This window comes from Carica papaya, chromosome 3 (genome assembly GCF_054855325.1).
Source record: "Carica papaya isolate Zhongbai chromosome 3, ASM5485532v1, whole genome shotgun sequence".
NCBI classification, from domain to species: Eukaryota; Viridiplantae; Streptophyta; class Magnoliopsida; order Brassicales; family Caricaceae; genus Carica; species Carica papaya.
Genome location: NC_142311.1, coordinates 13,875,818 through 13,946,489, shown reverse-complemented (window position 1 = coordinate 13,946,489; position 70,672 = coordinate 13,875,818). Strand labels below are relative to the sequence as shown.

Below are 70,672 nucleotides of genomic sequence, written 5' to 3'. Positions count from 1 at the left end.
TTTTTTTGCGTATGTGACCGATTTGAAATAAAATACGAGTATTCTGAGTATTGAACTGTGTGAGATTATGCCGGTAAAGGAAAAAAATGGGGTGTTACAGATTTAAACGCGATTAACGGTCCAGATCTACTTCCTATTTAAACACGATCGAACAGCCCAGATTAGATCGCGATGGACAGTCCAAGTTCACTCACTATTTAATCGCGATCGGACGGTCCAAATCAAATGTGATGGACGGCCCAGATTAAATTGGGACGGATATAAAAAAACTATATTCACACCAAACCCTAACCCTAGCTGCTAGACACCCTCGCTGGAGAAGAAGACCTAGCTGCCGGGACAGAGAGCCGTGACCACCACCGCCGCGCCGGAGCTACTTTCGACTGCCAAAAGAGGTAAAAACTTTTTTCTTTCCTCGCAATTCAATTTTAAACAGCCCCATGGCCAAATCGGAGAAAAAGGACCGGTCGATTGGTCAAAAATTGCTAGCAAAACTAGGCGCCGCCGCTGTGAGAAATTTAAAAAACTGACTCCGATGAGGCCCTTCTCGATTCTTGTTATGCGTAATTTTTCCACCGTTTTCTTCTCTACAAGTTGACTGGAGCAAAAAACCCAACTGCAACGTGAGCCGGAGGAGCTGCTGCACTGGAGAGCTCCACCGTCGGTGAGTTTCGATTTTTTGTATTTTTTCAGCCAATCGAGATCCCTTAACGTGTTTTCTTGCAGGGATTGATGCAAAATCGGAGCCGACCCGAGGCAAACCGCCGTCGCCGAAGTACGACAGAGCCACTGTGCTGGAATTCTGAAATTGGCCAAAAATGGGTCCTGAGACTGATTTTGGATTTTTGGGACATTTGTAGGTACTTATAACGTGTTTTAATCCTCAAAGAAAAATTCAGAGAACCCCGGAACTGCCAGTAGGCGCAGTCAACAGTTTAACTTTTCGGACATCAAATTGTATAAGAATCCCTCACCCTATTCTCTCTTATGGAATTAAAATTTAAATAAATAATAATATAATATTTTGTGTAATTTAGAAAATAATCATAATTAATTACGAGTTAGAATGGAGTCAGAATCGAAAATTATCTATTATTGATTCTGTTGAATTATTTTACAGTTAATTTTATAATAGTATTTCATTGATCGATTTTATAGTTTCGAATGCATGTATTGTTTGATTTATGTGATTACCATTGAATTGGAAAATGAAGACTAAAGAAAAATGAAAAATTGTATGATTAAGTGAATAGATGAACCCCGGAACTGCCAGTAGGTGCAGTCAACAGTTTAACTTTTCGGGCATCAAATTGTATAAGAATTCCTCACCCTATTCTCTCTTATGGAATTGAAATTTAAATAAATAATAATATAATATTTTGTGTAATTTAGAAAATAATCATAATTAATTACGAGTTAGAATGGAGTCAGAACCGAAAATTATCTATTATTGATTCTGTTGAATTATTTTACAGTTAATTTTATAATAGTATTTCATTGATCGATTTTATAGTTTCGAATGCATGTATTGTTTGATTTATGTGATTACCATTGAATTGGAAAATGAAGACTAAAGAAAAATGAAAAATTGTATGATTAAGTGAATAGATGAACCCCGGAACTGCCAGTAGGTGCAGTCAACAGTTTAACTTTTCGGGCATTAAATTGTATAAGAATCCCTCACCCTATTCTCTCTTATGGAATAGAAATTTAAATAAATAATAATATAATATTTTGTGTAATTTAAAAAATAATCATAATTAATTACGAGTTAGAATGGAGTCAGAACCGAAAATTATCTATTATTGATTCTGTTGAATTATTTTACAGTTAATTTTATAATAGTATTTCATTAATCGATTTTATAGTTTTGAATGCATGTATTGTTTGATTTATGTGATTACCATTGAATTGAAAAATGAAGACTAAAGAAAAATGAGAAATTGTATGATTAAGTGAATAGATGAAACGACAGCCTTACTGGATATCCTAGAAGATGGTGAACAGACTGGGTATGATAAGAAACCTTGTTGTGAACGTTGTCTCATACCGGACGGGGTATCGAGACTTGATAATTTAGCACTCATACTTGACAGAGTATGGGGACGGCCCCCATCACCCTCATACTGGACGGAGTATTGAGGTTTAGTAATTTGGTGCTCATACCGGATAGGGTATGTAGATGGCTCGTTAATTGAGAATGTTAAAGGAAATGGTTCACGCGTAGCAGGGACATCCTTATGAACCCCCATGGATACCAGCAGGCTGATAGAAAAGGATAGTTGTTGTTTAATTTATTGAATATGGATTTATAATGTGTGCATATTATTGATTGCATATAAAATCATGATAAGTGCTATGTTATTGTCTCTATAGGTTGTTTTTATAAATCTCGCTGCGGTAAGTGAACAGTAAATGATTTTATTATTAATAAATGTATTTGTTTAATTAAGTACTCCATTAGTTATTTTGATTTTCTACTAACCTTTATTTCTGTGTCGGTGAGTAATGTGATATTCTTACTGGGCTATTGTAGCTCATTTCTTATTTAACCATTTTAGATCAAAAGGACCAGGATCCAGAGCCCGATTCACAAGAGAGTTGCGAGTAGGATACTTGTTTTATTTATTTTCTACTTATTTCCTTATTTTTTTTGTATTTCTTTTAAAGGATAATTCGCGTAGCACTATTCGGTACTTTAAGTTATTGTGTAAGGAATGTAACATTAACAATTTATTTTACTTTCGTGCTTAATTTATAATTTATTTCCTTTGGACATTCTATCGAGTCTGTCCACCATTTCCTAGGATGCGCAGTAAGCTTTTATTTATTTAGATTCTCATCACCCAAACAACCACCAAAGCATATAAACGTTTCATTTCATATTGGTTAATTTAAATGACACTTAAGTAAGTAATATAGTTTAACATAACTGAATAATTAAGTAACCAGATAAGCAAATAAACAATGCAAGAGAAACCAAATAAACTAAATAATCGAGAAGACCATAAAAACGATTAATTTAAATACGCACAATATGATAGTAAGTAATTTAGGCAGTATAGGAAAATAAACAAGGAATTAAGACAAATATAAACTAACTAGTTTTATCTCCACTACCTGTAATTATTTTTAGAGTTTTTTTAATTTTTTACAAAGCACACAATTATCGATTAATAATTCTCAATTTAACGTAACAGAGAATAGAGTGAGAGATCCTTACCCAAATCAGTATTTCGAAATACCGTGTTATCTACTACGCCTCCTAACGGGTCCCAGGTTCTTTAAAATTTTTATGTGGGAATCAAAATACTCGTCACGTACCTAAAAATATCCCAAAAATTTAAAATCAATGTTGAAAACCCCTTTCATTAAATTTTAGGGTTCCAGCACGGCAGAATCACTGTGCTTCGGCGCCAGCTCCACCGCCCATGGCAGCAATTCACCTCAGCTCGGTCAGTTTTGGCCAATTTTATACGTGTCCATGCGAAAAATTATTTTAGGGGATCTCAGTTGGCCAGAAAATTAAAAAAAAATCCAACCCACCGGCCAGAGGGGTCTCCGGGTGCGGTGGCTCTGCCAGTTCCTTAATGGCTGGAATTTCTCTTTTGGCTAACCTACACAGAAATAGACGGTGAACACAATGGTCAAAAATTATATGAAATAGAAAATAAGAAGGGGCTCATCAGAGGGATTTTAGGGTTTCAACTGCAGCGGCTGCGCCAAGCTTTGCCCGCTTCTACTCATGGACCTAATGTCAGCGTGTTTTGCCACGCGGTGTGCTCTGGTTCGCCGTGGCTGCTGACTGAGCTGTCCCATGCAGCCAAATTTTTTTTTTTTGCATTTTAGCCCCATGTTTCTAATTTTTTTTTCAAAAACACCCCCCGAACTCAACATTTCGCCCTTTTTCCCCAAAAATACTTTTAATTTCGTCCCTATTTCATTTTTATCAAAAAAATTCAATAAAATGAAATAAAATTATTTTAAAAAATATTTTTTAAAAATAAAAAAATCATCCCATACTGATTTTTGGGATCAGGTATTACGGTGAAGCTCTTAAATTATTTAAACTAAAATAAAAAAAAATATTTAAAATTAATAAAAGTAATAAAATTTTAAATCAATATTTTATCTTAAATTTTTTCGATGCTATTTCAGTAAAATTTTAACAAGCACTACTATAAATTATCTAAATTTTACAAAGTGGGGATAGTTCAGTTGGGAGAGTGTCAGACTCAAGATCTGAAGTCATGTATTCGATCAATGTTCATCGCATCACAAAATTTTATCTTTTCTTCTCCGCGTATTTTCCTGTTCGAATTCTCCATGATGGAACAGGAAATTTTGTAAGGGAGTCCATCAGCAATCTAATGTCATGTTTCAGAGCAGATTAAATATTTTTTTTCTAAAATTTATTTGAAAATTTATTTATATTTTTATTAAAAGGTAAAAATTTATCCAAATTAACAGTGAAGCTCTTAAATTACTTTAATTAAAATCAGAAAAATATATTTAAAATTCAGTAAAACTAATAAAATTTTAAATCAATATTTCATCTTAACTTTTTCAGATGATATTTCAATAAAATTTTAACAAGAACTACTAAAAATTATCTAAAATTTACCAAGCAGGGATAACTCAGTTGTGAGATCGTTAGACTCCATATTTGAAGGTCATGTGTTCGATCCACGATCATTGCATCACGAACTTTTCTTGTTTGAGTTCTCTGCAGTAGAAAGTAAAATTTTGTAAGGAAGTCCTTTAGCAATCTAACATTATAATTCGGAGTAGATTAAATATTTTTTTTCTAAAATTTATTTAAAAATTTAGTTATGTTTTTATTAGGAAATAAGAATTTATGAAAATTAACAGTAAATTTCTTAAATTATTTTATCTAAAATCAGGAAAATATATTTCAAATTTGATAAAACTAACAAAATTTTAAATTAATATTTAATCTTAATTTTTTCATATGATATTTTAACGAAAGTTTAACAGGGACTACTGACAATTATCTAAATTTTTCAAAGTGGGGATAGCTAAGTTGGGAGAGTGTGAAACTAAAGATCTGAAGGTCATGTGTTCTGTAACAGCCTAGAACTTGAAAGGAAATAAATTATAAATTGAATACGGAAGCTAAATAATAATATTAAAGTTTATATTTCTTATACAATAATTCAGAATACCCAATAGGACTACAGGGATGACCCTTCTAAAAGAACAACGAAAAAGTAAAGAAATAATAAAAAGTAAACAATTAAACATTCTATTCGCAACCCTCTTGTGGATCGGAATTTGGATCTTGGTCCTCTCAATCTGAAATGGTTAATAAAAGAGTGAGCTACACTAGTCCAGCAAGAATGTCACACTACTTACCGATACAGAAATGAAGGTTGGTAAAAATCACGAAAACAACTAATGAAACTCTTAATTTAAGTAAATTCATTTATCATAAGTAAAATTATTTATTGTACACTTACCGTAGCGAAATTTCCAAAACTGACCTACAGAGATAATAGCACAAACAATATTATAATCTCATATTCAATTAGGTAGAATAACAACTTTCCCTTTTTATCTACCTACTGGTATCCATGGGAGTGCATAGGGATGTCCTCACTACGCGTGAACCCTTATTTAACATTTTTAAGTAACCAGCCATCCCCATACCCCGTCCGGTATGAGCGTAAAAAATATCATCTCTCAATACACCGTTCGGTATGAGGGTGAAACGGGCCGTCTCCATACCCTATCCGGTGTGAGCATCAAAATACCAATTCTCGATACCTCGTTCAGTATAAGCGTTAAAATACCAATCCTCGATACTCCGTCCGGTAAGAGTCAATGTTCACGGTAGGGTTTCCTATGCACCCGGTCTATCCACCATCTCTCAGGATATTCAATAAGGCTACCATTCATTCATTCACTTAATCAAATACTTCTCCGTTTACATTTAATTTTCAGTTTCACAATTTAACTGTAAATCACGTAGAACAAGCAACACATGCATCAAGAAAACACCACTAAATATCATAACAACTCTAGTGTAATATTATGCATTTGAAACAGTAAAAATCGATCAAACAGGATCAATAGTGAATAATAATCAGTTTCGCCTCCATTAGTAATCTGTGATTAATTATCGAGATTTTTTAAATTGTACAAAATACCACGTTATTTATAATTAAACTTTAATTCTATAACAAGGAATAGAGTGAGGGATTCTTACTCGAATTGATATCCGAAATGCTAAGCTTTCAGCTGCGCCTATTGACGGTCCCCGAGTTCCCTGAATTTTTTTCTGGAGATTGATACACGCTCCAAATACCTAGAAATACATCAAAAAATACAAAATCGGTGTTAGAACCCATTTTCGGCCAATTTTGAGATTCCAGCACGGCGCCACCATTGTGATCCAGTGACAGCATTGTCGCCTGCGATGGCAGTTTGCCTTGGGTTGGCCGTTTTCGGCTAGTTTTATACTCATCCTTGCGAGAAAACACGTTAAGGGGCCTCAGTTGGTCGAAAAAAATTGAAAAACAGAAGCTTATCGGCGACGGAGTTTTCTGGTGCAGCTACTTCGTCGACTCACCTTCGCGGTTATGTGTTTTTCTTCAGTCAACTTGTGGGAAACAAAATGGTGAATAATGGTAAAAAAAATTGTACGAAACGGCAATCGGGAAGGACCTCATTGGAGGCGATTTTTGGTTTTTTTCACGGTGGCGCCACTAGGCTTCACCCGCAGTTTTCAGCTCATCTGCTTGTTTTTTTACTCCGATTTGACCATAGGAATGTTTAAAATCAAATTTTGAGCGATTAGGAGAATTTTTTACCTTTTTTTGCAGTCGGAGGTGGCTCCAGCGCGGCGGCGGGCGGCAGTCGACTCCCTTCCCGGCGACTGGTTCTTCTTCTCCGGCCGGGAGGAGGGGGGGGTGGCAGTTAGGGTTAGGGTTTGGTGTGAAGTGAGGTATTTATATCCATCTCCTTTTAATCTAGGTCGTCCATCGCGTTTGATCTAGACTATCCGATTGCGTTTAAATAAGAAATAAATTTGGACCATTCATCGCAATTTGATTTGGACCATACGATCGCGTTTAAAGAGGCAACGAATTTGGGCTGTTCATCGCGTTTAATCGCGACCGTTCGATTGTGCCTGAGGAAGGAACGGATCCGGACCGTCCACAGGCGCAGGAACAAATCTAGACCGTCCGATCGCAAGCACGAGAGTTGCCAGCGTAGGACTGTGTTAGCGCGCCTTGCTGCGCGACGCGCCCTGGTTCGTTAGGGCTGCTGACTGGGTAGTCCTACGTGGCACATTTTTTAAAATTATGTTTTGACCATCAGTTTCTGATTTTTTTTTTCAAAAACACCCACAGAACCTAAATTTTTAACTTTTTTTCTCAAAATTATTTTCAATTTCATCCTCCACCTATTTTTCTTAATTTTTACATTAAATAAAAATTCATAAGTTTAAGAATTATATTTTAAACATTAATTTTAAATATTTTAAAATTAATTCTGGGTATTACATGTTTGATCCATGTTCACCGCATCACAAATTTTATCTTTTCTTCTCCACGTATTTTTCTGTTCCTGCTTCCCACGGTAGAACATGAAATTTTGTAAGGGAGTCCATCAGCAATCTAACATTATGCTTCGGATAGAGTAAATATTTTTTTTCTCTAAAATTTATTTGAAAATTTATTTACGTTTTTATTAAAAGGTAAAAATTTATCAAAATGAACAATGAAACTCTTAAATTATTTTAACTAAAATCATAAAAATATATTTCAAATTTAATAAAACTAATAAAATTTTAAATCAATATTTCACCTTTAATTTTTGAATGATATTTCAATAAAATTTTAACAGGAACTACTAAAATGTATCTAAATTTTACCAAACGGGGATAACTTAGTTGGGAGAGCGTTTGATTGAAGATTTAAAGGTCATGTGTTCGATCCACGTTCATCGTATCATGAATTTTATCTTTTCTTCTCTGCGCATTTTTCTGTTCGAGTTCCTTGCGGTAGAACACAAAATTTTGTAAGGGAGTCCATTAGTAATCTAACATTATGTTTCAGAGCAGATTAAATATTTTTCTAAAAAAAAAATATTTAAAAACTTTTTTACGTTTTTGTAGGAGGTATGAATTTATGCAAATTAATAGTAAATCCCTTAAATTATTTTATCTAAAATCAGAAAACTATATTTCAAATTCGATAAAATTAAAAAAAATTTAAATCAATATTTCACTTTAAATTTTTCGAATAGAATTTTAATAAAAGGTTAACAGACACTACTAAAAATTATTTAAATTTTACAAATTGGGGATAGCTCAGTTGGGAGAGTGTCATACTGAAGATCTGAAGGTCACGTGTACAATCCATGTTTACCGCATCATGAATTTTATCTTTTATTCCCTGCAAATTTTCCTGTTCAAGTTCCTGCGGGAGATCGCGAAATTTTCCTATTCGAGTTCTCTGTAGTAGAACATGAAAATTTTTTTCTAAAATTTATTTAAAAATTTATTTAAAAATTTATTTACGTTTTTATTATAAAGTAAGAATTTATCCAAATTAACAGTGAAGCTCTTAAGTTATTTTAATTAAAATCAAAAAAATATATTTCAAATTCGATAAAACTAATAAAATTTTAAATTAATATTTAAATTGTGGATAGCTCTATCTGGATAACGTCATACTTAAGATTTGAAGGTCACGTGTTCGATTCATGTTCACTGCACCATGAATTTTATCTTTTCTTCTACGCACATTTTTCTATTCAAGTTCCCTGTGATAGAACACAAAATTTTGTAAGGGAGTCTGTAACACCCAATTTATTATTATTATTATTATTATTATTTTGGATTTTATTTTATTTTAATGGTTAATTTATTTTGTAATAATTATGTGTTTAACTTAATTTAATTTAATTTAATAGAAATAAAAATGATAAAATTTGGTAAAAGTATTTTTGGGAATTAATTGAAAATGATTTTGAAAAAAAGGGGTGAAAATTTAGATTTTGGGGATATTTTTATAAAGAAAATCAGAAACCAGGGGGTCAAAATGCAATTTAAGAAAGTTGTACCACGTCAGTAGCCCTGTCAGCAGCCCCGGCCAACCAGAACTCGCCGCGTGGCAAGGAAGCTGATGCGAGAGGCCACACAGGACGGAGCCACGTGGGCGATCCGCGTGTGCGCGATCGGACGGTCCAGATCTGTTCCCACGCGTACGGATGGCCCAAATCAAAGGCGCGCACGGACGGCCCAGATCTCACGCGTGCGGACAGCCTAGATTCAATCACGTTCGGACGGCCCAGATCGCATCACGATGGACGGTCCAGATTTAATTCTAATTTAATTGCGATCGGACGGTCCAGATTAACTCGTGATGGATGGCTGAGATTAAAAGGGGAAGGTTGTAAATAACCTCACCCACACCCGACCCAAAACCCTAGCCGCCAGTGCCCTCGCCGGAGAAGAAGAACCAGTCGCCGGATGAGCCGGCCGTCGCCACCCGCCACCGCACCGAAGGGTTTTTCGACCGCAAAACGAGATAAATTTTCATCCCTTGGCTTGTTTTTCAATGCTGAATCTGCCTATGACCAAATCAGAGCAAAACCACCGGCCAATTGGCCGAAAAACACCGTCGAATCCAGCAGCGCCGCCGCGGCTTCTCTCGATTTTTGCCTCCGATGAGGCTCTTTTCGGTTCCCGTTCGATGCAATTTTTATACCATTGTGATCACCATCCTTTTCTCTACAGGTTGATAGGAGTAAAACATCAAACCAACAGGTTGACAGGAGTAAAACATCAAACCGCGACTCGCGCTGGAGAAACTGCCGCACCCGAGAGCTCCGCCGCCGGTAAGTCTCGGTTTTTTGTGATTTTTTGGTCCACCGAGGGCCCTAGGGTTGTTTTATCGCCGGAACCAATGCAAGTTTGGCCAAATTCGGTCGAAAACGGCCTACCTGAGGCGGATTGCCGCCGCAGGCGGAGGTGTCGTCGCCGGAGCACGGCGGAACTGCCGTACTGGAATTCTAATATTGGCCCTAGGTTTAATTTGGGATTTTTTGGGACACGTGCAGGTACCAGTAGTGCGTTTCAGTTTCCCGGAGAAAATTCAGGGAATTTAGGGACAGCCCGTAAGTGCACTGTAGAGCCGATTTTAAACCCCGAAACAAGTAAGGATTTCTCATCCTATTTTCTATCACAGTATTAAAGCCTAATAAATGATAAAACGATATTTTATGACTTTATAGATATGTATAATTGATTGAGATTGCCAATGGAGCCCGAATATGATATATTGTTGGTCAGTTATTGTTTGATCTATTTTTCAGTATTAAATGCAGTATGGAATTTAATGTATTTATTTTATGGTTTTGTATGCATGAGTCATGGTTTCTTATACTATGGCTTGAATTATGGTGAACCCGATATTGTGTTGTTTTGTTTGGTATTATTATTAGTTTACGTGTTTGTGTATGATTAGAAAATTGAGACTAAGGAAAATGGAAAAAAAAGGTTATGTGAATTGATAAATGGATAATGTGGATAGCCTGACTAGATATCCTGGGAGATGGTGGACGGACCGGGTCCGTAAGAAACCTTACCGGGAACATGATCTCCCATATCGAACAGGGTATGGAAACCTTATGTGTTTTGGCGCCCATACCGGACGGAGTATGGGGACGGCCCGTTTCACCATCATACCGGACGGGGTATTGAGGTTTATAGTTTTGGCGCCCATACCAGACGAGGTATGGGGACGGCCCTGGAATCAACTTATTAATGTTAATGGTTCACGTGTAGTGGGGACCCCCTATGGATCCCCATGGATACTAGTAGGCTGGTAAAAGAGGAAATTTGTTACCTGATTATTGAAGTGCAAAAGTATGACGTGTGCTATGTTGTTAAGTGTATATGACTTTATGATAGTTATAATGCTATTGTCTTCATATGTTATTTTCACAAATCTCACCGAGGTAAGTGGACAGTAAAAGTTTTTATTATTAATAAATGAGTTTTTTATAAGTTATGCTCCATTGGTTATTTTCGTTTTCTACCAACCTTTACTTCTATGGCAGTGAGATAGTGTGATGTCTTTACTGAACTGGTGTAGCTCATTCCTTACTTAACCATTTCAGATCAGAAAGACGTGGTCCCCGAACCCGTTCCACAGGAAGACGGCGAGTTAGATGTCTAGAGACTTTATAGTTCTATTTATAGTTTTTATTTCGAGTATTTCTTTTAATCAGCATATTCTTTCATATGTTGAATACGTTTTTGGTTATTGTGTAAGGGATGTTAATTAAAATTTTTATTTCACTTCCGCATTTAAGATTTTTTATACATACATCTTCATTTAAATTTTCGGGTCCGTTACAGAGTCCATCAGCAACCTAATGTTATGTTTCGGAGCATACTAAATATTTTTTTTCTAAAATTTATTAAAAAATTTATTTACATTAAGAATTTATACAAATTAACAGTGAAGCTCTTAAATTATTTTAACTAAAATAAAAAAATAAATATTTCAAATTCGATAAGACTAATAAAATTTTAAATAAATATTTTATTCTAAATTTTAAGGATGATATTTTAATAAACTTTTAAGAGACAGTATTAAAAATTATCTAAATATTACGAAGCAGGGATAGCTTAGTTGGGAGAGTGTCAGACTAAAGATCTAAAGGTCACCTGTTCTGTAACGCCCAATAATTTTTAATTTTATTTTTATTATTATTAATTTTATTTTTATTTATTTTATTTTATTTAGTTTAATTTAATTTAATTTAATAAAAATAAAAATAACAATAATTGTAAAATTGGGTAAAAATATTATTTGGATTTAATTGAAATTGATTTTGGGAAAAATGGGTGAAAATTAGGATTCTGGGGGTATTTTTGAAAAGAAAATCGGAAACCGGTGGTCAAAACGCAATTTAAAAAAATTGTGCCCCGCCAGCGCCACGTCAGCAGCCACGTCAGCGGTCCAGTCAGCAACCCTGGCCAACCAAGACCTGCCGCGTGGCAAGACCACGTCGACCCGGGAACGGGCCACGTGGGCGATTCGCGTGCACGCGATCGGACGGCCTAGATGCGTCCCGCGCGCACGGACGGCCCAGATTAAGCGTGCGCACGGACGGCCCAGATGCAAGCGCACGGACGGCCCAGATGCACGCGCACGGACGGTTCAGATTCAATCACGCACAGACGGTCCAGATTTAATCAAAATGGACGGCTGTGATCAAAAGGCAAAAGGGTATAAATAGAACCCCCACACCTGACCACAAAAACCCTAGCCGCCTGCCCTCGCCGGAGAAGACGAACCAGACGCCGTAGGAGTCGGCTGCCGCCACTCGCCGCCGCACCGAGGAGTTTTTCGACCGCCGATCGTGGTAAATTTCATACCCCCGCCTCATTTTTCAATGCTGAGTTTTCTTGTGGCCAAATCGGAGCCAAAATCCCAGCCAAGCGGCCGAAAAACACGGCCGAAACCCAGCGGCGTCGCCGCGCCCCTCCTCAGTTTTTGCCTCCGATGAGGCCCTTCCCGGCCTCCGTTTGATACAATTTTTATATCACCGTGATCACCATTCTTTTCTCTATAGGTTGATCGGAGCCAAATCACCAAAACACGAACCTCGCCGGAGAGCCGCCGCACCCGAGAGCACCACCGCCGGTAAGCTTCGGTTTTACGTAATTTTTTTTGGCCACCCGAGGGCCCTAGGGTTGTTTTATCACAGGGACCGATGTAAGTGTGGCCGAATTCGGCCAAAAATGGTCGAAAACGGCCAACCCGAGGCGAATCGCTGCCGCAAGCGACGGCGCCGTCGCCGGAGCACGATGGAGCCGCTGTGCCGGAATTGCGATATTGGCCAAAAGGGGCCCTGGGTCTAATTTGGGATTTTTTGGGACACGTGCAGGTACCAGTAGTGCATTTCAGTTCCCCGGGAAAAATTCAGGGAAATTAGGGACAGCCTGCAGGCGCACTGTAGAGCCGTATTCGGACCCCGAAACAAGTAAGGACCCCTCACCCTATTTTCTATCACGGTATTAAAGTTCAATAAATGATAAAACGGTATTTCATGAATCAACAGATGTGTGAAATTATTTAAGGTTACTAATGGAGCCCGAGTCTGGTGTGTTTGTCTGTTAGCTGTTGTTTGGCCTATTTTACGGCTTTAAATGCAGTATGAGGTCTGATATTTTCATTTCATAGTTTCGTGTGCATATATCACTGTTTTATTGATTATAGGTTGAATGACTAAGAACCCGATGTTGTATGTTGTCTTGTTTGGCATAAATTATTGGTTTGCTTGTTTGTGTGTGAATTGATGATGCTGACTGAGGAAAAGGGGAATGAAAGGTTATATAAATTGATGATTGTATAATGTGGTCAGCCTGACTAGATATCCTGGGAGATGGTGGACGGACCGGGTCCGTAGGGAACCCTACCGGGATTGTGGTCTCTCATACCGGACGGGGTATGGAGACCTTATGTGTTTTGGCGCCCATACCGGACGGGGTATGGGGACGGCCCGTTTCACCCTCATACAGGACGGGGTATTGAGGTTTATAGTTTTGGCACCCATACCGGACGGGGTATGGGGACAGCCCTGGAATCTGATTACAAGTGTTAAAGGTTCATGGGTAGCGGGACCCCTATGGATCCCCACGAATACTAGTAGGCTGGTAAATGAGGAAAATATGTCTTGTAATGATTGAATTGCAAAGGTGTGATAAGTATTATGTTATACAGCTCATATGATTTCATGATAATGATAATGTTACTGTTTTCGTATATTATTTTATGAATTTCACCGAGGTATGTGGATAGTAAAGGATTTTATTATTGATAAAAGAATTTGTTGTAAATTATGCTCTATTGGTCTTTTTGTGTTTTCTACCCACCTTTACCTTCGTGACGGTGAGATAGTGTGATGTCTTTACTGGGCTGATGTAGCTCATTCCTTATTTAATCATTTCAGATCAGGAAAACATTGTTCCCGAGCCCGTTTCGCAGGAAGACGGCGAAGGGGACGCCTGAAGACTCCGTAGTTATATTTATAACTTTTATTTTCGAGTTTCTCTTTTAGTTAGTTTGTTCTTTTATACTTTGAGCACGTTTTTGGTTTTAGTGTAAGGGATGTTAATCAAATTTTTATTCCGCTTCCGCATTTGACATTTTTAATACACATATTTCATTTCAAAATTTCTGGGTCGTTACAGTTGGTATCAGAGCCGCATTTCCTCGGACCCATCCCTTATACAATAGTGCCTTAGAGAAATACTCACCGATAGATCGTTACTCAACCATTCCTTAAGAATGCAGGTACACGGAAATGAGGAGAGGAAGGCCCCCACTAAACCGAGCGGCCCAAGATAATTCGCTTCGGGAGGATTTAGACAGACTATTTGAGATGGTGGAAGCTCTCGTAGCTGCCCGGCAAAGGCGAGAGGAGAGAAGGGAGTTACCCGGACCTCCTCCGCTATCACAGGTTGAGCCCCTGCTACAGCAGGTTGATCCTGAGCCACCCCGGTAGGAGCCTGCTCCTCCACAGTACCACCCAGCACCACAGCCGCGGTACGACCCGGTACCATAGCCACGGTACCACCAGGCACCGCCACAGCACATTTCAGTACCCCCACCACATCAGTAGGTGCCACCACAGGGTCCCCCAGTTCACCCTCAGCCAGCCCCAGTCCCTCTACCTCGGGACCCCGCTCCTTCCTTGATCGACCCCGGCTTCATAGAGAGGTACAGAAGACTGAACCCTTCTACTTTTGCAGGGGGATCCTCTTTTGAAGAGGCCCAATACTGGCTGGCAGAGATTGAGAGAGCTTTCGAGACCTTGGGAGTAGTTCCTGAGCAGAGGGCTGCCATTGCCTCCTACATGCTGGTAGGGGAAGTAGTACGCTGGTGGGAGCTCAAGCGGACCACCCTACCTACACCAGCTACTTGGGAGCAGTTTTTAGCGGCCTTCCACGCGGAGTATCTCCCTAAACACATCCAACACCTAAAGGAAATGGAGTTTGCTCAATTGGTCCAGGGAAACATGACAGTGTCGGAGTATGCCCGTAAGTTCCTGGAGCTGGGCCGACATGCCCCGGAGACATTGATGGATGAGGGCCGAAAGGCCAGGAAATTCCAGTGGGGTCTCCGCCCGGAGATCAGACAGCACTTACTGGTAATGGAGCTCGAGACATATTCAGTAGTCCTGGCAAAGGCGCAGATCATAGAAAGGAGCTTCGACACCCACCCTCAGCTAGCGGGGAGTTCCCGACCCTCAGCCCCGCTCCGCAGGCCAACACCTACCACGCCTGTCCAACCCAGTAAGAGGCCCAGACCCGCCATCCAGGCCCCTCCTCTGGCTACGGGGGCAGCACGTGGGAAGATCTGCCAACACTGCGGCAGGGATCACGGGGACCGACCCTGCTACCGCCTCAGCAACACCTGTCGCATATGCGGCAGTGCCCAGCATTATGCAAGGGAATGCCCGAGGAACCAGAATCAAAGAAGGCCTCCAATCCAGGGCAGAGTTTACAACCTTACCCAGAAGGATGCCGACGCAGACCCGGACGTGGTACATGGTATGTATACTATCTCTGCCCACATTGCTCATGTTTTGTTTGACACTGGTGCATCACATTCTTTTGTTTCACATGTTCTTGCTTCCAAAATTTGTGTATCACCTGATAGACTTGATTCATTATTGCTTGTATCTACCGCTGGGGGGGAGACATTGCTAGGAGAGGTTATCTATAGGGCATGTGCCGTAGAGATAGCAGATAAGAAACTGAGGGTAGACCTGATAGGGTTAGACACGGGGAATTTTGATGTAATCCTAGGAATGGATTGGCTAGCGGCGTACCACGCCACCATAGACTGCTTTAACAAAAAGATTGTATTTAATCCTCCCAATGAGGAGCCATTTACAAGTTAATAAAATCATTCAGTATTGATTTTCCCTGATGGCAAGTTTTCTTAATTTCCAGTGCTTTAATCTTGTATTTTCTCTAACTAGGTAAAGCCAAGAAAAAAGTTTGTATCCAAGAGATTTCAGTAGTCCGAGACTTTCCAGACGTATTTTTGGATGAACTGCCCGGTCTACCAGTGGACAGAGAGGTCGAGTTCACCATAGATTTACAGCCAGGTACCCAGCCCATCTCGGTTGCTCCTTACCGAATGAGCCGCATTGAGATGGAAGAACTAAGGAAACAGATCACTGAGTTACAAGACAGTGGTTTTATTAGACACAGCGTTTCCCCTTGGGGTGCCGGAGTTACTTTTGCAAGGAAGGGAGATGGAACGTTGAGACTGTGCATTGATTACAGAGGGATAAACAAGGTAACAATTAAGAACAAATATCCTCTTCCCCAGATTGATGACCTTTTTGATCAGTTGCAGGGTGCACAGGTCTTTTCTAAAATAGATCTACGATCAAGTTACCATCAAGTAAAGATAAGAACATAAGACATCCCCAAGACGGCATTCCGAACCAGGTACGGACACTACGAGTTCCTGGTCATGCCGTTTGGGCTAACCAACGCCCCGGCCATCTTTATGGATCTAATGAACAGGATCTTCAGAGAGTTCTTGGATCAATTTGTCATCGTGTTCATCGATGATATCTTAGTCTACTCAAAAAGTAGAGAAGAACATGCTCATCATCTTGCCCAAGTCCTACAGGTCCTCAAGGAAAAGAAGTTGTATGCAAAGTTGAGCAAGTGTGGATTCTGGCTTGAGCAAACCGCCTTCTTGGGACATGTTATATCGAAGGAAGGGGTATCAGTGAACCCCAAAAAGGTTGAAGCGGTACTTGCTTGGGAAAGGCTGACAACAGTTAAGGAAATTCGTAGCTTTCTGGGGATGGCAGGTTATTACCGCCGGTTCGTCGAAGGGTTCTCTAGCCTAGCCGCTCCTCTAACCCGACTCACAAAGAAGAATGCAAAGTTTGAATGGAATGAGGACTGCGAAAGGAGTTTTTCAGAATTGAAGAAGTGACTGACTACTGCATCCGTGCTGGCTCTACCGAGTGGATAAGGAGGGTATATAGTTTATAGTGATACCTCCTATCTGGGCCTGGGTTGTGTCCTGATGCAGCATGGAAAGGTTATAGCATATGGGTCCAAACAGCTAAAGAATCATGAGAAAAACTATCCTACCCATGACTTGGAGCTTGCCGCAATCATACACGCCTTAAAAACCTGGCGCCATTATTTGTATGGAGAGACCTTTCAGATCTATACCGATCATAAGAGTTTGAAGCACATCTTCACTCAGAAGGATCTCAACATGCGTCAGAGAAGGTGGATGGAACTCCTCAAAGACTATGATTGTGATATCCTATACCATCCAGGTAAGGGCAACGTAGTAACCGATGCCCTCATCAGGAAAAGTGCAGGCACCCTAGCCCATTTGATGGTTTCAAAATGCAGGTCAATTGGGGCCACGCAGCAGGTTCGACTGCGAGATCTGAAGAGGGCCACATGTTTGGGCCACCTAGCAGTCCAACCCGAGTTAATCCAAAGAATAAAGGAAGCCCAATCAGTCGACCCCGCCCTAGTAACCCGCAAGAAGGATGCAGAACAGGGACTGAGTTCAGAATTCCAAATCTCTGCCGACGGATTTATTCATTTCAAGGACAGAGTGTGTGTCCCAGACGACAGTGAGTTAAAAAGAGATATCATGACGGAGTCCCATAGTTCAAAGTTTGCCATGCATCCGGGAAGTACCAAAATGTACCAAACTATGCGACCTCGGTTCTGGTGGAATGGGATGAAGAGAGATATAGCTGACTTTGTATCTAAGTGCTTGGTATGTCAGCAGGTCAAAGCAGAACATCAGCGCCCAGGTGGGTTACTTCAGCCTTTACCGATTCCAGAGTGGAAGTGGGAACATATCATCATAGGCTTCGTATCGGGACTACCCAAGGCACGATCAGGACATGATGCTATATGGATAATTGTTGACCGACTCACTAAGTCTTCCCACTTTCTGGCCATCAGAATGACCGATTCGTTGGACAAGTTGGCAAGAATGTATATCCGAGAGATAGTTAGATTGCATGGAGTCCCAGTGACAGTGGTATCCGACAGGGACCCCATATTCACTTCTCGGTTTTGGAATAGCTTCCAGCAAGCTATGGGAACAAAGCTGTCTCTTAGTATTGCCTTCCACCCCCAAACTGATGGACAATCAGAGAGGACAATTCGTACGCTTGAGGATATGCTCCGAGTTTGTGTCCTTGACTCCGGGGGCCATTGGGACGACCATCTACCCCTGATAGAGTTTGCCTACAACAACATCTACCAAGCAAGTATCGGCATGGCTCCATATGAGGCGCTATATGGGTGCTCGTGCAGGTCACCGATTTGTTGGGAGGAAGTGGGCGATAGAAGATTGTTCAGCCCGGAATTGGTAGAGGAGACCACGTCCAAGATAGTTAGAATCAAGAAGAACATTCAGACAGCTCAGAGTAGGCAGAAGAGTTATGCAGATACCCGAAGGAGAGACCTAGCATTTGAGAAAGGCGACCATGTGTTTCTTAAGGTCACTCATTTCAAGGGAATTAGTAGGTTCGGCAGGAGGGAAAAATTAAACCCTAGATATATTGGACCCTTTGAAATCTTAGACAAGATTGGTACCGCTGCCTACAGACTAGCACTGCCTCCCGAGCTCTCCCGAGTTCACAACGTGTTTCACGTATATATGCTACGTAAGTACAACCCGGACCATTCTCATGTCTTGGCTCATGAACCGCTTCCACTCCAAGAGGACTTGTCTTATGAAGAAGTACCGGTCGGTATCATGGACCGAGAGAGCAGAATACTACGCAACCGAGAAATATCATTTGTAAAGGTCGTGTGGCAGAACCACACGCCTAGGGACGCTACTTGGGAACTGGAATCAGAATTTAGAGCCCAGTATCCCCATTTGTTCGACTAAGAGTAAGAGGCAAATTTGGGGGACCAAATTTCTTTAAGGGATGAGAGTTGTAACGTCCAATAATTTTTAAATTCTTTTTTATTATTATTAATTTTATTTTTATTAATTTTATTTTATTTAGTTTATTTTAATTTAATTTAATAAAAATAAAAATAAAAATAACAATAATTGTAAAATTGGGTAAAAATATTATTTGGATTTAATTGAAATTGATTTTGGGAAAAAGGGGTGAAAATTAGGATTCTGAGGGTATTTTTGAAAAGAAAATCGGAAACCGGGGGTCAAAACACAATTTAAAAAAATTGTGCCCCGTCTGCGCCACGTCAGCAGCTACGTCAGTGGCCCAGTCAGCAACCCTGGCCAACCAGGACCTGCCGCGTGGCAAGACCACGTCGACCCGGGAACGGGCCACGTGGGCGATCTGCGTGCGCGCGATCGGACGGCCTAGATACGTCCCCGCGCGCACGGACAGCCCAAATTAAGCGTGCGCACGGACGGCTCAGATGCAAGCGCACGGACGACCCAAATGCATGCACACGGACGGCCCAGATTCAATCGCGCACGGACGGTCCAGATTTAATCAAAATGGACGGCTGTGATCAAAAAGCAAAAGGGTATAAATAGAACCCCCACACCTGACCACAAAAACCCTAGCCCCCTGCCCTCACCGGAGAAGACGAACCAAACGCCGGAGGAGCCGGCCGCCGCACTGGGGAGTTTTTCGACCGTTGATCGAGGTAAATTTCATACCCCCGGCTCGTTTTTCAATGCTGAGTTTCCCTGTGGGTAAATCGGAGCCAAAATCCCAGCCAAACGGCCGAAAAACATGGCCGAAACCCAGCGGCGCCGCCGCGCCCCTCCTCAGTTTTTGCCTCCGATGAGGCCCTTCCCGGCCTCTGTTTGATACAATTTTTATATCACCGTGATCACCATTCTTTTCTCTACAAGTTGATCGGAGCCAAATCACCAAAACACGAACCTCGCCGGAGAGCCGCCGCACCCGAGAGCACCGCTGCCGGTAAGCTTCGATTTTTCGTAATTTTTTTTGGCCCCACGAGGGCCCTAGGGTTGTTTTATCATAGGGACCAATGCAAGTGTGGCCGAATTCGGCCAAAAATAGCCGAAAACGGCCAACCCGAGGCGAATCGCTGCCGCAAGCGGCGGCGCCGTCGCCGGAGCACGATGGAGCCGCCGTGCCGGAATTGCGATATTGGCCAAAAGGGGCCCTAGGTCTAATTTGGAATTTTTTGGGACACATGCAGGTACCAGTAGTGCGTTTCAGTTCCCTGGGAAAAATTCAGGAAAATTAGGGACAGCCTGCAGGCGTACTGTAGAGCCGTATTCGGACCACGAAACAAGTAAGGACCCCTCACCCTATTTCCTATCACGGTATTAAAGTTCAATAAATGATAAAACGGTATTTCATGAATCAACAGATGTGTGAAATTATTTAAGGTCGCTAATGGAGCCCGAGTCTGGTGTGTTTGTCGGTTAGCTGTTGTTTGGCCTATTTTACGGCTTTAAATGCAGTATGAGGTCTGATATTTTCATTTCATAGTTTCGTGTGCATATATCACTGTTTTGTTGATTATAGGTTGAATGACTGAGAACCCGATGTTGTATGTTGTCTTGTTTGGCATAAATTACTGGTTTGCTTGTTTGTGTGTGAATTGATGATGCTGACTGAGGAAAAGGGGAATGAAAAGTTGCTTGTTTGTGTGTGAATTGATGATGGTGACTGAGGAAAAGGGGAATGAAAAGTTATGTAAATTGATAATTGTATAATGTGGTCAGCTTGACTAGATATCCTGAGATATGGTGGACGGACCGGGTCCGTAGGGAACCCTACCGGGATTGTAGTCTCTCATACCGGACGGGGTATGGAGACCTTATGTGTTTTGGCGTCCATACTGGACGGGGTATGGGGACGGCCCGTTTCACCCTCATACCGGACGGGGTATTGAGGTTTATAGTTTTGGCGCCCATACCGGACAGGGTATGGGGACAACCCTGGAATCTGATTACAAGTGTTAAGGATTCACGGGTAGCAGGACCCCTATGGATCCCCACGGATACTAGTAGGCTGGTAAATGAGGAAAATATGTCGTGTAATGATTAAATTGCAAAGGTGTGATAAGTATTATGTTATACAGCTCATATGATTTCATGATAATGATAATGTTACTGCTTTCGTATATTGTTTTATGAATTTCACCGAGGTAAGTGGATAGTAAAGGATTTTATTATTGATAAAAGAATTTGTTCTAAATTATGCTCCATTGGTCTTTTTGTGTTTTCTACCCACCTTTACCTCCGTGACGGTGAGATAGTGTGATGTCTTTACTGGGCTGGTGTAGCTCATTCCTTATTTAATCATTTCAGATCAGGAAGACATTGTTCCCGAGCCCGTTCCGCAGGAAGACGGCGAAAGGGACGCCTGAAGACTCCGTAGTTATATTTATAGCTTTTATTTTCGAGTTTCTCTTTTAGTTAGTTTGTTCTTTTATACTTTGAGCATGTTTTTAGTTTTAGTGTAAGGGATTTTAATCAAATTTTTATTCCACTTCCGCACTTGACCTTTTTAATACACATATTTCATTTCAAAATTTCGGGGTCGTTACATATTCGATGCACATTCACTACATCACAAATTTTATTTTTTCTTCTCCGCATATTTTTCTGTTCGAGTTCATAAGCAATCTAATGTTATGTTTTGGAGCGGAGTACATATTTTATTTTCTAAAATTTATTTGAAAATTTATTTATGTTTTTATTAAAATATAAGAATCTATTCAAATTAACAGTGAAACTCTTAAATTATTTTAACTAAAATCATAAACATATATTTCAAATTCGATAAAGTTAATAAAATTTTAAATCAATATTTCACCATAAATTTTTCGGATGATTTTTTAATAAAATTTTAACAAACAATCTAACATTATGTTTCAGACCATATTAAATACTATTTTTCTGAAATTAATTTAAAAATTTATTTATGTTTTTATTAGGAGGTAAGAATTTATACAAATTAACAGTAAAGCTCTTAAATTATTTTAACTAAAATCAGAGTAATATATTTTAAATTCGATAAAACTAATAAAATTTTAAATCAATATTTAGTCATAAAATTTTCAGATTATATTTTAATATAAGTGTAATAGGTACTACTAAAAATTGTCTAAATTTACAATCTGGGTATAGCTCAGTTAGGAGAGTGTTAGATTGAAGATTTAAAGGTGATGTGTTCGATCCACATTCACTGCATTACAAATTTTATTTTTTCTTCTCCACGTATTTTCCTGTTCAAGTTCTCTGCAATAGAACACGAAATTTTGTAAGAGAGTCCATCAGCAATCTAACATTATGTTTTGCAGTAGATTAAATGTTTTTTTTCTAAAATTTATTTAAAAATATATTTATGTTTTTATTAGAAGGTAATAATTTATTGAAATTAATAGTGAATCTCTTAAATTATTTTAACTAAAATCAGAAAAATGTATTTCAAATTTGATAAAACTAATAAAATTTTAAATCAATATTTCACCTTAAATTTTTCAGATGATATTTTAATAAGATTTTAACATAAACTACTAAAAAATATCTAAATTTTATAAAATAGAGATATCTCAGTTGAGAGAGCGTTAGTGTAACGGCCCCGAAAATTTAAATGATATATATGTATTAAAAATGTCAAATGCGGAAGCGTAATAAAAATTTTGATTAACATCTCTTACACAATAACCAAAACGTACTCAAAATATGAAGGAACAAACTAACTAAGAGAGATACTCAAAATAAAAACTATAAATATAACTATAAAGTCTTTAGGCGTCCCCTTCGCCGTCTTCCTGCGGAACGGGCTCGGGAACAACGTCTTCCTGATCTGAAATGGTTAAATAAGGAATGAGCTACACCAGCCCAGTAAAGACATCACACTATCTCACCGCCACGGAAATAAAGGTGGGTAGAAAACAAAAATGACCAATGGAGCATAATTTATAACAAATTCATTTATCAGTAATAAAATCCTTTACTGTCCACTTGTCTCGGCAAGATCCATGAAAACAACATATAAAAATAATAACCTTATAATATCATGAAATCATACACACTTTATAACATAATACATATCACACCTTTACATTTCAATCATCAGGAAACAGATTTCCTCTTTTACCAGCCTACTAGTATCCCTGGGGATCCATAGGGGTTCCCCTCTACACGTGAACCATTAATATTTGCAACCTGATTCCAGGGCCGTCCCCATACCCCGTCCGGTATGGGCGCCAAAATCATGAACCTCAATACCCCGTCTGGTATGAGGGTGAAACGGGCTGTCCCCATACCTCGTCCGGTATGGGCGCCAAAACACATAAGGTCTCCATACCCAGTCCGGTATGAGAGACCACGTTCCCGGTAGGGTTCCCTACGGACCCGGTCCGTCCACCATCTCCCAGGATATCTAGTCAGGCTGTCCACATTTTTCACTTATCAATTCACATAACCTTTTTGCCTTTTTTTTTCTTAATCTCAATTATCCAATCATACACAACATGTAAACCAATAATTGACACCAAACAAACAACACAACATCAGGTTCACCATAATTCAAACCATAATAAATGAAACCATGATTCATGCATACAAAACCATAAAATAAACACATCAGATACCATACTGCATTTAAAACTATAAAATAGATCAAACAACAACTGACCGACAATGTATCAAATTCGGGCTCCATTGGCAACCTTAATCAATTATACATATCTATTAAGTCATAAAATACCGTTTTATCATTTATTAGCCTTTAATGCCGTGATAGGAAATAGAGTGAGAGATTCTTACTTGTTTCGGGGTCTGAATACGGCTCTACAGTGCACCTACGGGCTGTCCCTAATTTCTCTGAATTTTTTCCAGAAAACTAAAACGCACTACCGGTACCTGCACGTGTCCCAAAAAATCCCAAATCAGACCTAGGGCCCCTTTCGACCAATATCGCAATTCTGACACGGCGGCTCCATCGTGCTCCGGCGACGGCATCGCCGCTTGCGGCGGCGATTCGCCTCAGGTTGGCCATTTTCGGCCACACTTGCATCGGTCCCTGCGATAAAACAACCCTAGGGCCCTCAGTGGGCCAAAAAATTACGAAAAATCGAAACTTACCGGCGGCGGTGCTCTCGGGTGCGGCGGCTCCTCCGGCGTGAGTCGCGTTTCGATGTTTGGCTCTGATCAACCTGTAGAGAAAAGAACGGTGATCACAGTGGTATAAAACTTGCATCGAACGGAGGCCGGGAAGGGCCTCATCGGAGGGAAAAACGAGGAGGGGCGCGGCGGCGCCGCTGGGCTTCGGCTGAGTTTTTCGGCCGTTTGGCCTGTGGTTTGGCTCCGGTTTGGCCATAGGCGGACTCAGCATCGAAAAACAAGCAAGAAGGAGAAAGTTTACCTCCATCGGCGGTCGAAAACTTCCCCGGTGCAGTGGCGGGTGGAGGCGGCCGGCTCCTCCGGCGTCTGGTACTTCTTCTCCGGCGAGGCACTGGCGGCTAGGGTTTTTGTGGTCAGGTGTGGGTGGATTTTCCTTTTAATCTCAACCGTCCATCAAGAATAAATCTGGACCGTTCGATCGCGATTTAATTGGGATTAAATCTTGGCCGTCCATCGCGATGCAATCTGAGGATACTGGGTGTTACAAAATAGAAATAGTAACACTTGGGTGTTACAACTCTCCCCCCTTAAGAAATTTGGTCCCCCAAATTTGCCTCTTACTCTTGGATGAACAAATGGGGATACTGGGCTCTAAATTCTGATTCTAGCTCCTATGTAGCCTCCCTGGGCGTGTGGTTCTACCACACGACCTTTACAAATGATATTTCCCGGTTGCAGAGTATTCTGCTCTTTCGGTCCGTGATACCGACTGGTACTTCTTCATAAGACAAGTTCTCTTGGAGTGGAAGCGGTTCATGAGCCAAGACATGAGAAGGATCCGGGTTGTACTTATGTAGCATGGATACGTGGAACACATTGTGGACTCTGGAGAGCTCTGGAGGCAGTGCTAGTCTGTAGGCAGCAGTACCAATCCTGTCTAAGATTTCAAACGGTCCAATATATCGAGGGTTTAATTTTCTCCTCCTGCCGAACCTACTAATTCCCTTGAAAGGAGTGACCTTAAGAAACACCCGGTCGCCTTTCTCAAACGCTAGGTCTCTCCTCCGGGTATCTGCATAACTTTTCTGCCTACTCTGAGCTGTCTGAATGTTCTTCTTGATTTTAACTATCTTGGACGTGGTCTCGTCTACTAACTCCGGGCCGAACAATCTTCTATCGCCCACTTCTTCCCAACAAATCGGTGATCTGCACGGGCGCCCATATAACGCCTCATATGGAGCCATGTCGATGCTTGCTTGGTAGCTGTTGTTGTAGGAAAACTCTATCAGGGGTAGATGGTCGTCCCAATGGCCCCCAGAGTCAAGGACACAAGCTCGGAGCATATCCTCAAGCGTACGAATTGTCCTCTTTGATTGTCCATCAATCTGGGGATGGAAAGCAGTACTAAGAGACAGTTTTGTTCCCATAGCTTGCTGGAAGCTACTCCAAAACCGAGAGGTGAACCTGGGATCTCTGTCGGATACTACTGTCACTGGAACCCCATGCAATCTGACTATCTCCCGGATATACATCCTTGCCAACTTGTCCAATGAATCGGTCATCCTGATGGCTAAGAAGTGGGAAGACTTGGTAAGTTGGTCAACGATTACCCATATGGCATCATATCCTGAACGTGCCTTGGGTAACCCCGATAGGAAGTCCATGGTGATATGTTCCCACTTCCACTCCGGGATCGGTAAAGGCTGAAGTAACCCACCTGGGCGCTGATGCTCTACCTTGACCTGCTGACATACCAAGCATTTAGATACAAAGTCGGCTGTGTCTCTCTTCATCCCATGCCACCAAAATTGGGGTCGCATGCTTTGGTACATTTTGGTGCTTCCTGGATGCATGGCAAACTTCGAGCTACGGGACTCCATCATGATGTCCCTTTTTAACTCACTGTCATCTGGGACACACACCCTGTCTTGGAAACGAAGTAATCCATCGGTAGAGATTCGGAATTCTGAGCTCCCTCCCTATTTTGCATCCTTCCTGCGGGCTACCAGGGCGAGGTCAACTGTCTGGGCTTCCCTTATTCTCTGGATTAACTCGGGCTGGACTGTCAGGTGGCCCAAACATGTGACTCTCCTCAGATCATGAAGTCGAACTTGTTGCGTGGCCCCAATTGGTCTGCATTCTGAAACCATCAAATGGGCTAAGATACCTGCACTTTTCCTGCTGAGGGCATCTGCTACCACATTGCCCTTACCCAGATGGTATAAGATGTCACAATCATAGTCCTTAAGGAGTTCCATCCACCTTCTCTGACGCATGTTGAGATCCTTCTGAGTGAATATGTGTTTCAAACTCTTGTGATCGGTATAGATCTGAAAGGTCTCTCTGTACAAACAATGGCGCCAGGTTTTCAAGGCATGAATGATTGCGGCAAGCTCCAAGTCATGGGTGGGATAGTTCTTCTCATGATTCTTTAACTGTATGGACCCGTATGCTATAATCTTTCCATGCTGCATCAGGACACAACCCAGGCCTAGATAGGAGGCATCATTATAAACTGTATATCCTCCCGATCCACTCGATAAAGCCAGCACGGGTACAGTGGTCAGCCGCTTCTTTAATTCTGAAAAAATTCTTTCGCAGTCTTCATTCCACTCAAACTTGGCATTCTTCTTTGTGAGTCTGGTTAGAGGAGCTGCTAGACTGGAGAATCCTTCAACGAACCTGCGGTAATAACCTGTCATTCCCAGGAAGTTACAGATTTTCTTAACTGATGTCAGCTTCTTCCAGCCAAGTACCACTTCAACCTTTTCAGGATTCACTGATACCCCTTTCTTCGATATGATGTGTCCTAGGAAGGCGGTCTGCTCAAGCCAGAATCCACACTTACTCAACTTCGCATATAACCTCTTATTTCTAAGGACCTACAAAACTTGGACCAGATGGTGAGCATGTTCTTCTCTGCTTTTTGAGTAAACTAAGATATCATCGATAAACACTATGACAAATTGATCCAAGAACTCTCTGAAGACCCTGTTCATCATATCCATAAAGATTGGTGGGGCATTGGTTAGCCCGAATGACATGACCAGGAACTCATAGTGTCCGTACCTGGTTCGAAAAGCCATCTTGGGGATGTCTTCTGTTCTTATCTTCACCTGATGGTAACCTGATCGTAAGTCTATTTTAGAGAAGACCTGTGCACCCTGCAGCTGATCAAAGAGGTCATCAATCCGGGGAAAGGGATACTTGTTTTTGATCGTGATCTTGTTCAATCCTCTGTAATCAATGCACAGTCTCAACGTTCCATCTTCCTTCCTTGCAAAAGTGACTCCAGCACCCCAAGGGGACACACTGTGTCTAATAAAACCACTGTCTTGTAATTCAGTGATCTGTTTCCTCAGCTCTTCCATCTCAATGCGGCTCACGCGGTAAGGAGCAACCGAAATGGGCTGGGTACCTGGCTGTAGGTCTATAGTGAACTCGACTTCTCTGTCCACTGGCAGACCGGGCAGTTCGTCCGGAAACACATCTAGAAAGTCTCAGACTACCGGAATCTCTTGAACACAAATTTCCTTCTTGGACTTGCCTAGTAAGAGAAAACAACAAGATTAAGGCACTAGAAGTTAAGAAAACTTGTCATCAAGGAATACGTACTGAATAATTTTATTAATTTGTAAATGGCTCCTCGTTAGGAGGATTAAATACAACTTTCTTGTTAAAGCAATCTATGGTGGCATGATACGCCGCTAGCCAATCCATTCCTAATATTACATCAAAATCTCCCGTGTCTAACCCTATCAGGTCTACCCTAAACTTCCTATTTGCTATCTCCACGGCACAAGCCCTATAGATAGCTTCCTCTAGTAGTGTTTCACCCCCGACAGTAGACACAAGCAACAATGATTCAAGTTTATCAGGTGATACATTAATTTTAGAAGCAAAAGCATGTGAAATAAAAGAGTGCGATGCACCAGTGTCAAATAAAACATGAGCAATATGGTCACAGATAGTATACATACCCTGTACTACATCCGGGTCAGCGTCGGCATCCTGCTGGGTAAGGTTGTAAGCTCTGCCCTGGATAGGAGGCCTCTCTTGATTCTGGTTCCTCGGGCATTCTCTGGCATAATGCTGGGCACTGCCACAAATGCGACAAGTGTTATTGAGGCGGTAGCAGGGTCGGTCCCCGTGATCTCTGCCGCAATGTTGACAGATTTTCCCACGTGCTGCCCCTGGAGCCTGAGGAGGAGGGGACTGGATGGCTGGTCTGGGCCTCTTATTTGGTTGGGCAGGCGCAGTAGGTGCTGGCCTGCGGAACGGAGCTGAGGGTCAGGAACTCCCTCTTGGCTGAGGACGGGTGCTGAAGCTTCTTTCCACGATCTATGCCTTTGCTAGGACTGTTGGATATGTCTTGAGCTCCAATACTAACAAGTGTTGCCTGATCTCTGGGCGGAGACCCGACTGGAATCTCCTGGCCTTTCGGCCCTCATCCATCAATGTCTCCGGGGAGTATCGGCCTAACTCGAGGAACTTACGAGCATACTCTGATACTGTAATGTTTTCCTGAACCAGTTAAACAAACTCCGTTTCCTTTAGGTGTCGGAGGTGCTCAGGGAGATACTCCGCATGGAAGGCCGTTAGGAACTGCTCCCAAGTGACTGGTGTAGGCAGGGTGGTCTACTTGAGCTCCCACCAACGTCCTGCTTCCCCTACCAGCATGAAGGAAGCAAGGGCAGCTCTTTGCTCAGGAACTACTCCCAAGATCCTGAAAGCTCTCTTAGTCTCCGCCAGTCAGTACTGGGCCTCTTCAAAAGAGGATCCCCCTGCAAAGGTGGAAGGGTTCAGTCTCCGGTACCTCTCTATGTAGCCCGGGTCGATCAAGGAAGGAGTGAGGTCCCATGGAGGAGGGACTGGACCCGGCGACCCGGCTGGGGATAGACTAGGGGGTCCTGTGGTGGCACCTGCTGATATGCTGGGGGCACTGGATCGTGCTGTGGCGGTGTCGGGTAGTACCGTGGCTGGGGCACCGGGTTGTACTATGGCAGTGGTGTCAGGTGGTACTGTGGAGGAACAGGCTCGTGCCGAGGTGGCTCGGGATCAGCCTGCTGTAGCGGAGGCTCAACCTGCGGTAGTGGAGGAGGGTTGGATAACTCCCTTCTCTCCTCTCGCCCTTGCTGGGCAGCTATGAATCCTTCCATCATTTTAAATAGTCTGTCTACATCCTCCCGAAGTAAATTATCCCGGGCTGCTCGGTTCAGTGGGGGTCTTCCTCTTCTCATCTCACTGCACCTGCATTTCATAAGGAATGGTTGAGTAATGGTTTATCGGTGAATATTTCTCTAAGCATTATTGTGTAAGGGATGGGTCCGAGGAACGCGGCTCTGATACCAACTGTAACGGCTCCGGAAATTTAAATGAAATATATGTATTAAAAATATCAAATGCGGAAGTGTAATAAAAATTTTGATTAACATCTATTACACAATAACCAAAACGTACTCAAAACATGAAGGAACAAACTAACTAAGAGAGATACTTGAAATAAAAACTATAAATATAACTATAAAGTCTTTAGGCGTCCCCTTCGTCGTCTTCCTGCGGAACGGGCTCGGGAAAAACGTCTTCCTGATCTGAAATGATTAAATAAGGAATGAGCTACACCAGCCCAGTAAAGACATCACACTATCTCACCGCCACGGAAATAAAGGTGGGTAGAAAACAAAAATGACCAATTTATAACAAATTCATTTATCAGTAATAAAATTATTTACTGTTCACTTACCTCGGCGAGATCCATGAAAACAACATATGAAAATAATAACCTTATAATATCATGAAATCATACACACTTTATAACATAACATATATCACACATTTACATTTCAATCATCAGGAAACAGATTTCCTCTTTTACCAGCCTACTAGTATCCCTGGGGATCCATAGGGGGTCCCCTCTACACGTGAACCATTAACATTTGCAACCTGATTCCAGGGTCGTCCCCATACCCACCCAAGTGTTACTGTCAGGCTAAAAATTTGAAGGTCATGTATTCAAACCACGTTCACTGCATAATGAATTTTATCTTTTTTTTTTCTGCGTATTTTTTCTGTTTGAGTTCCTCGCGAGAGAATACAAAATTTTGTAAGGGAGTACATGAGCAATCTAGCATAATATTTCGGAGCATATTAAATATTTTTTTAAAAAAAATTTATTTACATTTTTATTAGGAGGTAAGTATTTATGCAGATTAACAGTAAAGCTCTTAAATTATTTTAATTAAAATCAGAAAAATATATTTTAAATTTAACTAATAAAATTTTAAATCAATATTTTATCTTAAATTTTTCGGATGATATTTTAATAAAATTTTAACAAGTACTACTAACAATTATCTAAATTTTATAAAGTGGGGACAGTTCAATTTGGAGAGCGTCAGAGTGAAGATCTGAAGGTTATTTGTTTAATTCACGTTCACTGCATTATGAATTTTATTTTTTTTCTCCGCGCATTTTTCTGTTCGAGTTTTCTGTGGTAGAACACGAAATTTTGGGAGGGAGTCCATCAGTAATCTAATGTTATATTTCAGAGCAAATTAAATATTTTTTTTAAAATTTATTTATATTTTTATTAGAAGGTAAAAATTTATCCTAAGTAACAGTGAAGCTCTTAAATTATTTCAAGTAAAATGAAAAATATATATTTTAAATTTGATAAAATTAATAAAATTTTAAATCAATATTTTATCTTAAATTTTTAGAATAATATTTTAATTAAATTTTAACGGTTACTATTAAAAAATATCTAAATTTTACAAAGCGAGAATAACTCAGTTGAGAGAGCGTCAAACTGAATATTTGAAGGTCATGTGTTTGATCCACGTTTACCGCATCACAAATTTTATCTTTTTTTCTCCGTGCATTTTTCTATTCGAGTTCCCCGCAGTAGAACATAAAATTTTGTAAAGGAGTCTGTCAACAATCTAATCTTATGTTTAAGAGCATATTAAATATTTTTTAAAAATTTTATTTAAAAATTTATTTGTGTTTTTATTAGAAGATAAGAATTAATTCAAATTAATAGTGAAACTCTTAAATTATTTTAACTAAAATCAGAAAAATATATTTCAAATTTGATAAAATAAATAAAATTTTAAATCAATATTTCATATTAAATTTTTCAGAGATCATTTATGATATTTTATTAAAATTTTTAACGGGTACTACTAAAAAATATCTAATATTCTTGATAAAATTTCATAATTCGCAATTTTTTCAACAAATAAAAATAGAATATGCAAATTGCGTAGGAGGCCGAGAGAAGAAGACAACATCTACATTAATGTTCAAAATTTATAATCCTTCTAAGATAAAAATTTCATCACAAGTTTAGGCGACCAATCCATCTAAAGCCCAAGAGCAATTTAGACAAAGAAAGATTATTAAGTGATATTTTTTCAAAATGTACATTGAGTTTTTTTTTTTTTTAAAACCAAAATAACCATTAAATATCTCTACCTTATTGTATTTTTATTTAACTTATATATTCTAATTATTTGATATATAGAAATTAATTTATGCATTGGATACATCATTAGATCAAATTTATAAATATATTTTTATTCTTATGTTATAAGCTCCACTACCTGGTAGTTGGTACCTGTTTAAGTGCACAAACACGCACTAGGTAGAGTGATTTAACTCACTCTATTTATTTATACAAGCACACCCACGTATGATCCTCTTTACATGATAATTACGTTAAAGATTTCTACGTATTGGAAGTGAAGTCAAGAGTAAACAATTTTGTGCGTGTGTATATATACAGACAAACACTGAATATGCAATTTTAGGAGGTGCTAGAAGCAATTTGGAATTGATTCAAGAGTGAAACATTGTGCGTGCGTGCGTGCGTGCGTGCGTGCGTGCGTGCGTGTGTATAAATATATGTTAATGTCTACCTACTAAAATCATAATATATATAATAGATATTATCATATGTCAAAAAATTAAAAAAGGAAATAACAAAGCCACTGGATTCAAATTAGAATCTGAATCACACTCCACCAGCAGGTAAACAATTTTTCTTTATATTCAATTTAAAGAATTATATAAGTTTTTTTTTTTTTTTTTTGGTTAAACTTTAAAAATACTTCTATCATGCTAAATATAAATACTTTTATCAAAGTAAATGTCTGCCAAACTTGAAAATACACCTATAATGCTAGATTTAGATATTGGTTGATTTATCACGCTGCTTAAAATGTTGCCTTCATTCCACAAAAGCAACAAAGTAGAGAGCTTGTTTAAGCATTTTCACAGTATATACATTCTTATGTTCTGTGAGTAATAGGATATAACAAGGATATCACAAAATATATACATTTTTTGACACTGTAAAGACATTTCAATCGTATACGGATGCATAATGATCATCATTACCAAGATTCAACATGTCCTTTCTCTAACCAATTACTGAAAGGAGAAGCACTTACAGTCCAAAACTCTTCTCTTCCTCCCTGATGCAATGTCTCCAAGCTCTCATCAGTACTGTCATCGAAATGATACTCGAGACCTGCATCTTCAGAGTCAAATATATTCTCAAGATCAACATTGTGATCATCATTAATAAAGTCATTAAAATTGTCATCAACAGCATCATCGTGATTGTTGTTATCATTGGAAATGTTGACGTTGTCGTCGTTGTTAATGATGCACTTCCTTCGCTCACGTCTCATCCGCTTCCCTTCCCTAACCAACCCAATCAGCTTTTCTTTTATTATCAGGATCTCATCTTTCTCTAGAAGCTCACCTTTGTCGTCAAATGCTTCCACCAAGAGAACAGAGTCCCTCATGCCTTTCAGACTCACATAGAACAATTCTGGGTGTCTCACAATCAGTGCTCTCAACTTGTTCGGCAGCCCAAATTCCTTCCTAAAGTGTGTCAAATGGTCTATTAAAGTCCTCTTCTCAACCATCATTCCCAGGACTTCTCGTATCACCCCACAAGCTCTCTTCTCAGCCTCAATGGACTCTTTAGCCAAGCCTTCCATAGCTGTACTGTAAGGACACACGTTCTGCAATTCTCCAAACTTGATCAAGAAATCTTGATGATGTCTCTTCAAATTCAACCCTTTCCGCAGTCTCAACTGTTTAAATTTCAAGGGCCTGTCTACTATCATATCACTGTTAACTTTAGGAAAGGGTAGTGGATTCGCCAAGACTGGGTCCCATGTGACAAGCTCAAGTGCTCGACCATACGAGGTGTCAATGATCTTGAGTTTGTCAGGATAGTCATTGCAGAGACGGGAACGAAAATTTGGGGGAAGGCCAAGATCTGGAGCAAGGTGAACCAGCTTAGACAACAACAGTCTACGGTGGGAAGAAAGCATGAGAAGTTTCTGGAGTTTGGTGGCCAACGTAAAAGAAATAGCTGATTTGAAACTCAGTTCTTGCATGGCAAGGGCTGCTGCAGCTGGGGTTAGACGAACACAGAGTTGAGAGCCTAATTTTGTTGCATTAAACGGTGTAGGAGGTGTTGGAATTCTGAAAAGTTCGAAAATGGTTGGATACCGACAGATCGTTGAAACAATGGAATGAGGCTTTGGTAGGCAGAGGTAAGACCGACATTTAGAAAGGATATGGATTGGAATAAAGTGTTTTGGTTTAGAGAGAAGAAGAGTCTTCAGCTTTTGGACAAATCGAATCTTGTTTTGCTTCACAACATGCTTGTCTAAAGAAGGACTACGAACAATCTTAATCGAACATGAAACTGAAAAGAAGCAATTTTTAAGCTTAATGACAGTTTGACAGTTCCTATCAACATTCCCAATTGGCCAAGTAGTTGATGGAAGGAAACTGGAATAGAGGAAACTATTCTTTTGGGAAGAGACTGGCAAGGATAGAGTCATTCTTCAAAGCTCTCATAAAGTTCTAAAGTGGGTGTAAGCAAAAAAGATCACTTACAGAAAACATAACCAAAATGAACACGACATCATCATCCTCAGTCTTCTCTGATAATCAATAGGATTAAATGGCTAAAGTTGAGACAGATGAAAAAAGACTGCTAATCAAACAAAACTGTCCACAATAAGAAAAACAAATGAGTAACCAAACAGAGAAGTAGTGGAACAAAGTTTAAGTATACCGAAAAAGGGAGTTCAAGTTACCAAACAAGAACCACACTCACTGTCCACTAAATTCCCTCGAGAGAATCTGCAACCAAGAAAAGTAGGTGCCAATATTTTCTGCTTCCCTAATCAACAACTCAAGAATTCATTGGCGGTTGCAGCAGACATGAAAGAGCAAGAAAAGCAAAACATGCATCAAAAAGATTTTCTTGTAGACATTTCCACAAATAGATGGCATGCAATCCAAAAAACAGTCCGAGCTAAAACAATCGATCGGTCATTTGCGTGTTTTAGTTCTAAAAAAATTGCGTGGTTTACAGTTCTTATAATTCATATCAATTGCTTCAAATGATTAACGATTAAGCCAAAATATAAAAACCAACCTGAACAGCAGAGAGGTCGGCGGAAGAGGGAAAGAAAAGTAGATGATGGTGCGACGGAAGGAAATCCCGGCCCAGATACGGAAGAAGATATGGAAGCAGAGAAACCTATTTTCACGATTTTCCCGAAATATATCAAAATAGCAAAATGCGGCAATAGTCTGAAGATCTGAAGGGTCATGTTTTCCATCCATTATTTGCCGCGTAATTGTTGGGACAATAACTCAGTTAGGAATGTCAAAGGTCCCGGGTTCGATCTACTCTTACTACAGTTTCCTTAATTTTTTTCTTTTACGTACAAATGGCAAAGAAATTTGTAAATTTAATTTTTCTTAATTACACTTAATGTAAAAAATATTAAACCCATTTGAAACTCCGTGTAAACCCAAAATATTTCCTCACCATAACATATATATACTTTTTTTCAGTAAACATATAATATATATATATATATATAAATAATCCTTGTATGTATTATAAATATGGTATGTATATTGCAATGTTCTATGGGCTTTAGCATTTATAAATACATAGACACACATACATCTCCATAGTCATGTTAATTTTCAACTAGCATTTTATCAAATTCCTGAAATTATATAGAATTAAAAAGTAAATGTAATAACTAATGGAAATTCCAAGTCGGTGAATTTTTCATAAAAAGCAAAAACATAATAAAATTTTCACAATTGACTATCTCTATTTATTATATTAAATAAGGGAAAATTAATACATATTTGTTTAATTTTGGATATAGTTACAAATTAATTTTTATTATTTTCTAAGAATTACAATTTAATTTATGCATAATAAGCATATACATATACATGTCACCTTGAAAATGCGTTTAAAACCATATTATATATCACATGAAAATGTGCAAATTGAATTATAAAAAGTCAAGAACTTTGCCTTTGGATACAATGATAACATGTTTTATATCACCAGAAATCTTTGTCATATACACCAGAATTAAGTCTGTATATTGATTTTTACCTACTACCAATGAAGCCGGTAACTGGCTGCCTGCATAAGTGGGTGAGCAAAATAGGCACCCAGTGTCATGGCAGTGACAACCAGATACGGCAACCGGATGAATTCCTTGTAATAATTCTTAGGCAGCTTCTGCCGGCTTTCGAGAATCGCTGCAAAAGGAATTATGCTTGTCCGGCTCTTAAGAACTTCGAAATTCTCTCCGTAACGTATTGCTAATCGTCTGTCTCCATTCCAAACCCCGTATAAATGGTGTCCAATCAAACCAAGAGAAGCCGCAACTGCTACAGAGTTGCCAATCCAGGCCATATGAGCCAAGCACCAGATCACCTGCCCAACCATCTGAAAAAGAAAGAGAAAAGGATGGATTGGCTTGCTAAAAGAGAGGGGAGAAAGAAAGAAATGCAAAGCAAAAAGTGTGTTGAAATTCGAGGAAATAACATGATTGCATCACGAGTACGTAGCCTAAGGAAATTTTGATACTTGGTCATTGTAACTTAGTCATTGTTGATCAACTTTAACATGGACGAGAACTCTCCCTTTGCTATATTAGAACAGTTTCTAGTTTTCATTTCCTGACAAACTCATGCCACCGACACGCCCAACACATGCTTTTGGACCAAAATATGCATAAACACATTAATTTAAGAAATCAAAACTAAAAATCCTTTTATGAACTGAACAAAGCCTCACACTTCCAAGTTTCTGCAGTGACCATGCCTTTCTTCCTAGGAACCATATAATCAAGCAGTAAATAAACACTCATATATGATGGATGATTAATATGATAACTGATTGTGAAATTGAATCTAAAGAAAGAGGCCGAATCAATTAATATGGTAAATCTTTAACGCTCACAATTTGCAATCAAGATTCTTTCTAAAGCTAAAATTCAATTAAGAACTTCAATATATCCAAGAGTTCCTAACAGATCTCCATTTATGCACACTCTTCCAACATTAGATAATTTTCAACCTGAAGTCTTGCATTAGTTTCTATATGTAGCACCCGGAAAAAAAAAAAAAAAAAAAAAAAAAAAAAAAAAGGGAAGGCCACGTCAGCAGCCACGTCAGCAAGCCCGGTCAGCACCCGGCCAACCAGGGCCTGCCACGTGGCAAGACCGCGTCACTCCAAAAGGAGCCACGTTGGCGATCCGCGTGGGTGCGATCCGACGGCCCAGATCAATCACGCGCACGGACGGCCCAGATTCAATCAAAAACGAACGGCCCAGATTAAAACAAAATGAACGGCTGTGATCAAAAGGCAAGGGGTTATAAATAGAACCCCCACACCAGACCACAAACCCTAGCCGCCAGCCGCTCGCCGGAGAAGACGAACCAGAGACCGACCGCCGCCACCCGCCGCCACTCGCCGCCGCACCGGGGAAATTTCCGACCGCCGATCGAGGTAAATTTCATACCCCCGACTCGTTTTTCCCCACTGATTCCTCCTATGGCCAAATCGAAGCCGAAATCCCGGCCAAACGGCCGGAATACGCGGCCGAAGCCCAGCGGCGCCGCCGCGCCCCCTCTCGGTTTTTGCCTCCGACGAGGCCCTTCCCGGCCTCCGTTCGATGCAATTTTTATATCACCGTGATCACCATTCTTTTCTCTACAGGTTGACCGGAGCCGAATCACCAAAACACGAACCTCGCCGGAGAGCCGCTGCACCCGAGAGCGCCGCCGCCGGTAAGCTCCGTTTTTCCGTGATTTTTTGGCCCCCCGAGGGCCCTAGGGTTGTTTTCTGACAAGGACCAATGCGAGTGTGGCCGAATTCGGCCGAAAACGGCCGAAAACAGTCAACCCGAGGCGACTCGCCGCCGCCAGCGGCGGCGCCGTCGCCGGAGCACGGCGGAGCCGCCGTGCCGGAGTTGCGATTTGGGCCGAAAGAGGCCCTGGGCCTAATTTGGATTTTTTTTGGAACACGTGCAGGTACTGTTAGTGTGTTTCAGTTCCCCGGAAAAAAATTCAGGGAAAATTAGGGACAGCCTGCAGGCGCACTGTGAATCGTATTCGGATCCCGAAAACAGGTAAGGACCCCTCACCCTATTTCCTATCACGGTATTAAAGTTCAAAATGATAAAACGGTATTTCTTGAATTAACGCATGTGTGAAATTGCTTAAGGTTGCTAATGGAGCCCGAGTCTAGTGTGATTGATGATTTACTGTTATTTGGCCTGTTTTACAGCTTTAAATGCATTATGGGGTTTGATGTGTTCATTTTATAGTTTCGAATGCATATATTACTGTTTTATTAATTATGGGTTGAATGACTGAAGAAGTGATACTGTATGTTGTCTGTTCGGCATGAATTATGATTTGCTTGTTTAAATGTGAATTGATGATGCTTATTGAGGAAAAGTGAAATGAAACATTGTATAGACTGATAATTGTATGATGGGGTCAGCCTGACTAGATATCCTGGGAGATGGTGGACGGACCGGGTCCGTAGGGAACCCTACCGGGATTGTGGTCTCACATGCCGGACGGGGTATGGAGATCTTATGGTTTTGGCGCCCATACCGGACGGGGTATGGGGACGGCCCGTTTCACCCTCATACCGGACGGGGTATTGAGGTTTATGGTTTTGGCGCCCATACCGGACGGGGTATGGGGACGGCCCGTTTCACCCTCATACCGGACGGGGTATTGAGGTTCATGGTTTTGGCGCCCATACCGGACGGGGTATGGGGACGGCCCTGAAAACTGATTATGAATGTTAAAGGTTAACGGGTAGCGGGACCCCTAGGGACCCCCATGGATACTAGTAGGCTGGTAAATGAGAAAATGATATGTTGTATAATGATTGAATTACAAAAGGCGTGATAAGTGCTATGTTTTACAGCTTATATTATTCCATGATTGTGATAATGTTATTATTTTTCTTATATTGTTTTCATAAATTCCACCGAGGTAAGTGGATGGTAAAGGTTTTCATGTTAATAAACGAGTTTATTGTAAATTATGCTCCATTGGTCTTTTTGTGTTTTTCTACCCACCTTTACCTCCGTGACGGTGAGATATCGTGATGTTCTTACTGGGCTAGTGTAGCTCACTCCTTAATTAACCATTTCAGATCAGGAAGACATGGTTCCCGAGCCCGTTCCGCAGGAGGACGACGAAGGGGATGCCTAGAGACTCTGTAGTCATACGCATAGTTTATTTTCGAGTTTTCTTTCTTAGTTAGTTTAACCTTTTATATTTTAAGTACGTTTTTTTGGTTTTTCGTGTAAGGGATGTTAACTGAAATTTTGATCTCGCTTCCGCATTCGATATATTTAAATACTCATTTCATTTTAATATTTTCCGGGGACGTTACACTATAAGTTCAGTAGGAAGGTTTTGGTTGATTGAGATTAAAGAAGGTGATTAGGGAAGTAGTACTGGATACACATTTTTAGTCAAGGGAACATAAAGATTGGCTTTGTTTTCTTTTGTCCTTTCTTTTTCAGTAAATTGGTGGCCTTCCTGTGAAACTTGGCAGTAAATAGGTTGTTCTTCAAGTGTTAAATGAAAAGAAAAAAGAGAATAGCTGGTAGTCATGTATCTGGGAATTTTTTTTCCTTTTCCCTCAAGGAGAATAGGTGTTTTTTGGAGAATTTTTTTTATGAAGCATATTTCGAAGTGCTTAGTTATTAATATTTCCTTCTTTCCCTATTAACAAGGTAGACAATGAAATGAAAAGGATGAATGTTATACCTGTGGATGCCGGGTGATTCTCATGATTCCAGTTTCCCAAAGATGCATCTTTGGCTTGTCGACAGCTGCTACCTCCAGTAGATTAAAGGTAGAAGGATAAAGGAAAAAGAAGGATATAAAATTTGAAATCCACACAATTTCGTGCATCCCAGGAACACTTTGGAGCTGCCATAACTGCACTCCATCATATCTGTGGTTTATAAAGTAAACCTGAAACATGACAAACATAAAGTCGGCCATAGTTAAATAAACCTGCCGCAGAGACTCAAATTTTGAAAAGAAACTGCAGTAAAAAGCTAACTTTCATGAAGAGACTTTTGTTGTTCAGTGTTAGGGAACTCACAACAGTGCTAACAGCCAATGGAAAAGATATTCCTGCAAACAAAACACGGAATGCACGTTCTCCGATAAGTTTCTCGCCAATGTCTCGGACACTTGCCAAGCCACTGTGCACAGTGGCAAAAATGAGAATGAGGATCAACATAACAACCTGCAGATGAATGTATGAGGTTTAGTTTATAGAAACAGTACAATAGAGTTAGCTAAAACCAAGGGCAGCTCTCAAAAGTACAAAAGAGCTATGAACTACAACAAATGTCAGAAGATGTTCGAGAGTCTAATGAAATAAACTGAAATTAACAACTCTTTTTCAAATTGATAACAAAGCGGTAGAAAAACCTCACAAAGAATTGTACACCTATGACCACCTATATTAGAGTGACTTTCATTTCATTTCTTACCCTCCTACTTATGGTGCAGGTACGACAACATTACCCATCTTTGAGAACAAAGAAATTATTTTTGAATAACTCATTCGGAAATTATCCTCAGTTTAACTGAGAAAAGGTGAACATTCAACAGAATTATAAATGTGTTACTTCAGATCATAAGAGCCCTATAAAAAGTTAGTCCAGAAATGAACTCAGGTAAATCAACAATCATATTTGAATACCCAAACTCATACAATAACGGCTAATGTTAGTACTCCAATGCAAAAGTGAACTGAACCATAAAGCTACAAGCATCCTATTGCAGTAACAAACCCTTTATTTGCTAGAGAGGATCGGAAGAATTTGAAACAATATAACAGTAAATAGTGTTCCTGTAAGTACAAGCTCTCAGTATCATTTATAAGTAATACTGTGAAAACTATTTCTCTTCAAAAGTATTGCTAGTAATAATCTTGAGTTTCCTGTAATATTCCATGGTTCTATTTTCTTATTTTCCAAGGTTGCCAGAGCTTCCTTTCCTAAAAATAAAATCTTATCTCAACTATACATGGAAAAAAATATTAACATACCGGATAGAGTGAAAGAGTTTCTCAGTAGCCAAACACAATTTAAGCACAAACATAAACCGAAAATGAAATCACAAATACAATCTTTGAATCCAAAAAACAAAATTCTTTCTATTACCTCAGAGCTCTGAGAGAGAGTAGAGACGGCATCAATGTACGCCTTTCCAAACCCAGTAGAGTTATCAATCCAAACCACATCAAGAATATACAGAACAACTCCCAAAACAATGCTAAAATAAACCCATGAAGTAATCTTCTGCTTCCCCAACTCGAACGCCGCAGAGTCCTCCCCTACTAGCTCGGTCTCCTCAGAGACCGGACTCTCTCCGCCGACGTCCCCGAGTGAACTGAAGGCAAGGATTCTCCGGCGAGCAGATGAAAAAGAATTCGAACGAAAACTGAATGTTCCCAGAAAATTCGAGCTGATGAGCTTTGTTGGGTGATGGAGACGAACAAATACGGCGGGTTTTAGACGTTTTCGTTGGTTAACGAAGCTATGAGAGGAAGAAATAGGAGAAAAGTGATTTGAGAGGAGAAGCGAAGTGGACATTTCTGTAATCTGGTGTAATCGATGGAGAAATTGTCAGAGAAAGAGGGGAGTTTTATGCGTTGGTTCCGTGCTTTGGCAATTGTAAGGGAAAAGGGAAGCAGTCTCTGCACTTTTTCGGGTCACGACCCGTACCCAAAATAAGAAAGAAAACCTGACAGAAATAATCATGTTCATGAACAGATAAGTTATATAACACAAGAAAAAAAAAAAAAAGTATGAAACTACCATGGTGACGAAAGGTTGATCAGAATTCAGAAGTCGGAGGAGTAAAATCTGTAAATACCTGGAAGGTAATCAGGTTGCAGGGATGAATATGGGGTTTTCAGAGTGGTCGTCTGGGGAAGTGGATAAGCAGAAGATGATCAATTCTCAGGCCACTTCCGAAGAGCAATGACATAACGGCCCTAATACTTTTTTTTTTTTTTTTATAATTAAAATGTAAATTAATTTCTTTACTCGTTATTATATCAGATAAAACCTTTTAAAAATTAAATTGAAAATAAAAATAAATTATTATAAATTATCAAATTAATTCTTAAATTTTGAAATTTTTATAATATAATTTTGAATTTTTTTTTGTTACAATTTAATTCTTAATATTATCTATTTATTTTTTATTTCTTATTAAGAAAAATAAAATAATTATACAATTTAAGAAAAAATTCTTTAAAAAATAATTTTAATTAATTAAATTCATAAATTAATAATAATATTATATTTATTTTTTAATAATACTATTAATTAATTAAAATAAAAATAAATTGTTTTATTAAATTATTTTCAAAGTAAATTATACTCATAACCACTTGATAATAAACTATTACAAAAATTACTATTTACAATAAAATAAAAACCGACAGGACCGAAGAGAAAATTTGTTTGTATTGTAATATGTACATACATACATACATACAACCACGTTAACATCTCAACTTGTTGGTAAACGGTAATAGAATCATTTAATATTGAAAAGTATGATTAAATTAAATTAAATTAAATATGTAATTATAGTAATCTTTTAGTGCTTGATAATTGATTCTTAGTGAGAAAAAGATAAAAGCTATCTTTGAATCAACCAATATTTTGTAGAATATATTCCACTTACACTAAGAAATAAGATTTTGAATCTAACAATAAAATGTTTTATTTGTTAAAATTCTTGTTTATTATTTGAAATTATAATTTTAAAATTTATTAAGTTATTATACCGAACTATAATATTTAATTTAATAAAATTATGATAATTAAAACAAGAATTACATATATATATATTGTATATTTATGCACTTTCTTGAAATGTAAATGAATCTCTACACTACCTTCACTCCAAGGATTTTCTCATTTTTTACACCTCTTGGAAATTAAGAAAACCACGTTTCAGAATTCCATTGGGAAATCCAAACCCTTGAAATTCACTCTATTATTCAAACCCACAACTTTCAAAGACCAAAAACTTAAATTAAGTAAAGGTGACAAAATGATTTGTTTTTGCCTTTTTGTTAATTTAACTTTATAACATAATGTTATGTGATTATAGTATTAAACACCTTTGAATTGTATTGTTAATAAATTTTTTAGTATTATTTTTTTCCGAGTGAGATTAGATTTATTAATTATATTAAGAATCGTGAGTACTAATATTAAGATTAAATTAATAAAAAAAAATTAAAGAAAAATTTCCTAACCCTTTAAAAAAAGAAAGGAAAATAAAATAAATAAAAAAATTAGGTCTGAGTTGCATGGTTTAACCAACCAATTAAACAACTCCAAACCAAACCCATTTATACTTAATTAATAATATACATCCATATATGTTGGTTGGATGAATTTTACAAATTTCATTTTCAACTCACGAAAAGTTGAAGTAAACATATATGATTAAAATCCTACCTTGTTTACAAAGGCAACCAATATCTTTAGCTTTGCTTTCCATTTTATTGACAGCAAGCCTTTTGCATATGTATATATATATATTAGTTTCCTGTTTACGAATGTGCTATAGGAGTCATGAGAGAGAGTATGGAGAAGTTTGTTCTCCTTCCAAGTTTCTCCATAGGTTGCAAATCTCACTCAAGTGTTCTTGTGGGCACAGCTCAATCCAAGAAACCAAACAAAGAATCAACCCAACATATAACAAGTATGATCTCTCTCCCTCTCTCTCTCTCTCTCTATATATATATATATATATACATACATACATATAGGGCACATGTGTTGCATATATGTATGCACATGGGTATATTGTACTTTTTCTAAAATAGAAATTTTGGAATGAATTTTGTTTATATTTTTCTATTTACAAGGAAGAAAAGAAGGAAGGAAAAGCTCATCAAGTAAAGAAAGGATCAAACACTATCTAAGTTACCTGTCTTTCCCAAAGTTGAATTTGTCAAGTGGGATTCACAGATTGATTAGAAGCATCAAGACATTTCCTCAATTACCCTGTAAGTAGATAATATGTTTTTCTTTTTTTTTTTTCTGTTTTAAGTAAATCCAAAGCTTCATATTTTTATGCCCACTATTTATTTGTAAATTTTTAATTTTTTTATATGATTTGTTTAAAGTGATAATTTGTAAAATGTTTGGAATAGTTTACAAGAAAGAAGAGATGGAGATAGGGTTTCCAACAGACGTGAAGCATCTCACACACATTGGAGCAGACGGCACCACCACCATCAACGGCTCAAATGGCTGGGAAAACCTAAATGCTCTGAACATCGTTCCTCTATCCTTGAAGCATTTTGAGCTTGCCATGGCTGCTCAGGCCAAACCACCCTCTTCTTCTTCATCACTCGTTGTCCGAGTAACATCAGACTTATGCTTGAAATAATTCTGGTTTTCGAGATTTGGGTCAAGAAAATATAGTACAATTCTGATCCAAGATGTTACCTGATAATTGTTACTATTATTATTACAATTTTATTGTTAGACTTGAATTATTATTTTTTTTTTTTTTTCAAAAATAAGGCAACATACAATTCACATTTGGGTTATTTAACAAACATACAAAGCCATAAAACTAAAGTTTTCAAAAGTAAATGACAATTTAAATTACAATAAAATAGAACCAGTAGAATTGTAATTTACTTCTTTTTTCATCATTCGATGTATACACCATTGATTTTGCTAAGTAAATAACTAAAGTTCAAAGGATCAGTAGCTTACAAATCTGACAAAAATAAAGCCACTGCTCTGGACATCAAATAGTTAAGCTGTCTGAGTTAGAATAATAAAACTACAGAATGACACTAATTCTCCCAAGCTAATATAGCATGCACCACAAAACAATGGTAAAATTTATGGTTTTAAACAAGTTGACCATGTAAACTTCAACTTGATCAACAAGACTAAGTGGCATCGTTTTGCTCACTAGTAAAAATTTCTGTATCCTGATCATGATGATACTACACATCAATATAATGAATCCCAATGCCTATAAAATTCTGAATTATTCTGAGCACGAAACAACTTTCGCAAGACATTTAATGGCAAAAGAAATATAGGAAGAGGAGATTTTTTGAAATAGATTACATATAGGATTATCTTATTACAAATATATGTTAAATATATCCCCAACATGTGCTTTTTCCTCGGGTAATGGTGTTATAACTTTCATAAGTAGCAGAAAGCCAAATATGAACATCAGCACCTTCTATAACTAGAACATTTGCTACCCTTCTAGTGGTGGCAATTACCAAGTTCCCCAGAGCCACTCAGCACTTCATGAATGTAAGTAACGAATAGCGCACCAGTTGCAGATAACCGTACCAACTAGTCTCTTCGGATGCCATTTTATCAAAAAAATCTTTCAACGCCAACTTTCCTGCCATTATAAAATAGGTGCGCATGAACTTAACACAAAGACCACATAGTGGAAAAATGAACAGGGATAATTTGTGACCTCAGAAATTGGCAATAGAGATGTTATCCAGAATTATTAGTGTACTAAGCAGTGACCTTCCTGATTTTAAAAGGACTCATGCGGATGAACTTACAAGCTGGCACAGCAGCATCTTTGAAGGTACCATGGAAATTCAGTAAATTTGTTGCAGATAATATTTACTAACAGTCCAAAGGTGACAGGGTTCCTGATAAAAGAATATAAATCACTATAACTACAACCAAGCACATGATACATATCTACCATCACATGTAAGTATGGACAGAAAGATTGTCCTTATTTTTGACTGAATTGCATTGTAATAAAGATCACATTCTCACCATACAGGTTCAGTATTTTTCAATATATTCAATCTATCAATTGGTGGTTCAAATATTTTCTGCATTTCTTTCCATTCTCAAACCTACACAGGCTGTTCTCAGAATAACAGTCTCATATTAAGAGGAAACTATGAGCATCACTTAAAAGTATTTACAGGGAAGAAAATAAGCTTACCCCTCAAAGAATTTAGAATGTTTTTGTTAGTGTTTATCGCCAGGCATGCTGCTGTCTTCAAAGCTGCCAGAATGGCTGTTGCCAAATCCACCACTAGTTCTGCTTGATCTATTGTCACTAAATCCACCAGATTTAGCTGAATTGAAGTCTCCAAAACCACCAGAACGACCAGAACCAGAATCCCCAAAACCACTAGAGCGACCTGAACCAAAATCTCCAAAACCACCACCAGAACGACCTGAACCAGAATTTCCAAAACCACTAGAGCGACCTGAACCAAAATCCCCAAAACCACCACCAGAACGACCCGAACCAAAGTCCCCAAGACCACTAGAACGTTCTGATCTTCCCAAGTCTCCAAATCCACCAGCACGACCATATCCTCGGCCACTGAAGTTACCAGATCGGTTTATGTTAGAAGCAAAACGACCAGAGCTAGTTCCATCCATTTTACCAGAAAACGAACCACCAGAACGACTAAACCCTGGATTCCTAGAGCCTCCATATGAACCAGATCTAAAATTCTCTTGACCACCATAACGTCCAGAACCCATATCACCATATCGGTTATCTCTCATGCCTCCATAAGACCCAGATCGAAAACCATTTCCCATCTGATTGAAGAGGTCCCCGCTTCCATCGGCAGCACTGATCCTAGGGAGCTGAGAATATATATCAGGGAGTAAGTTAGAATCTTAATTCACTAATGTGAGAAAACATTTACCAGATCCAATATGTTCATAGAAAAACACACATAAACATGCATGTTATCCAGAGCCAAAAGCACAATTTTACTTCAAATAAGCAAAAATCTGAAAAATCCAAATGAGTGGGAAAAAATCAATAGTAAATAAACATGCAGATCAATGTGCATCAGAGAGAAAACAGACCAAGATCCACATCCAAGCATTCAGTATGATATCTCCTTGATTGCAACACAAATCCATAAAAATTTGAATGTTATGAGAAAATTCAGGAAACCCCAAGTGAGATCTTTACCGGACGAATAGATTTAAACATGAAAACATGTACCTCAGTAAATTTGCACCCTACTTCTCTCTCAATACCCCTCACAGCCCTTGCCTGCTCCTGAGTATAGATGAGAATCGCACTTCCTTTCTTCCCAGCACGACCAGTTCGGCCAGTTCGATGAACAAAAGTTTCTGACGAGTTTGGAATCTCATAATGTATTATCTAGCAAACAACATGGTCAGGAAGAGAGAGTAGAAAGGAAATAGAGAATGAAAAGAAGTTCTAGAAGTGGTTAAAAAGAAATAAAAGATTTAAAACCCTTTCTATGCCACCCTAGTAGATTTGATAATCATAGAAACTATTCATAAGAGGAATATAAATTACAGACACAGAAGCAAAAATGAAAAGAAGTACCAAATGCAACTTGCATTAGCTTAAAGAAAAACAAAAGAAAGAAACCAATAGTTATATGGCTTCCACATCCGCAACATCCAAGTAAAATGAGAATAATGATTCAGTAGTAACTGGAATAAAATGGTATGTCCTTCCATTTTTCTTCATAAACAACAGCTACAGAGTTTTGATGAAAAATGCTTGGAGCTCAAAATGGTTCCAAGACTATTTAAATACAAGAAACATCAAAACAAGACAAATATAAATATAATAAAAATGTTCTTTTTGAAATAGAATAAATATAATAAAAATGTTAAAAGGTAAAACTTACCAAATCAACATTAGGTATATCAAGACCTCGGGCAGCAACATCGGTAGCAACTAAAATATTGAAGCGCCCATCTCGGAAGCCAGAAAGTGTTCTCTCCCTTTGGCTTTGTGATATATCACCATGCAAAGCTTCACACTTAAAGCTTCTCGCCATCGCACATGCAAGTTGATCAGCATCACGTTTTGTCTGAGTAAATACTATACATTTTCCTCCTTTTGCATGTTCCTAACAAGCACAAATCTCATTCTGATGTTGGCTTCCAGGAAAGCACGAAATAACTAAAAATTTGTCTTATGATACAAAGAATACTACAAATGTTGCTAATAGTTCACATTAAAGAAAATCAAATAGCATTAAACATAGCCCAAAAGATTAAATACAGGAAAAAAAAAAAAACAGATAGAAAGAAGTAGAAGAAATGATGTTTCATGATGCATACTGTTATCAGAGGACCAATAATGGATGCTTTTCCATACATGTCTGATCCTATTGAATATAAGGAAATTCCATCTGCTAGCTTCTGATCTGAATCTCCAACCTACATTATACAGCACAAAGTGTGAAAATAGAAATACTATTGCAACAAGCACAAGTCCCATGTTTTTTAACTCAATTTTTTGTTTCACGCTAAATAATGAAACAAAAAAAGTTCATAAAAATATATAACTAACAATCAAGAAGGAAGGGCCTTCTCACAAGATCAATAGTTAGTGGATTTTTTAGGTACTTCTGTGTGAGGCTTCTGATCCAATTTGGCATTGTTGCTGAAAACATCATGCTCTGACGATTCTGTGGCAACCTTTGTAAGATTGTTTCAACATCCTCTGCAAAACCTACTTGAAGCATCTGATCAGCTTCATCAAGAACAACAAACTGAACCTCCGATAAATTTAGAGCACCTCTCTTGAGTAGATCAATAATGCGACCAGGTGTGCCAACCGCAATATCAACACCATAGTCAAGCTCCCTCATTTGACGACCAATTGGTGTACCTCCATAAACACATATTGTATCCAAGCTGGGTGCAGAATCTCGGAATTCCTTCTCAACTTGGCGTGCAAGCTCTCTTGTTGGAGCCAACACCAAGCACAAAGGATTCCTTCCACGCCTGAACCAATGGACATGAAAACATAATCACTATAAAAATAAAGATAATAAGAAATTAGCACCATCATCTATAAATGTTCAAGCAAGAAAGGAAAACGGACTAAGCTAAATCATTGAATGGAAGTGATTTATGTACAAACCCATGCTTAGCATTGAATTGGATGATTCTATCAAGTATTGGAATTCCAAAAGCAAGAGTTTTTCCTGTTCCTGTCCTGGCACGGCCAATCATATCACGCCCTTGCATTGCTGGCTCAAGCACAGCTCTCTATAGAATGTCAAAATGAAAAGGATAATTTAATGGAGATAGAATGTAAAAGAAAATAAAAATGAAAGATAAAATTAACTAGAATCGAGGAAAAAAATAAAGGCTCTTTTCTCTCAGGAGAAGAAAATACGCATTAGAATGGATTAGTGTTTAGGATATTTAAGCACTGTTCCTTGATGGTTTTCCCAACAATTAGTCGCCATTGGAAACAAAAATCCATTGAAAATCAGATAATAAGAACAAAATTCTGAGTATCGAAAGTTCATCCTGATAATGAATTTTACGTTCATGCTACGGGAGACCACGAGTACAATTTCCACCACCACCCAGAACTTTGGAACTCTGATTTTTTTACATTCATTGAAAATAGAAGAAAAATAAATTTAACCTAACATAGCAAAAAAGATTACCTGGATAGGAAAGAGTCTGGTGATGCCCCTGCTCTCCAGAGCTGTAACAATTTCTTTCGAAATTCCAAGCTTAGAAATCTCAAGTCCATCATCACTAACACTATTCTTGTTGCTGCTGCTAATTCCCTTAAGCCCCTTCTCTTCATCAAAGGTATCGTATTCATCCACTGCGTACTCAGCTTGCGGTGCAAGCGACGCTTTGAAGCTCAACGGTCCAGATTTCACATGGAAGTCTCTCGCTTTGAGCAAGAACGGACGATCCTGAGCTCTGAGGTTAAATAAAGGTACGGTTGAGACCGAGGTGAAACCAGCTTTGGCCGCAAAAGGCCCAGTAGGCGGCGTGGCGGGAGATAATAGATGGTGTAAGAGAGCGTCGATGGAATTGGTGGTGGAGGCGGCAGCGAGTGTTCGTCTAGCAGCCATGGAAGACGATCTTCTTAACACTGAGCTCATCATCATTGAGGGAGTTTCCTTGATGCCGATGGGGTCTTGGAGGAAAGACGAGAAGATACAGAGGGTACGGTTGTTAGGGTTTTAGCGTTAGATATGTTTGAAGGGGAAAGATATATTTTTCAGGGTTTAAACGGGATAGGTCACAGGTTTCAACTCCCAGCGAAGTATTTTAAACCCCACGCCAAAAAAAAGGTCCCAGCGAAGTTGGTTTGTTTGGTTTCTTTTTTTTTTTTTTTTTTTTGATGTTCTATTATGTCCATTATTATTCTAATTTGTATAAATTGACAATTATAAGTGGAGAGTAATTTCGGAACTCAAAAACAATACATGATCAAATCAAAATATTTTTGAAGCATCAATCAAAAGATTTCATGAATGGTAATTCCTAAATTTCGTTCTCTCTTCATATATATGAATTATATATGTATTAACTTTAGTTCTCACATCTAAATATATACACATATATATTTGTTTGCAAGTAGATTATTACATAATAAATATGAATAATTTCAAATTGTGTAAAAAAATGAAAACATATGACGTACTTGAATAAAAATAAAATTTTAGTTCAAAGTAAATTTGTTCTCACCAAAATAATTCAATTGGATTACATCAAATATGAAAATTTATTCTAAGTGTGAGTCCTCATTTTCTCAAAATTCATTTGAAAACGAATTCTATTTCTCCATTCAGGTGTTATGAACTAGCTTTAAATTTCTTGATAATTCAATTTTATCAAAAAAAAAAAAAAACAAATACTTTTCACATAAAAAATACAACTAGTTTGCACTTTTAAACTCTGAACAGTTACATTTCTGAGCTATGACAAAAGGAATCAAATTGTGCTACCAGTAAATAAAATGACCTTAAACCCCAACCAGTATCATTCAATCTTCTGTGAGAATAGTTTAGAACAGAATCTTTGAGCTCCAACATAGGCCATCCTAAAGTAACTTCAAGAGTCAAAAGACTAACTATTCTGCACTGCATCACATCATCATACAATCGTCTGTAAGTAACTCCGAGAACCTAAGGGAATATGGAACGAAATCCTCAGGGAAAGCCAAGACAGAGGAGACCAACATGAGATTGACAAATTCTTGATCAGACGATTGTGCGTTTTGTAGAAAAATCTCGTCAAACAGGTTAGTTACCAGACGACGTGTATGAATCACGCCTTTTTCCACCACATAAAACACTGGTGTCCCTGTAAAAGAAAAAATAAAAGACATGGGGCACAAAGAAGGTTCCGTTAACCCCACCCTGTACAATACATATCCCCCTTATTCCTTTTCTCCTATTCCCTAGGTTTGCTGTTTTGACAGGAGTTTCAGCAGAGCGCACCAAAATAAAGCTCCTCGGAAGATGGGACTTCCAGTTACAAACTCCCATCGAATAAGTTTTCATCACAATACACAATTTATCCAGATTTAAGAAGTCAAGAAGAAAAATAGAACAGATAATAATGAGTCCTTAAAACAGATTCCTACAACATAGATGCACGCCACTAGGCTCCAATCCACTTGCCACAAATTCACTCCATACGTCTTGAGAACTACTGAAAAGCAGCTTTAGTGTAAGACACCTTTGACATCAGGTCCATCCTCCATCAACCCCTCACGGATTCAGAATTTATCTGGCCACTATTCCTGGCATGAGAGCTGGACCCACTAATAGGTGTGGATTTGCGACCAAAATTTAATAAATATTTACGCTGGTCCTCATTGGTGTGCTGAAGACTGGCACGTAAAAGCTCAGCAGGCATTTCCCTCTTTATAGCTAAATCCAAAACATCTGAGCTTCCCTGATTTTGAGTATATATGGTTTCATATTTGCTCCGGCAATACTTGGTAAGCAGTGCAAAAAATTCATCAAATGAAGCCCTCCAGAGGACATCATTAGGACTGCTACAGCTGACAGCAGGATTGATTACTTCAGCTGCCCTTTCAAGAAGAGCAACCAGGACAAGAGAGGCACCATCCCCCGCATGGCTACCAAGGGGTCGGAGTGGTGGCTGCTCTGAAGAACAAACAACTGCTGCTAGACAAGCACTGACTGCATGAAGATCCATGCCTTGAATACACGTTGAAACTGTCTTTGCAAGATTTGTGACTGTCTCCGCAGCTTGTGCATCAGAGGGAAGGCCACCAAATAGAAACCTCAAGTGACGGAAAATAGCCATACATACAATTCGAGTTAGCTCACTTCCAGGGATGAGTAGCTGCAGGAACCTGGAGAGCAACTTTCGCCCCTTTGGAAGTGACACTATCCGCAAGAACACAATATCATCCTTGTGAGTAGGCCCAACTTTCTGGCCACTTTTGCTAAATGGATCTACAAGTTGAAGTGACGTTGCCAACCCTTCCAAAAGGATTTGCCGTCTCCGCCTGAGCTGAGACCCACAGTCCTGGGACTTACCGAACTGCAGGAGCCGATCAATATCATCGATATCAAGAAGAAGACAAAGGCCATCTTCAATGGTAACTCTAGCTGCAACCAATGGTTCCTGTTCTAGAGGCTTTTCGGAGACTTTCTGTTCTGAGCTTCCATCAATAGAACCAGATGGAGAGTCGACTTCAAGTAGGGAACGAGGCCTACGTATAGAAGGGAGGGGCATCTTGCCAAGAGCATCAACATGGGCATGTGAATGATGTTCTGTACTATTACGGCCTCGAGTAGAAACCTCCTTCAAGTGAGATGGGTAAAAATGGTGCTTCCCTCTCAACCCAGAAGATTTTTTGGCCAGTTGAGCTTGGTGGTAATAATCATCTACGTATGGATCATTGCTGTGAGTAGCTGCATGCTGCATTCTAAGGATACTCTCAATCTCATCAGAAGTCATATACTTGGACCTAAATTGAAAGCCACTATCACTTCTCGGACAACTAGTTTCAGAGGCCTGCTGAGAGAAACGAATATTTTGTCTGCCTCTATGTGATGATTTAGGTCTTTGATCCCTAGTATCAGAAAATCCAAGCATCATTTTATGTGTTGATGAAGGATGTGCATTGTATAGTTGAGACTGGAGTGCTGCAAAATGGGCAAAAGATGATTGAACTGGTTGGTGCAGTCTTTGTTGCTGCTGCAACTGCTGCTGAGCTGATAACAACTGTTGCGACATTGGGCCATTTTGGTGAGGTAATTGCCATTGTAGTAAATTATGTAAGAGGCCAGAATGATCTCCATGCAAGACACCAGCGTTGTTAACCCAGTGATTTTGTGGCCTGCTATTAAAAGAATGGCCAGAAGAGATGACTTGGGGCAAATTCCCACCATAATGGAACCCATGGGACAAAAGGGCCAGATGAAGGTTAGATTTGGAAATTGGAGAGAGATTCGGTGCAGAGTAAGGCGATTGAGGTCCACCAGTAAGAGAATGTATATTTAGGTGGCGTGGTGAAGCCTGCTGAGATTTGCTACCAGGTGGTGGAAAAGATGTGAAAGTTGATTTTGGCACAAGAATTGGTTCACTGGAGAAATGATGAAGTTGCGGTTGCTGCTGAGGATACGAAGATGTTCTGTACAAAGGTTTTGCTTCTGCAAAATGAGCAGAAGGTTGAGGATTCGAGGACCATCTCTTGAGCTCCTGAGCATTTTCCATATCAAGCATATGATGATCTAACCAACTATTGAATTCTCCATCCTGTGACCAATCAGCAGCAGATGAACCTGTAAAGAATTCGCTATTAGAAGGGGCTTAGATTGACTTCAACTAACAAGATATTACTTGTAGTTTTTTGAAAAATCACAAAAAATTTCATGATATTAGTATCTGCTGAACAGTCAAACTATCAGGCAACAATATACTTCTAGGAGTAGAACATTCCAAATCTACACAAAAATAAAGAACATCAAAGCGTACTCAAGGTGATCAAATTCCAAAAGTTAAATAGAAACATATCAGATAAAAATAATAAACAATTCTCCCCAGGTAGTTTAGAAATTCAAACAGAATGAATAATCAGTTTTACCATAATTGAATAACAATGTACCATGCAAATGGAAACAAATATCAGATTCCCAACTGAGTTCCAAAGATGTTATAAACTTGAATCCAGCAGGAAAAAGTTGGCTTACAAAGGAGATGCAAAACAAAATACTGAGGCCAAATTGAATATAAAACCAATTAATGAGAAAAGGCTGACAAAATGGGTGTTACATGGAAGTTAAAGGAAAAAAATAAGAACAATCTGAAGAAACAATCAAACCATTTTCCTCAAAAAGAAACAATCAAGTCATTGTTCCATCCAAGCTGTAATCATAATCATTCTATCGGAAACTAGTTACCCAGCTGCATACATTTATGTGTATGTCTATTACTCGATAGAACCACACAGCAAAAGGAAATATATAGAAAAGGATTTGACATATTTCAATAAAATATTTGAACTGCAAATTAAAGATTAAGACCAACAACCCGAAAAGAAAGCCTAACAACTTGGTGTCAACTCCACCTTCAATTGAGATAGGGCGTTGAGCTTTATGGTCAGGAGGAAGGATATCAACCACTTTCTAGTGCTTAGGCAATGAAAACAATTAACACCACTAAATGTCAATTTATTTTGACCTTCATACTCATTACAAATCCAATTTCTTCAAAATGAAAGTTTAACAAGCATGAACCATCATGAGTTGCATTCTAGAGGCCCACATATGATAATTTATAAACAACCACGTATAGAACCCTCAAAGTCCATAGATAGGCAGCCTTCAACATTTATAAACAGGCATGCAGTATTCCATTGCAAATTCATTTTTCACAGACTCGTCATTGAAAATAAAAGGTAAGAACTTCACATATACAAGGCCACAAAACCTACAACACTAGCTGTTTACAAGAGGCAACATACTAACAGAAAAGAAATATAAACAAAACATGAAAGCTCTCCACATTTAACACATTTTCCTCATCTGCTTCTGAACCCTACCACTAATTAGTAAAACAACCAGAGCACCCTTGCATAGAGGAACTCCAAGTTCATCGATAGATCAATTCTGATCAAGAGAAGACGACAGGAGCAATCACAAGATCAAAAAAAATATAAGGACATTTACAATTATCACCATATGAAGATTAAATAAAAATCTCAAATAGCTTTACTCACTTTCCCTTGAAAAGGATCCTGATCCTCTATCACCAATAACTCCTGGATTTCTTGGTCCAGTCACAACTCTGTTCAACTGTAGATTTGAATAATAAATTCCAAACAAGGCTGAAAAGGTTAGGGCAGCATCACAAGATACAAAGATTCACATTTAGACATGAAACTGAAGCGAAGAGAACACAAAACCAGCAAGTGCAGATACTCAAGCAACAATAATAACAATTTAAATTTACAGCCCGGCAGGTAATAATATGACCTAAGCATCAAAAAAAGTATAGTTGCATTTAAGACATCAAAGCATCCAAATCATATTGTTCTTAAGGGGAAAAAAGTGGGTAATTTGTTACTATTCTAAATAAGTCATAATAATGAATTAATATTAGGGGGAGTTCCAAAATCCGTTGAGAGTTCAGGACGGAAATTTATAACTGATACGTAGGAAATTCTGCGTATCAACCAAAGGAATGTCAAAGAAAACTTACTAGCCCAGATGTATTTCATGATATCTGTCTCTATCTCTCCCACTGCACTAATGATTAAGACCCAACTATTAGAAGTAAATGAATAAGCAAGAACTGCAAATTCTACTGGGTGAAGAATTGGAAAAACAATTACCAATTTTATGTAGTAAGACTCCCAATCACTGTGCCAGGGCAAGATATCCATCCCCCTGCACTGTCCGGTCCATTTTCTCTAATCTTTCCTCAAATCTTTCTCCGTCATTATTTTGAAAAAAAAATCTCTCTTCATCATACTTGTGGAAATTATTGTAACACCCCCCCCCCCCCCCCCCAAAAAAAAAGGAAAAAAGTTCCAATACTTTTTCATCTTTCCACCTCTGTGCCCGTAATTTATTTCACCTTTATAATAACTACAAATCCATTTGTGCCAGTAGCATTTTACCCGGAAAATGCTCCAAACATCACTCCGGAAATGCCACATGAAAGAAGAACGCAGGGTAAAAAACTTTCCAACATCTTTAAAGCTGGCCGCATGGCACATCAAAGTAAGACCATCTTCTTGTGCCCTAAAAGTTAGGATGGATGGAGGAGTATTCTCACCTCTGATTAATTGTATTTTTAACAAAGATATTTTCCGTAATACACCACGATGATTTCAAAATACGCTATTACCAACTAAATCATTTAAAAGCATTTTTAATTTTTAGTAACATTTTTTAATTAGGAATCAATCTTCTTTTTTTATTAATATTATTACACACATGCAGACATATACATAAGTATGACCATAGAAAATTTTAAAAATCCTTAATTGGAAAACGATAGTACTCAGTCCATATAGATCAGCTTGATTTTTTTTTCTCAAGCATCAAAATCTGCATTATTATTATAGAGAAGAGGCTGACCTTTGCAAAAGTACTTGCCAAATCATCCATGTCTGATAATGAACCTAAACTTACAGCCTGAAAATCACATATAAGAAAAATCAGAGTGATCAAAACGGTCCCAAGTTCCACATCCACATATATTAGATATAAGTACATAAGCTTTATGACTATAATAACAGTTCCTAGACGGGAAAATTCATACGATCTTATATAAATTGCAGAAAAGATCAGAAGCATACAAATAAAGACTATTACCATTCTTATGGTAAGAATCAAAGTATCATTTATATTCTATTTTTTATTTACATTTATTTTATTTTATAGTTCTGAACGATGAACTTTTTTTTTAAATAACAAGTGTAATATTATCATTATGTATAGGCATCAAGGGGGTGTCGCTCATGTACAAAATTATGGTTAAACTGGATATGGACACTTCCAATAAGATTTCATTCTTGAACAAAAATCCATTTTTAATTTATTTAATCTATTCCATGACCAAGACAGGAGAGATCCATGTTACACCACGATTTTGATTATGAATTCCATTGAGCTTCCTCTACTTGATTGAGCAACCTAAAATTCAGTTATTTCAACTACATTAAACTATCTTTCAAATTGGTCAAGACTTTCCAATTTATGGCCGCTTTTCGAACTTTGTTTGTAACTCACTATAAGCTCGGAAACAAAGATACGATGTGTACAAACGAGATAAGAAAAACAACAACTGGAGCTAAATTTCCTTGAAGGAAATTTGTATTGCAGGGGAGGGATTAAATCTGAATCCACAGATACACAGTACATTCCTACTAACAGATGGAACATACTGAAAAAGGTTTTCCAAAAAGGTTCTTACTAGAACGATGATGTCATTTTATAGTAATTAACAGTGTGAAAATGGGCATTCCTCACAGCTCACTCGTAATTTCGCCATACAGTTCAAGTATGTCATGGGATAAACTTGCAACATTATAAAATGGGAGAAGAAAGATCTTCTGATGTGGCATTACAAAATCAACTAAACTGTGGACAAGAGCTGATCATTTTCCAGGTCACTTTGAGCAGGGAGTGGATTTCCAGCCACCAAGCAGATGGAAAAATTCCTATCGCTCATCTCCTTTTTATTTTCTCGGTCACTTGCAAAGAAAGGAAGAGCTATCAATAATATCACTTCCTCATTAACTTACATTAGGGGCCAGCCTCTGTATTATAGCAAGGATCTCGGAGACCTAATAGATATTTTGCTTGAGATATAAATAATTTTGTATATAGGTTGCACCCCTTGGTACGCTTTAAATATATTATATCTTTTCTTTTCAAAAAGGAAAAAAAAAATCTTCCATTAGGGATGATTCGATTAGGACCATTTTCAAGAGCCATCTTATTTAGGTGGATATTGTGTATCATATTGATAACTTCTCTCTTTATTGTCTTGTCCTTTTTTGTATCTAGTGGCATCCCCTTGGTGCATTTTATACATTAATTCCTTATCTTTTTTCTCCCCAAAAAGTAACAAACATTTACTAAAAGAAAAAAGTCTAACTATTAAATTATTTTTGTAAAACACAAGGGTTAAAATAAAAGGTCAGAACACGTTCACAATAAAAGCATGTAGGTGGCTCAAATATAGTAACAAGACTAGTTGGCTTAAGTGAATCACTGAGACTATCATGATATTCACAGATGTATGACTGTGAGGGAGGAAGAAAGACCACAATTTACAATTACAAATACAAATATATGAATTCAAAATTTGAAGCGTTGACAAGAAACTTAAAGGAGAAGGTGCCCTAAGAGAGTCGTGCGTGTTAGGTATATTGGGTAAATTAATGACCCAGTCATGTCTTCTTTTAGCCTGGAAAGACTAGATCTGCTGAATTCACAAAAAGAACAGCTGGTCATCTGATGCAACCAACCAAGCCTAGTGCCACTTGTCTGGACCAAGCCATGCAGCAGCTCTTGTCCTTAGCCTGCAAATCCATTTTTTTTCTCAATTTAATGTTTACTCTTTTTATTTTTTATTTTCGTTTAAAATAAAAAGTATTATATGATTCATTCACAAGCACCAAGGAGGTGCCAATCTATGTACAAAAAAATTTATGTTTATTTTTTTATTAAATTGATAAGTGTTCAAAAAATTCGATTTTGAAGTAAAGAAACATATGTTTCTTCTACTACACTAAAGTTACAGTTTAAACAATTTCTTAATTTCTTATAATTGGAAATAAATTTTTAAGCAATGTATTAATTATATTGATAGCTAAAACATATTAGCTCAAATATATTTGGCCATTTCTCTATATATCTTTCTAATCCAAACGATATTTATGACTAGGACATTGACTTACCCCAGCCTTCCCTACTCAACTATTCTATGCGCAACAGCGAACATAGAGGAAAATGGCATAATAGCACTAAATTTGAGGAAGAACTACAGGCATTAAAAGACTGCATGCATAACTTTCATTTTAAGAGTTAACAGCGTGGTATATCTTTGTTTCTATAGACAAACATCAAATTTTCATACAGACTAATAGATAATCCATTCGTGGAGCATTCTAGTCTTGCAATATAAACACAGAGGTTAGTCATGCAGTAGCAGAAACACATCAACCAAACTAATTTTAAAGCCAGTTAAAAGCCCATTGCGGCATGCACCTATTACAACAACTGGCCAGAAATTCCTGTTCTGGCAGTTTTTTCTTTTTTTAGAGGATTCTGTTTTCAGTCTCTTGGCACTACATAAATACCTAACAACACAAGATGCAAGTTAAAGCGATTGAGCAAGTGCTAAATTTCTCATTTGTAGGAGTAAACTACCCACTTAAGAAATCAAAGTAATCAGAACCAACTAAAAGGAGTTTTTCATTTTCTTTTTTTTTTTTTGGAGAAAAAAAATATATAGGCAAATTAAATTTTATTTCTGATTAAAAAAAAAATTTGTTACACATACTAGAATTCCCACTGGTCATAAAGTAGAATGATCACAAAAAATCTCAAGAGAAACAAATTTTACCTCCCCTCTGTCAAATAACCGATATTCATCATCATTGGCAGAAGCAAATACAAGAGCATCCTCTTCATCATCTTCCAAACCTCCTAACTCCACCTCTCCCACAACATTTTGACCAAAAAACTCGTATTGTGATGCATCAAAAAGAGTATTGCCTGCAATATGATCCATCAATCGACAAAATCATCATGAGACACAGGCAGAAGGTAGTTTGAATGGTCAATTATACAATTTTAGGAGGTGATCCAGAAAAATTAACACCTAACTCGAAACTACAACGCATGCTGAACAGAAGATAAAAATCACGCCAAACACTTACATACTAGCAACTACTACGAATCAAAATTAATCATTTGAATCAAATCCAAGATTTCCAATAAGAACAAGTAAAGGCTCCAAAGGCTACTAGGAAATGACTAATGACAACGAACCATTAAGATGCAACCCCAATTAAAATCACATAAGCCCTAACGTTTTAGTCGCTCATGAATTCGTTCACGAAGAATAAACAAAGGAAGGATAACAAAATAAAGATCCAATCTCATGTTATCCACAGCTTTTGATTGCAGAATAGATTTAAAAAGAGAAAACTCAATGAGTTAGGAACCAACTACCAAACAGAGGTAGATAGACAGAATTTTCTTAAAACTTGCATTTCTCAGCACCCAAAGAAGGTACAAAATACGATCAAGAAACAACTCCACAACTGAAAATGAAAAGAAACATAACATAAATTCGAATTTTAAAGAAACAGAGAGCTGAAGGAGCTGACCTGAAGAACTCTCAGTGAAGTTGCAGAAATCTTTGCCATCGGATCTCTCCATATCAACGAAGCACCGAGCTGAAAAACACGAAATCCGTACAAGTCAACGACAGGAGAACATGTACAGAACGCAAACTACGCCGTTTCCTTTATGAAGTAAAACCCTAGGGCTTTCTTAGGGCTATCTTAAGAAGGAGAAAACCAAACCGGGATTAAAGGCGGTAGTGAAGTCAGAATTACGATCGGAAAAGTGAAAGAGCAGTGTTCTTGGGGGATTATTAGGGTTTTGATTTGGTGAAGCAGAGGGAGGAAGGTGGAAGGAAGTAATTCCTCTCTCTATGAAAGAGAAAGAGGAGCATTAACCAACTTTTTTTTTTTTTCCGCTGTGCCCACCAGACAAAAATACGCACTCTGAGGGGAAAAAAATCACCCGAATACTTTTATATTGAAATGCTGAATTTATGAAAATCGATAAATGATTTATAACAATTTTGAAAAAATTTTACTAGATTCGTTCACGCATAATGCGTGATATATATATATATATATATATATTCGTGTATGTATATTTAAATAAATAATTAAAAAAATTTCAGTTAAAAGTGAAAAGGAAATATATTTGAACTTCAACCACAAGGTCTCTTTCTCATGTAAGTGATGCAATTTTTGAACCCCATTTTTAACTGTAGAAAATTTCCCTTTGAATTTATTTTTAATACTATCTTTATGTTTATTAATATTTAAGAAATAAAAGTTTCAAAATAATTTTTTTTTAAAAAAAAAAAAAACGAAGTAAAATCATAATAACTCTGAAAATTATATTAGAAAAATTATCAATACCACTTTAAATTATTTTTTATTTTTATTTTTAAAAGTTTTTCATTTGAGCGAATGAAAAACTAAAACCTCTATTTAGTTTAATTGTTTATAAAATTTTAAATAGTGGATTTACAAATTAAGATAATTTTAAAATATTTAAACCAATTTGTATGAAAGAAAGATGGTTTACAAAAAGTCAGTTTTAACATTTATTGGACAGCTGATGCGACACACCGCACAACCAAAGCAATAAATATTCAACTATATATTTGCCTCTTAAAATATCATCATATTTTTTTATAACTTCTTCCCGACGAAAACCATTTGGTCTTTTATTTGCTAATATATAATTAGAAGTTAAATTGAAATCCAAGAATCAACAAATTTCCAAATTCTCTCTCCCGATACATAAAAACTTGGATGTTGGAATTCCAATAGGAATTTTTAAAAATGTCACCTTTGAATATTTTTTTAAAAAATAAAATTATATATATTTTATAATTAGATGATATATATATATATATATTTCGATAAAATATTTATTCCTATAGCAGAAGATAGATTACGTCAAAATTTTACTTATCATATTTTATTATGAAATACATAATTTTTTATATAAAAAAATTTTTGTTAAAATATATCTGATCCATGTATAAATATAAAAAAAAAATACCTAAAAAGTTAAATTTAAACATTTATATTCTATCAAAATAAAAATAAAAAAAAATCCTGACATACATATTTGAACTATTCCATTTCGTGAATCAATCTCATATTTAAATTAAAAATTGAAATTAAAATACTGATACAAGCTTTTCTCTTCTGAATTACATAAATTCATATCTAAAAGAGACTTACAACAAATTCTTTTAAACTTGACTAACTTCATCAATTTACGTTGCCAAATAATTTTCTTTGGGTGTTGGTTATGGTATACTCAAGGCCAATCTTGGTGCGCCAGACTAAGTCTCCCGAATCTAGTAAAAGCAAGTCATCCCATATCAAAAATAATAGATTAACAAGAAAAATCCTTACAGCCTCGTTACAAATGAATCAAATCCTGAATCTGGCTACAAGTCAGACACTTGCTTACAGAAGACTGCTCCTTTGAATCTACAAAATTTAAACTCTAAATACTTCTAAAATAAGTACATCAAATGATTGACAGATCAAATGCCCTCAAATTCTTAAAAGAACTTGGCATATCCAAACTTTATTTTTAAATTAAGACCAATAATCATCGAGAAACCTAAAGCTCCAGAAACCCACTGTTCAAAACAAAGTTTGAACCACACAATCCAAGATCAAATAATTCTCTGCTCAAGTTGCCGGAGGAGATTTCTTTCTCATAGTCCAGAATGCAGCATAATAGCGATTCTGTAAGAAGCAAAAATGCAGCAAAATTTGAGATAAAACAACCGTCACGATCAAATTAAGCACCAAATAAGTGAATGCATTTTCCTACACGACAACTTTATTCACAAAGATGCTAACAGATTGTAGTGTCTCGGGAATATCATGCTTCACGGTAATTTTTTGATATTTCATAAGAATTGAGTACTGAGATTCATAGATTTCCGCAGGTTGCCACCCAAAAAAAAGGTTAGGTACGATTCAAAGGATAAAGAAGCTTCCATACAAAAACGTAGCCACTAAACAAAATTATGCTTCAAGTCCTTATCTGACCCTCTCTGATTCACTCATTCATATAATGTAAAATATCCTGAGGAAACAAACGGACCCTCTCTGATTCCCTCATTCATATAATGTAAAATATCCTAAGGAAACAAACTAATTGTGTTTTCTGATTTAATGTATAATCCTTTTTTCAGCCAACAAATTCTCCCTAAAAACCAGCACTCTAGAAGTCACTTCTAAGACATAGCATCTACTACCTGCCCATTTATCAGAGTGATAACTTCTAAATCATGTGACTACAGCTATTACTAAACAATATTTGTGAATATTTTCCAAAGTCACATACGGTGTTTAAAAAACTTCAACAATGATCTGTTCTCCAACTGGAAAAAAAAAATCATCATTTTGTAACTGCACCTAACCTTACAGTGGCTTTTAATTTTAATCAGAAGCATGAAAGAAAAGGTTCACAAAATAATTTTAAAAAATGAAAAGACAATAATATTTTTTCCCCCATGCTTTCATTAAATGGACTATCTTTTTTTATATCCAAATAAACAATTCTCCTAGTTCCAGTTTAATTCTACATCAACTCATTCTTTGAATTCATCAATAAGTCTCCCAACTGTTAACCCATTACTGTTGTACAAATCGTAATTACAATTCTTTCTACTAAACAGTTAGCAAGAATCAATGTGTTCAGTGAGTTTTCATGGTACTGCAATATCCTCCTCAATGGTGTATATGCAAGAATTGGCATGAATGGAAAAGCCTCTGAAACCAATATTTTAGCAACCTAGATGAATATTTAATTCTTTAACACAAAGTTCTAAGATATTAATCTTCACCAAAGAGACCCAAATCAGTCCATTGTAACTGCACGGACACATTGACACGAGTGTGTAATATCTACAAACCGTTGCATGCATGAAAGATTGTTTGATGTTTTTAACCATGGATGAATATCATTTCCACTGGTGTATTATTTTTAGAAAAATAAAAATAACCTGACTAAAAGAAAGAACATTTAAAATGGTGCGAAAGACCTACTTGCATCATTGATCGAGGATTTGTAGTGTAGGTTGTCTCAATGGTCTTTTCCTTCTGCAGATCATAAATAGTGGTTCACATTGATGCTCCATGAAGCTTTGAAACAGACAAATAAGCCAGAAAGCATGTAGTAAAAAGGCTACCTCAATCTGAAATCCATACATCAAAGCAACTCTCTTTACATCCTCCAAGCTCAATTCAATTGACATCTCCTGCACAATAGGAAGAAAGAGGGGAAACTGGAAACTCATGAGAGTTGAAAAAAAAAATTTTGATTGAGATAGGAAATAAGAAAAGCCGAATGAATGAAGCAGAAAAAAACTGAAGCAGAGCAACTTTTAGCCTTATAAGACTGTGCCTTTGAGGCTATGGGTCAGTGTGCACGCTTTCAAGGAAGAGGCGAAAAGGCTTACATCTTCTTGCCCATACATATCTGCAAAATGATATAATAGAGGTCCCAAGTTTATCCACACCTGTCAGCCAAGTATACAGATTATACACATACCAAAATAATAGAGAAAATAGAAGCTAAATTCAAAGACCTTAAACATAAAGGAACTTACTCCACCATCTTTCAAGATTCTCGATATAATCTCAATATATTCAATAATGTTGTGTGCTGTGTCAATGAAAAAACAGGTCACGACTGCATCCCACATTCCTGCACATACAACAAATTTTGCTTAATAATTTACATTTAAGGATGAAGATATAAACACACATGCACACACCTTGCAGTAATGCAGTCATGCATCCATGCCAAGAGAAACACGATAGTTTCTATGAAGGTGTGATTCCACATTACAACATTTATTAATGTAATCCATATTACCCAAACCAGAAAAAGTAAATATGAAAATCCAATATTGCATTCATAATAAGCTGATATATGTACAGATATTAATAGTCCTATATATGACCATGGATAATAGAGTTAGGTATCCAATATGAATATCCTAAAAGTTTAAACTAATAAAATAGGATTCAAAAATAAATGTTTAAGCATGTCAAAGATGAACTTTGAAATCTTTGAAAAGTTACTTTTGATGTTCTCTAGAAAATTTTGTTTGTTGATTACTCCACGAAAAGACATACAATCCCCAAAATGTTTTTATGAATAAACACGTACAAACACCTCCTTTTCGAAAAATGAAAACTAAAAGATGTTTCCCGTGTAAACAAATGAGAACTTAGAACTCCTACCTATTTGGCATGATTCGCTGTAGACCTCAACAAAGTCACCTCCACACATAGAAAACCCTTCAGTAATTCCTGCACTGCTTACAGTATAAAATAAAATCATTACAAGGAAATGATTATGGAGAAACATACTTCTAAGGCCATCCCCTTAACAAAGTAGATTATCATATTAAGCACCTTAATACACCACAAGAATCAGACACTTGGCATACTGTATATTTTATAAATGGCTGGTTCCCTCTTGGTAAAACATGAAGATAATAGTTTTCTCTTACATACAGGATTATGGAGAAATAATACTATTTTGTCACCAGGTGCACAATGTATATTTAAAAATGGCTGGTTCCCTCTTGGTAAACATGAAGATAATAGTTTTGCCACTACACAAGTGATATTATGTAACAAAGTCAAATTACAATTATTACTTACTGTGCACGATTGTGCATAAAAAACTAGCTTGGCACTCAAAGGCCACATTAGGCTATGTTAGTAAAAGTGAACTCTATTTGTGGAATTCATTTAGAAAGACAAAATTTAACTATGAGATTATGGTCCCCCTTAAATCAATAATTTTGATGAAATTTGAAATGAATTGTCTCAATTTCGATTGAAATTTTAGGAGATTTCTTCTAGAAAAAGAATTCTGGGAGCTCAATTTTATGATTCGTATGGAATTTTATGCACTTGTTGTTAAAATAAAATTTCCAAATAAATTCCACAAATAAAGTTAATTTACTTCCAAACACGGCCTTAAGGAAAATTCACAAAAAGTTCTAGATAAAGAAAGCATAAAACTAATAAATGCACAGAGAGATAGGAGGCCCTTCAAAATGCTGTTAATACCTTGCTGGAAGAATATCAGGTATTGATACAGGACGAAGTTGATCACTGTCAGAACGTGAATTGCAATTGCTATGGATCCAAGGATATATTGTCCACTGGCCAATGCTTTGAGAGCTTTAAAACTCAAATCAAGCAGAAAAAAACTAGCTTCAATACCAAACTAACCATCTTTAGTCAGCAAACTTTACAAGAAAATAAAAATCCAAAAAAAAACAAAAGGCCCATAAATCTTTTTTTTTTTTTTAAATAACAAAAGGCCCATAAATCTTACTGGTTAAGAATGAAACTTGAGCAAATCATCATGTAGTATGAAAATTCATTTCCCTGGCTTATAAAACCTGTTTCAGAAAATAAGACCTGCTTTAAAAATGAGGAGAATTATGTAGTTTAGATTGCTTCGTTATCATGAGAAATGAAACAGTTTTGACTCATATCAAAGATGCACCTAGGCAAGAGATCTCCAGCGCCAACCGCCCAAGTCCAGCGCCAGGAACAAGACAGGCAGGAGGGCTGACAAACAAAAGTTGTAGTATTACTAAAAGATACATATGAAATATGGAATAGTTGCAGTGGAGATATGTTAACTCTCAAAGAACTTTTTTTTTAAGAAAAAAGAGGATACCTCTTCCCATCACGGTTAGGAAACAGTGAATCGAGCTCTTCAAGAATAGGCTTGTAGCACTGATCACGTTCCTTTTGTCCCTGTAGTATGAAGAGTATGTACTCAAAGGAACTACGCTCTAGCTCAAAGACCGAGATTGTAACTCTGAATCCAAAATAAAGGTAAAAAACTATTACCTCAGCTGCCCAGTCTCTAACTATATTCCTTATTATACAACGAACCTGAAAAGAAAGTTACAAACAATTAAATCCATCAAGTACCCATATTTCACATGGGACTACCAAAATTGTATTAATGGATTTGGCCGGCAAAACAACCAAGTTCCATAAACATACTCTCAAGCATTTCCAGATAGTGGTCTCGTCAGTTAATAATATAAATGAGAAATTGTTTAGAAATGTAAAAAATGTGAGCTTATTATGGGCAAATTTCAAGGGTATCACCTCAAAAATACTATTAAGGAACTCAAAAATGGCTTTCTTTAAATTCGGAAGCACTCATGAAGAAAATTATCACAACACTCATGAGATAAACAGGGTGCTTCCGAAGATTTTGACACAAATTGCTTGAGAAAATGACAACTCTTTGGAATATTTTACAAGTACACCACTTGTATTCACAAACATTCATTTCCTTTGGAGTTTCAATGGCAACATGCTTGCAACAATCATCCTTGCAAGCACTTGACGAATTATGATAGCAATAAGCAGGGTTGGAAACAAGTCAAACATGTTCATGTTAGGGCATGACATTATTAGTAATGAGAATTTTGGGAATGTCATAAATACACTAACACTTCTATAAAGTCTATGTACATGGGTGGTACCCCCTTTTTCTGGTACTGTGTTAATATATACTTCATATTTTTATTTCAGAAAAAAAGTCAAACATGTTCATGAATGTTCTTATTTAGGTTTTTCAAACTCCATTGGAGTTTGATTAAATCACTCAGAGCTCAAATTTGGTTATATGTGACTTCATCTCAAAATATACCTTATCTACATCAACCAAGGGAACATTCAACTGCATCGATGGATCCAACCAATCACCAGATGTTGAAGATACCTGAATGATAGAAAAGTAAGGAAGAGAATTAGTTAGGACACTCAAATGCGGATGAAGCAAGGTGCACTTTAACTAATCAAAGGCATTACAAAAGAAAATAAGGTAAACTTGCATGAAAAGCCAAGGGAATACTAATGGTAGAAATTTTGTTCCAACACTCGATGACGGTAGTTCCAATCTTCTGTCAAAAAAATTAATTTCCACTCTTCATTTAGAAATTCAAGATCTTGCAAGTTAACTCGCATCTTTATGAAGGAAAAAATATACAAATTTAGATTTCAATTTTGATGTTCATATGCTAAAATAAACACATGCTCAAATGAATATTTCTCACATAAGAAATCCTCAACCCACTTAAAATAGCATGCAATACCACTATATAACAAAGAAGTATTCATGTAATCACCAACAACATGTCAACCAACATATAAGAAATCATATTTCAGTCCCCTCAAAAAGAATAAGAAGTTTGAAATGGATCCAACAGCATTACATTCCCATTGGCATCACTTGCGTCATTTCCGTCATGTTTATATGCCTCTTTCTCCTTTCCCAAGACTAAATCACAGCTCTCAGAAACAGAATCATGAAGGTCTTCTTTTGGTATCTCCTGTGGTTATCTACAGAAGTCATATTTCTAAATGAAAAAGACAGAAAAAACTTAAAAAAATAAATTGTATCTTTTCAACTGTGGACTCTTTCAAAATAAGACAATGGTTATCTAATGTTGCCAATACCTGTTTAGACATGAGTCCTACCACAGACTTGTGCATAATGTTGCTTCCTGCCTGAGCCTCACCATGATTAGAACAACACGTTCTTTCACTACTTGATGTTGACTGATGAGAAAAAGTACTCCTCTCTCCAGAGTGCGACTGCTCAGTAGTATTCTCAACAATAGTATCTTCACATATGTCCACATCCTGACTCATATCTATAGGGGGTTCAAATGCCTGCCAAGCAATCACCAATTGCACATTCTAAGATGTAAGGTATTTCAGATATCTCCGCTCGTAAGAGACTGGAGTAGAACACAAAACGAGCAAGATTGAAGAAGTCCAAAATGAAAATTATGCATCACATGAGCACAGAGGATGAAATATGGCTACAACTCACCTGAAGCATGCTAAATATGAAGAATGAATTAACTGATATACACCTGCAGAATCAGAATCCATAAAAAGTCCATCAAATTAGTGATCTCCGTAGCCAAAATTCTCCATTTCATGGAAGATGCTCAATTTCATTTTTAGGGGCTTTGCTCGCTGATTTGGGTGATTTTCACTACTCACTTGGACCAGGAAAGAGAAAAACGAAAATGTCACAGAAGGGGGATGTAATCCAAGTAGACAGGAGGTAAGGAGAGTTATACAATTAAAGAATATCCACATTGTTTTGTATCTGAGGATGTAACATGTCATGTTCAATATCCTTCCTTTACCACTAACAGCATTATCACAGTTCCTATCAGTTCACCATGAACTCTTATCTCAGGAATTCAAACTGCACCAGGCTGACCAAGATGCATATAAAATAAAAAATCCCTATAAATCAACAAACAAACCTTGGCAAGAAAGTGCCAACCTTAAGAAGTGTACTCAAAGTGCATCCAGCATTATGGTTATACTAAAAACAGTAAGGGAAGCATACATCCTGTGCATTTCCACAATTGAGAGTGTACTGAATCAGAAATAATTCAGCATAGTAAGCACCCCTAGACTAAGAATGCATATAAACTAAGTATGTGATGCATGTGCGTGCCAAAGATTCCTTACAGCACTTATATATTTGAACAAGTTTTCTTCTACCTTCTTCAATTTTTTCCTTGGGCATCTCCTAAAGTAAAAGGTCCATGTATCTTTTACGAGAGAAAGAGCTCAATTTTAGCTTTACAAAATTTTAGAAAGAAGAAACCAAGTTTACTAGATGTATGTAAATCCTTCTATAGAGATATACACTGCACTTAAAAGAGCTTTTAACATCCAGATACATTTTTATGCTATTCAGTAGAAACTATAACCAAAAATATTAAGCCGTTAAAAAGGTAAGCAGAAGGAAATTACCTCCTCAACTTTTTGTACTTGATAGGGTAGTGAGATAGTAAAGCCTGAAAAAAAAATTTGTTTCTCTTAAAAGAATTGGTAGGGCCAATATAAAATGTCATTAAATGCATTTTCACTCATCTCAGACAAGCCAAAAGTGACTCCTCATATTTTGCAATAGAAGTGAATTTCACATTAATTCAACATACAAAATTCCTAGTCACGTTATGCGGCATGCCAATTTGAGTGACTTAGCACATTACTCACAGAAGACAGCACCATAATGTACTAGCATCAAAGATCTCCTGTGACTTAAAAATGGAGTTTAGCATTGAAATAGCTGAGACAACAAACAGGCTAAGCCCCCATACAGAGGCTTCCAATCTTGGTTCTGTTTAAAGAGTTCGTTTCTTCAAGAAGTTAAGACCGACATTTTAAAAAATTCAATAATATCGACACATAGCTATCATTTATGAATTCCCCTTCCTGTACAGGGCGACAACCCCTTTGCTTGTTTATATATTTACTCTTTTTCTCTCGCCACAAAAAAAAAAAAAAATCTCTGAACAAATCAAAGAGTACCTTATGTACAGGTGGTAGCTTCTTAAATGACTTTTCATATCTTTTGATATCCTCTTCTGCAGCTTCTGGGTAGCTAAAGAAAGTACATGCAATAAAAGGGAACATCGTTGATCCCATCAACAGGAAGAAAATAAATACTACATTACGAGAATTCGTCTCATAGATACATAGGTAAAGTAGCGGTATCATATGATACCATTAAAACATCACTGTCAACATTGTATACCCAATCCCTTTGTAAAACTCTCTGGTAAGTTTCTTCGAGTGAAATTGTTTAAGATTCTCCGAATAAGAAAAAATCTGAATAGGTAACATGAAACATTTTCGATAAAACGAAATTTCCAAGCTTCATTTTCCAACTCGTATGATAATCAAGCTCAAAAAACTTTTTGCACTCGATAAAAAATCGATCGCTCGATCGTCACGTAATTGTGAATTTACTCGGTGAAAAAACGAATCTCGTGAATGGATTACCAATATTTGATCGTTGTAGCGACTTTATGATTGGAACAAAAATTAAAAAAAAAAAAAGAAAACTAAGTGAAAATAATGAATTGAAGAAAGGTACTTGAGGTAGGCGCTAATTATGCGCCGAAGGGACTTGACTTCTAGAGCTTCTTCAATCTTTCTCTGACGGCGTCGTTGCTCGTCTTCTTCCAGCTCCGTCGACATCCCTCGTTTTCTCTGATTAGACGAGCTCAGTTCTTCACTGCCTGTACTCCAGTTGTTTTTGTTCCACGGAGGCTTCGAAGGAGAGACTAAGGTTTTTTTCCTCTTATTGTCAAAACTAAAGCTCTTGTTTGGTTGCTCGAATAAGATGAACCACGAATTTAATTTTGGCTTGTCTGGGATAGTAATCTCTTATTGTCAAAACTAAAGCTTTTGTTTGGTTGCTCGAATAAGATGAACCAGGAATTTAATTTTGGCTGTCTGGGATAGTAATATCCGGATTTTCTTAATGTAATTTCTCATTAATAATGATTAACCCCAAAAATTCCCATTAATCATTACTAAATTTTGAAAATTAATATAAAATTCGTTATAAATGCTTTGGTGAAAATAGTGATAAAGAAAATGAAGATATATAATTACCCAAATTATTTTTTAATTTTTAATTTCTAGAGTTATATATATTAAAC

At 37.6% G+C, this 70,672-nt stretch overlaps 6 protein-coding genes across 14 annotated transcripts; 1 reads left to right on the top strand and 5 right to left on the bottom strand.

The window, feature by feature from the left end:
• Positions 1-32,306: 32,306 nt before the first annotated feature.
• EMB1692 (Ubiquitin carboxyl-terminal hydrolase family protein) lies at positions 32,307-34,783 on the bottom strand. Of its 5 annotated transcripts, none has more exons than XM_088216008.1 (3): positions 34,579-34,783; positions 34,235-34,320; positions 32,307-34,145 (listed from the first exon to the last, which is right to left on the bottom strand). In XM_088216008.1, exon 3 carries the CDS (start codon positions 33,974-33,976, stop codon positions 32,504-32,506), a length of 1,473 nt encoding a protein of 490 aa, XP_088072134.1. In that variant the 5' UTR covers positions 33,977-34,145; positions 34,235-34,320; positions 34,579-34,783; the 3' UTR covers positions 32,307-32,503. The 5 variants fall into 5 exon arrangements, with proteins under 5 accessions (XP_088072134.1, XP_088072135.1, XP_088072136.1 ...); XM_088216009.1 differs by having other exon boundaries at positions 34,255-34,320; XM_088216010.1 differs by having other exon boundaries at positions 34,235-34,280.
• A 627-nt stretch (positions 34,784-35,410) lies between these two features.
• On the bottom strand, positions 35,411-41,532 carry Z-ISO (15-cis-zeta-carotene isomerase). Of its 2 annotated transcripts, none has more exons than XM_022051524.2 (5): positions 41,397-41,532; positions 40,682-41,264; positions 39,610-39,756; positions 39,267-39,476; positions 35,411-35,910 (listed from the first exon to the last, which is right to left on the bottom strand). In XM_022051524.2, the coding sequence occupies exons 2-5, from the start codon at positions 41,111-41,113 to the stop codon at positions 35,575-35,577; spliced, it is 1,125 nt and encodes a 374-aa protein (XP_021907216.1). In that variant the 5' UTR covers positions 41,114-41,264; positions 41,397-41,532; the 3' UTR covers positions 35,411-35,574. The 2 variants fall into 2 exon arrangements, with proteins under 2 accessions (XP_021907216.1, XP_088072138.1); XM_088216012.1 differs by having other exon boundaries at positions 41,339-41,500.
• Positions 41,533-42,941: 1,409 nt separating this feature from the next.
• Positions 42,942-44,052, top strand: LOC110821618 (CRIB domain-containing protein RIC4-like). Its single transcript, XM_022051525.2, has 3 exons — positions 42,942-43,250; positions 43,417-43,557; positions 43,705-44,052. Exons 1-3 carry the CDS (start codon positions 43,121-43,123, stop codon positions 43,941-43,943), a joined length of 510 nt encoding a protein of 169 aa, XP_021907217.2. The 5' UTR covers positions 42,942-43,120; the 3' UTR covers positions 43,944-44,052.
• Positions 44,053-44,526: 474 nt separating this feature from the next.
• Positions 44,527-49,598, bottom strand: LOC110821693 (DEAD-box ATP-dependent RNA helicase 9, mitochondrial-like). 2 transcript variants are annotated; one of them, XR_015817830.1, is made up of 9 exons: positions 48,991-49,598; positions 48,453-48,580; positions 47,902-48,313; positions 47,645-47,743; positions 47,206-47,430; positions 46,542-46,703; positions 45,510-46,171; positions 45,109-45,201; positions 44,527-44,936 (listed from the first exon to the last, which is right to left on the bottom strand). XR_015817830.1 is itself a non-coding variant. In XM_022051613.2 (8 exons), the coding sequence occupies exons 1-7, from the start codon at positions 49,447-49,449 to the stop codon at positions 45,536-45,538; spliced, it is 2,121 nt and encodes a 706-aa protein (XP_021907305.2). In that variant the 5' UTR covers positions 49,450-49,598; the 3' UTR covers positions 44,527-44,936; positions 45,510-45,535. The 2 variants fall into 2 exon arrangements, 1 of the variants encoding a protein (XP_021907305.2); XM_022051613.2 differs by lacking the exon at positions 45,109-45,201.
• A 706-nt stretch (positions 49,599-50,304) lies between these two features.
• On the bottom strand, positions 50,305-60,106 carry LOC110821589 (protein PAT1 homolog 1-like). 3 transcript variants are annotated; one of them, XM_088216004.1, is made up of 7 exons: positions 59,880-60,106; positions 59,682-59,750; positions 58,913-59,064; positions 57,813-57,866; positions 55,915-55,971; positions 54,549-54,624; positions 50,305-53,112 (listed from the first exon to the last, which is right to left on the bottom strand). In XM_088216004.1, the coding sequence occupies exons 2-7, from the start codon at positions 59,731-59,733 to the stop codon at positions 51,053-51,055; spliced, it is 2,451 nt and encodes an 816-aa protein (XP_088072130.1). In that variant the 5' UTR covers positions 59,734-59,750; positions 59,880-60,106; the 3' UTR covers positions 50,305-51,052. The 3 variants fall into 3 exon arrangements, with proteins under 3 accessions (XP_088072130.1, XP_088072131.1, XP_088072132.1); XM_088216005.1 differs by lacking the exon at positions 57,813-57,866 and having other exon boundaries at positions 59,682-60,105; XM_088216006.1 differs by lacking the exons at positions 57,813-57,866; positions 58,913-59,064; positions 59,682-59,750; positions 59,880-60,106 and adding an exon at positions 57,731-57,754.
• A 1,384-nt stretch (positions 60,107-61,490) lies between these two features.
• Positions 61,491-70,304, bottom strand: LOC110821767 (uncharacterized). Its single transcript, XM_088216003.1, has 18 exons — positions 70,102-70,304; positions 69,534-69,606; positions 68,973-69,016; positions 68,026-68,068; positions 67,647-67,862; positions 67,403-67,519; positions 66,838-66,909; positions 66,021-66,065; positions 65,845-65,924; positions 65,668-65,732; positions 65,494-65,560; positions 65,223-65,336; positions 64,383-64,456; positions 63,743-63,840; positions 63,593-63,652; positions 63,323-63,391; positions 63,180-63,233; positions 61,491-61,868 (listed from the first exon to the last, which is right to left on the bottom strand). The coding sequence occupies exons 1-18, from the start codon at positions 70,203-70,205 to the stop codon at positions 61,812-61,814; spliced, it is 1,452 nt and encodes a 483-aa protein (XP_088072129.1). The 5' UTR covers positions 70,206-70,304; the 3' UTR covers positions 61,491-61,811.
• Positions 70,305-70,672: the final 368 nt, after the last annotated feature.

Excerpts from the sequence above, each read along its gene's own strand:
- EMB1692 (XM_088216007.1), bottom strand. The coding sequence starts at position 33,976 with ATGACTCTATCCTTGCCAGTCTCTTCCCAAAAGAATAGTTTCCTCTAT.
- Z-ISO (XM_022051524.2), bottom strand. The coding sequence starts at position 41,113 with ATGTCCACTTCGCTTCTCCTCTCAAATCACTTTTCTCCTATTTCTTCC. Across the intron at positions 39,757-40,681 it reads CTCTCTCTCAGAGCTCTGAG|GTTGTTATGTTGATCCTCAT; the intron begins GTAATAGAAAGA and ends ATTCATCTGCAG. Across the intron at positions 39,477-39,609 it reads CATTGGCTGTTAGCACTGTT|GTTTACTTTATAAACCACAG; the intron begins GTGAGTTCCCTA and ends GTCATGTTTCAG.
- LOC110821618 (XM_022051525.2), top strand. The coding sequence starts at position 43,121 with ATGAGAGAGAGTATGGAGAAGTTTGTTCTCCTTCCAAGTTTCTCCATA. Across the intron at positions 43,251-43,416 it reads ATCAACCCAACATATAACAA|GAAGAAAAGAAGGAAGGAAA; the intron begins GTATGATCTCTC and ends TCTATTTACAAG. Across the intron at positions 43,558-43,704 it reads GACATTTCCTCAATTACCCT|TTTACAAGAAAGAAGAGATG; the intron begins GTAAGTAGATAA and ends TGTTTGGAATAG.
- LOC110821693 (XM_022051613.2), bottom strand. The coding sequence starts at position 49,449 with ATGATGATGAGCTCAGTGTTAAGAAGATCGTCTTCCATGGCTGCTAGA. Across the intron at positions 48,581-48,990 it reads CCAGACTCTTTCCTATCCAG|AGAGCTGTGCTTGAGCCAGC; the intron begins GTAATCTTTTTT and ends GACATTCTATAG. Across the intron at positions 46,172-46,541 it reads TAGGGTGCAAATTTACTGAG|CTCCCTAGGATCAGTGCTGC; the intron begins GTACATGTTTTC and ends ATATATTCTCAG.
- LOC110821589 (XM_088216004.1), bottom strand. The coding sequence starts at position 59,733 with ATGGAGAGATCCGATGGCAAAGATTTCTGCAACTTCACTGAGAGTTCT. Across the intron at positions 55,972-57,812 it reads GACAAGTGGCACTAGGCTTG|GCTGTAAGTTTAGGTTCATT; the intron begins GTTGGTTGCATC and ends TGTGATTTTCAG. Across the intron at positions 54,625-55,914 it reads TGGCAAGTACTTTTGCAAAG|TTGAACAGAGTTGTGACTGG; the intron begins GTCAGCCTCTTC and ends TCAAATCTACAG.
- LOC110821767 (XM_088216003.1), bottom strand. The coding sequence starts at position 70,205 with ATGTCGACGGAGCTGGAAGAAGACGAGCAACGACGCCGTCAGAGAAAG. Across the intron at positions 67,863-68,025 it reads TCATATTTAGCATGCTTCAG|GCATTTGAACCCCCTATAGA; the intron begins GTGAGTTGTAGC and ends ATTGCTTGGCAG. Across the intron at positions 65,561-65,667 it reads GCTGGAGATCTCTTGCCTAG|GTTTTATAAGCCAGGGAAAT; the intron begins GTGCATCTTTGA and ends TTTCTGAAACAG.